This window comes from Ursus maritimus, unplaced genomic scaffold, assembly GCF_017311325.1.
Source record: "Ursus maritimus isolate PB19 unplaced genomic scaffold, ASM1731132v1 scaffold_31, whole genome shotgun sequence".
NCBI classification, from domain to species: domain Eukaryota; kingdom Metazoa; phylum Chordata; class Mammalia; order Carnivora; family Ursidae; genus Ursus; species Ursus maritimus.
In genome coordinates, this window is record NW_024425675.1 from 5,129,668 (window position 1) to 5,201,756 (window position 72,089).

General features: G+C 37.4%; 1 protein-coding gene, 1 non-coding gene and 1 pseudogene across 2 annotated transcripts; 2 read left to right on the forward strand and 1 right to left on the reverse strand.

The window, feature by feature from the left end:
- The first annotated feature begins 7,847 nt into the window (after nt 1-7,847).
- KIF5B (kinesin family member 5B) lies at nt 7,848-56,846 on the forward strand. Its single transcript, XM_008683948.2, has 27 exons — nt 7,848-7,858; nt 15,942-16,493; nt 23,433-23,520; nt 29,355-29,428; nt 30,348-30,452; nt 30,979-31,027; nt 31,572-31,627; nt 31,721-31,808; nt 31,968-32,092; nt 33,182-33,286; nt 33,570-33,715; nt 34,440-34,588; nt 35,022-35,215; nt 36,329-36,397; nt 38,305-38,511; nt 40,619-40,762; nt 44,468-44,656; nt 45,448-45,565; nt 46,108-46,169; nt 46,261-46,370; nt 47,319-47,420; nt 48,807-48,867; nt 48,980-49,051; nt 49,234-49,338; nt 50,236-50,452; nt 50,987-51,137; nt 54,278-56,846. The coding sequence occupies exons 2-26, from the start codon at nt 16,368-16,370 to the stop codon at nt 51,115-51,117; spliced, it is 2,892 nt and encodes a 963-aa protein (XP_008682170.2). The 5' UTR covers nt 7,848-7,858; nt 15,942-16,367; the 3' UTR covers nt 51,118-51,137; nt 54,278-56,846.
- Nucleotides 56,847-63,528: 6,682 nt separating this feature from the next.
- Nucleotides 63,529-63,634, forward strand: LOC121106363. The gene has a single exon (XR_005838992.1). It is a non-coding gene; the product is annotated as a U6 spliceosomal RNA (small nuclear RNA).
- Nucleotides 63,635-66,212: 2,578 nt separating this feature from the next.
- LOC121106290 overlaps nt 66,213-72,089 on the reverse strand; it is a 10,495-nt pseudogene continuing 4,618 nt past the window's right edge.

The following is a 72,089-nucleotide window of genomic DNA, read 5'->3' on the forward strand; positions in this document are numbered from 1 at the left end:
TTCCATTGATTAAGAGTAGGGAACCACCCAGGAACAGCATGTGTACCTGGAAAAACTATTAGACCCTTTGCTTTTGCTACCCTTTCCCTGTTCCCCTCTTTAAAAAAAGGGGGGGGCATGTACATACTATTTTCAGCCTCCCACTGGATAATAATTATAACGTCACATTTAGATTTTCTTTAATGCACGAGTTATAAACCAGATTACAGACTGAGTCTGATCCTCCAACATAATTTGTTCAGCAAATAATTTTTTTAAAAATTGAGTTTTTACACAGCCCCCACCAGACCCTGGGGTCCCGGACCAGGCTGTTTTGCTCATTTATGTTACCTGCTTAGCCCCTTGCAAGCAGCCTGAAGGGGTTAAATGAAAACTGAAGCCCAGTTAAAATGCTGATACCCCTGGCAGAGGCTAATCCTTCCAACTGTCTGAAATTATAGTTTGTACCATATTGTGACTCAGTTCAAAACCTCTACCGAGGAGAGATTTTGAGGTGGAAAGCTAGAGCATCTGAGTGAGGAAGCAGAGGAGATATGTGGGATCTGGAAGAGAGGAAATCAGAGGTTTTCCATATTTTCCCCATAATCCTCTGTCCACCTCTCAAAGCTTTCCTTTGTCCATCTGCTTAATCTCAAGTAGGAATCCCTAACCAATAATTTCCTGCTAGTTAGCGTTCATTTCTCTGGAAAATTAAATAACCACAATAATGACCCAAGGCAATAATGTTCTGTAGTAATCTGTAACTCAGATATGCCTAATGTCTCAGCCTTGCAAGAGCTCCCTTCCTTTTATGCCAAAATATGAATAGCCCAAGCTCCATCCTGTGACTGATGGAAGGCCAGTATTTTTATTAATAATAATTAACTTTTATTGAGTACTTATTATATGCCAAGTACTTTGATCTTAGTTTAAATCTTGTTTATATATATATCTGCATGATAATCAGTAATTTTCAAGGACAGAAGAAGCAAATCCATATTTAAGAAAGAATTGTTATCCTAAAGAAATAATAATTTGCAGGGACATAACTCCTGCAGTGAAGACAAATGCTAGAAATATTAGTGAGAACAGTATTGGTCCTCATTTTCTTGGATCTTTTAATTATAAAATAGAATCTTTACCAAAAAGTCCATCAACATATTTTTGTAAAAACAGGGGAACAAGGGAATCATCTGCTCTCAGAGATGTTTAAATTTTCTCCTCACAACATGAAGCTAAATCTTTGAAATTATAAGTATTTCACAGTTTTAAAGATCCCAGGACCCAGATAATTAGGGTGAAGTTATCCAAGCTCCCCTCCTTCAACTGGTCTAGAATTGAGAGCCCCGGCTTGAGAGGGGCATAAGCTCCATTTACCCCTGGCTAAGCAAGTCTTCAAGGTTCTATCTTTTTCATCATTTTAACAGGAAGTTACTTTAAATATCAAAATTCTTCAGATACACAATTGAAAAATTCAGTTGTGATAACAGTGAAACTATACAATTATTGTATAATTACAAATATTTTTAAAGCACAGTGTTGTACTTAGGTAAAAGTGTACTGATATCTTCAATTTAATTGGAAATGCACCAAAAAGAAGATGGATTAATGGATAGATAGAGTAATGGATACCAGATGGATACATGATAAAGTGTAGTGAAATGTTAATGAATGTGGAATCTGGGTGATAGGTATACAGAAGTTTGCTACAAAATTCTTTTGACTTTGCTGTAAGTTTAAAAATTTATTTTAATTTTTTTTTAATTTTCTGTAAATTTAAAAATTAAAGGTGAAGGAATACCCAAATAGATCAATAGAATCCTTAATTATAGGGAGCCCAGAAACGTTCCTGTGAGTGTATGGGATCTCAGTGTATGACAGTAGTAATATAAGTAGTGGGGAATGATTAACCACTTAATAAATCGTGCTGGGAAAAGAAGTTGTCCATAAAAAGATTGATTCCTACCTCAGTTAATTATATAGCCTTTTCTAGTGAACTAATCTAGCTCTGTTTTTTCTCTCTATTGTAACCGCCAGGCCTGATGCTTACTAGGTGGTCAATAAATATTTGTTGCATGAAGAATATAGGAATGAAGACCTCAGGCCTGGAAGATATACTGCAGGTTGTGGGACTCCTGTAAGCTGTGCTGTGGCCAAGAGTTGGCAGTAGGAGCCAGGGAGCTGAGTCTTGAGGCCTGTTTCTCATAAGCTCAGCTAAAACAACTATCACACCAACTCCTGATTGCAAATAAGCAAGCTCAAGGATGAGTCCTGAGGTGGTCCTAGACTTCCTTCGGTGACTAGTAGAGCTCCCTGCAAGACTTGCAGGGACAGAACTTGTCACTATTTACTCTTCCTAAGGCTGTAACAAGTGGGACAGGGGAGTAAGATTTGGATTGAAGGGAGCAAGGAGGAAATAATAATGTAGACATAAATGATTTAATATGAAAGTTACAGATTATATATACATAAAATATATATCACAGATATGTGTATTATAGATGTATGTACATATGTTGCATATATGTGTGTGAATATGTGTATGTGTGTGTGTGTGTGTGTACGTGCAAAGAGATAGCAAAGAATTCTATTATGAGCTTAGCCAGATCTTACATTTTCCGTATAGTCCTGAAAAAGGAGAGCAAGTTATTTTACAGTGAGTCAAATTTGGCAAAAGATACTTTAAACTACTTTCCTATATTGATTTGAAGATTTTGTAGTCAGGACACACATTGTACTCTGATGCTGGTAAGTCATGTGGTGCTTGTCTGCACACCAATGACAAAATGGAAAAGCTGCATGGGAATTATAGACACCCTACTCAGAGTTTCCATTTGACCTGCTAAATCAAAGTGTATTTTATTCCATTTTATCAAAAACATTAGTATTTACATTTTAGTATAGTATAACATTTTTGTAAGTCTACTAAATCTTAAAAGTCAAAGAAATAACCCAAATAAAAGTGCTCTATAGATCTTCAGTTTTTCTCAATTACAACAACACATTTTCTTTCTAGTGGTTTCCTCACTCATCAGTAGTAAAGCCAGCTCTTTATTTTCACGAGCATTGGAACTACCAACAGCAAATGTGCTGAGTACAAACCTCTTTTGGAAACATCGAACACACACATCCATTCTAGTGTTGTGAATAAAAGGTTTGATGCCTAATAGGTTCATCTAACAGATAAGCTATTATAACCCTAGTTTACTGCCAGGACTACTTAATTACTCCCCCAAAATGCTATATTTACAGTTCCAGGGTCTTGAAAAAAGACCACAACCCTTCTAAAGATTGTGTTTACACAGCTTTGCCATAGTAAATAACTTAATTACGTTGCGTATTTGCACAGCTGAACCCCAAAGGTGAGGACGCCGCTGTCTCGATCAAAGCAGCACACTCCCGCGGAAGGCTTACCTGGAACGGACAGTTATGACATGATCACAATGAGGAGGACGGGAAGTTCACCTGCTCTACTGAAAGAGTCTTCCACTTTCATCCTGTCTGTCACTGAGAGGCCTATGATAAGTCATCAGACGATACTACTGACAATTATATTATTGATAATACCTCAGGTCCTGCCAAATAAGAGATGATTTTTCATTACCTTTCTAAATAAGCTTTGTCCTGCCTTTAAACCTCATGGCGTGATAGTACTGAATAGAGCCGAGAGGCAGGTGGGCAGTGGTGACACACATCAAGGGTCAAGCTTTCAAAAGTTCTTCAACAATAAGAAACACATTTAGAAGGAGTTTATTATGCCGACCAGTTAGAAAAGCTGGAAGTACCTGAACTATGGGAAGGTGTTTACTGAAAATGAATTTTAAGTTGTCTGCCTTTCAATTCAGCTATTCAGACGTTTGGTTTTTGTTTTGTTTTTGGTAAAGAAAATAGCAGTGGATGGAGGGGCACAGACTGACAGTTCCTAGTATATTAAAAATCAAGGTGTGCTTGGGTGGCTCTGCCGGTTAAGCGTCTGCCTTTGGCTTGGGTCATGATCTCAGGGTCCTGGGATGGAGCCCCACATGAGGCTCTCTGCTCAGTGGGGCGTCTACTTCACCCTATCACTCTCCCTCTGTGTTCTCTCTCTCTCTCAAATAAATAAAATCTTTTTTAAAAAAATCAAGTCTTTGTAGAGATACACAATGTAAAGGCTTCTTAAGCGCCCTGCAATATTGGTGTAGTTGATTTTGTGATTTGTCACCCAAGCTCCCAAATCCTCCATTTATGATGAAGGCTGGTGGTGACTCCCAGCATCCCTGGGAATTGCCCTCCACAGAAGAGAGCTGCCTCCCCTAAGATCATGTCCCTTCACCAGGGTAGCCAACATCCAATGACTAGTCTTTTGTCTCATTTAGAACAAATCTGATGGGCCATCCCTGCTCCCGAGCTTTCCCATGAAATCATTTGAGGTTTCTGTTACAACTGCATCACGGTTCAACTTCTCTGCTTAATGCTGCTTTGTACATTTTCTTGCAGGCAGGGTTGTCAAGAGCATACCCCAATTAACCTTCTGCAAGCAAATTTCTGCCTTACAGACTATTTCCCATCAAACCCAACCCAAGACCTACGGCAAAAATTTTGGCAGACTTAAAAAGAACTATTTTTATGTCATTGTAGATTATTGCTCTATTAATTTGGTTTGAGCAAATGGACTGGCTGCAGTAAAATTCTTGCTGGTTTTCCTGTGGATCAGCCTACTTATTCCTAGGGATATAGGCCTGGTTTGTATATACGTTTATTTAAAAAGGAGTCTGAAAAAATTAAAAAATTGTAGAATATATACAGTTTGGTTTTTTTAAAAAAAGAATTAACAAGCTTGCCAAATCACAGTAAATACATGAATAAGTAAGTGACTCTTGAGTTTCTACTTTCTTAATTATGTGCATTCTCCTTATAATTGCTACAGCTATATATAATATATATTTAGCATTTTATATATTAAATACATATTATTATATATAATCGTAAATATTAGCTGAATAAGAATGAAACTCTGGGCATTGAAGACCTGACCAGGATGTACCTGGTCAAACCACAGTACATCCAACCCCATGTTTTGTAGACAAGAGGCAGATTTAGGACAAGGTCTTGCTGTCATCCCTGATTTCATTTTCAAAATGTTAGGGAGTTTCTCTGAAACATCCATTCTTTGTGCTCTCATGGCACTGCTTTTATAGAATATATCCCTGTGATTTATACTTATTTTACCTCCTCCACTAGACTAGGACTTTCTCAATGAGAAATTATTCACATCTGTATCCCACCACCTCTTGAGCAGAGCACCATAATTAATAGTCACTTATTGAATTCCAATTTCAATCAGTATAGGATTTATTAGCACTTCTGAGATCTTGAGCACTGAGTTAAACATTGTTAGAGAAAATGAGTTACACTTACTATCCTCGACGAATTTACTATATTCTCGGGGTTAAACGTCCTTAAACAGCTAGGGTAGCCAATTAAGCATGGCAGGTTGAATATTCACATTTATCTTTGATTCCCCCTAATGCTCCACTAAAATAATAGTAAAGAAATGCCAAAGTCCTAAAGCCTCAAGTGAAAAGAAAACGTGAAAGAAAATCATCAGCAAACAGGATTTCAACAAAATGTTGAAAATGTGTAACTGCCTAGGAGTGCCCGGGTGGCTCAGTTGGTTAAGCGTCTGCCTTCTGCTTGGGTCATGGTCCCAGGGTCCTGGGATTGAGCCCCGCATCATTGTATGGGGCTCCCGGCTCAGCAGGGAGTCTTCTTCTCCCTCTCCCTCTGTCCTCCCCGACCCCTGCTCATGCTCTCTTTCTCTCTTTTTCAAATAAATAAATAAAATCTGAAAAAAACAAGATTGTAACTGCCTAAATAGGCTAGCGAATGCTAAAACCTAAGCTTGCAGGGCAGAAAGCCAGAAAGTAAGTCAATTCAGAAAGCCTCAGGAATTATAGACACCAGGAGGCAGGGGTGGAGCTGAAAAATAGGAAGATTTAGTTGAAAGATTATATAGGGAGTGTTAAAATGCAATTGCCCCTCTACTAAAGTGCCAGAAGATTGCCCCCTTCCCCAGCACAACAGAAGCAAGGAAACTCACTCTCCAAAGAAGTTGAACCAGAGAGGCTGTGGATTCAGGGACACGAGACACAGCTGACGTTGCAGGTGAGTTGCCTTACTGAAAACAGGGAGATGAAAGTGTACAAACCGAACACTGAGATCACCCAATCCTACTCCAAAGAAAACTGGCCACCAGACTTATGTTCACCTTGCAAGAAATTGGAGAATTCCTCTGGGGGGAAACTAACCAGTCCAAAAGAGATGTCTGTGCAAAATGACATTTAAAATTTCCCTAATGAAGTTGCTAGGTCCTGCCTAATCACAGGGTGATGCGACCCATCAATCTACAAACACAACCTATGTGCGCAGAGCTTCCAATAAGTGTTTTGGTTTCCTAGTCAAGATGTTAGGTCACCACACATGGGAGGAAATGCTCTAACACTAGTGAGAGAGGTCAAAACAAACTACAGAGAAAATTTAGAAAACAGAAAAAACTAAAACATAAACAAAATATTTCCTCAGAATGATGATAAGATATTGCTCTATGAAGCAAGAACACATTTAATTAAAAACATTCATTCAGAGAACACAAATTCAGAAAAAAAAATATATATATATATTCTCTCTCTCTCTCTCTCTCTCCACACACACACACACACACACACACACACACACATATTTCAGTTTGGGATCAACATACCAAAAACATTAGCATATCAAAGAAATTTTATCACATATATGTGTACACACACACATAAAATAACTAACATAAGATTTAAAAATAAACATGGGGGCGCCTGGGTGGCACAGCGGTTAAGCGTCTGCCTTCGGCTCAGGGCGTGATCCTGGCGTTATGGGATCGAGCCCCACATCAGGCTCTTCCGCTGGGAGCCTGCTTCTTCCTCTCCCACTCCCCCTGCTTGTGTTCCCTCTCTCGCTGGCTGTCTCTATCTCTGTCAAATGAATAAATAAAATCTTAAAAAAAAAAAAAGATTTAAAAATAAACATGAAAATCTCTTCCAAAAAGAAGAACAAAACCAGAGATGGCAAATAAGAAAGACAAGAGAAGTACAGATAAAAAGAAACTAAAAGCTGCCAGGAAGAAAAACACAGATCACATACAGATGACCAGGACCAGAAGAATCAGACTTCTCAACAACAACAAGAGAAGAGAGACGACAGTAAAAAAAAAAAAGTTGCACAAGAAAGGCAATGTAATTATAATGCACAATTTAGCTAGGCTGTGAATAATAATTCCTTAGAATGTAAACACTGGAGGTGCCTGGGGGGCTCAGTCTGTTAAGCAAGACTTGATTTCTGCTCAGGTCCTGCCCAGGGTCATGGGATGGAGCCCTGCATAGGGCTCCGCTTAGTGTGGAGTCTGCTTGATATTCTCTCCCTCCTCCTCTCACTGCTCAAGCTCTCTCTCTCAAAATAAATAAATAAAATAAAATAAATAAAAGAAGAATGTAACTGTATGCTAATTAACTAAAACTGGTGATGGAAATATGTTGGGAAGATAATGGGAAGAAAATGTGTGTGTTGATTCAGAGGAGGGGCAGTATAAAAGTTATAATTTCATTTAATAAGAATCATAAATCTAAAAGCAGTAGTAAAAGAATGTTATTTAGGACATGGAGATAAATACCAGAAAAACTGCTACAAGAGTTAAAGTGATTGCTCTGAAGAACAGAAATGAGGATTGGACTGGGGGAAGCAAGAACTTCTGTTTTTCATTGTTGTAATTTTACTTTTAACTATGGACGTGTGTTATTTTGATAAAAACATTTGAAAAATATGTTCTAAAGAATTTAACTATGGTATCGAATAGAGTACAGGGGTTTTCTGTCTGATTTGTGAAAGAATTCTAGTCTGAAAAACCAGTTGCAGAAGGTGGGATTTGGGGAAAGATGAATAGGATTTGGGTGAGCATAAGGTAAAGAAGCTCAGGGTGGGCTTGCAAGGCCTTGAAAGTAGCAAAATATAAGGGGCAGTGAAAAGGCCAGTTGCCAGGAGTCAAGAAAGTAAGATGTTGAACAGTGTGAAAATCCTACTTAAATAAGGGGAAGTAAGATGATAAAAGGCATTGGGTTCTTTTTTTTTTTTTTAAGATTTTATTTATTTATTTGACAGAGATAGAGACAGCCAGCGAGAGAGGGAACACAAGCAGGGGGAGTGGGAGAGGAAGAAGCAGGCTCATAGCGGAGGAGCCTGATGTGGGGCTCGATCCCATAACGCCGGGATCACGCCCTGAGCTGAAGGCAGACGCTTATCCGCTGTGCCACCCAGGCGCCCCAAGGCATTGGATTCTAAGCAGAAGAATTTGAACTTCTTTAAGTAAGAAAAAGCGTTCTTCTGTAGGTTCCTGAGCAATGAAATGATGTAACAAAAGCAAGGTTTTAGGAAATTTAATGTTAAAATTATTGTACGTGAAATAGTGGACATGGGAGGGAATTGTCTGGTCTCTTTCACCATTGTATCCCCAGCACATATCTCAGTGCATGGCTCGAAGTAGGAGCTTAACCCATACTTACTGAATGATCAAATGGGAAAGAGGCTGGTCACTGTCATAGCAATCCAGGAAGGAGGTAGTAAACCCTGGGACTAGGAAGGGGTAATAGAAATGGAAAAGAAAGAGTGTCTCTTGTGCATGTTTTCTTTCTTTTTTCAGAGACATGAAGTGCATGTGTGTGTGTGCATGCTTGCACATAAGCTGGGGGGGAAGGGCAGGGGCAGAGGGAGAGGGAGAGAGACTCTTAAGCAGCCTCTATGGCCAACATGAGCTTGTGGCAGGACTTGATCCCATGATATTGACATCATGACCTGAGTGGAAATCAAGTCGGACGCTTAACTGACCCTCTTGTGCACATTTCAAAAAAAAAGAAAGACTATAATTTCCCATTCTAAATGCCCATTAAATAAAAAACAAATTTTCTTATAGTAATAATGTTATAAACAATGGTTATATTCTTAGGCCCCCTCTGACTATAATTAATCTAAAATATAGTCCCATCTAAGTATATATATTATGCATAAGTAACATTTTATAGAATCATTTCCAGGAGATAAGTTTTAAGTTCTAAGTTGTGGGTTATTATGCCAGTTGTCTATTGTCATGTAACAAATTTTCAAAATTGAGTATCTTTAAATGATAACCATTTTATGACATCTCATGATTTCATAGGTGAAGAATCTGGGCAGGCCTCAGCTGGGTGATTCTTCTGCTCCAAGGGTGTTAATTGAGATTACTCACTGATATTCATCTGTTGGGTGTGCTGGTCTGAACAGTTCAAGGCGGCCTCCTTTACAAGTCTGGTGCCTGGGTAGGGATGGTCGGAAGGCTGAGATAAGCTGGGACTATTGGTTAGAGTGCCTACATAAATATGGCCTCTCTAGCATGATATTCTCAGGGTAGTTGGTCTTTTTATGTGGTGGTTCAGATCTCTCTGAAAGAGTGTTCCAAGAGACCTAAGTGGAAGGTACAAGACTTCTTCTCACCCAGTCTCAGATAGCATGCAATGTGTCACACTTCTGCCACATTATACAGTTATAAATAAGTCAAAAGGCCAGCCTTCAAGAAGAAAGGCCTGAATCCAGGTATGCATGGTTTACTGGAAGACCATTTTTGGTAGCTATCTTCCACAATGGAGATTCAGTGTTTTAAATCTATGTAGGAACTAAATTCCTATTCTCTCAAGTTATTCCAAAAAACACAAGAGGAAGGAAAACTTCCAAATACATTCTATGAGGCCAGTATCATCCTGATACCAAAACCAGATAAAGACACCACAAAAAAAAAGAACTAGAGGCCAATATCTCTTATGAATATAGATGGAAAAATCCTCAAATTATTCCAAAAAACACAAGAGGAAGGAAAACTTCCAAATACATTCTATGAGGCCAGTATCATCCTGATACCGAAACCAGATAAAGACACCACAAAAAAAAGAACTAGAGGCCAATATCTCTCATGAATATAAATGGAAAAATCCTCAACAAAATATTAGCAAACCGAATCTAACAATACATTAAAAAAGTCACACACCACAATAAAGTGGATTTGTTCCTGGGACGCAAGGGTGGTTCAATATCCACAGAACAATCAATGTGATACATCACATCAATAAAAGAAAGGATAAAAACCATATGATCATCTCAATAGATGCAGAAACATCATTTAACAAGTTCAACATCCATCATGATAAAAACCCTCTGCAAAGCAGGTCTAGAGGGAACATACCTCAGCATAATAAAGGCCTTATATGAAAAACCCACAGAAACATCATACTCAAACATCAAACTGAGAGTTTTTTCCCCAAGGTCAGGAATAAGACAAGGATACCTACTCTAACCACTTCTTCTTTTTTTAAAAGATTTATTTATTTTAGAGAGAACGAAAGAGTGCATGCACCCCCCCCACATGTTGGGAGAGGGGCAGAGGGGAAGGAGAGAATCTCAAGCAGACTCTCTGATGAGCACAGAGCCTGACATCCAGCTCCATCCCATGACCCTGAGATCATGACCTGAGCTGAAATCAAGAGTTGGGTGCTCAGCCAATTGAGCCACCCAGGCACCCCTCACACCATTTTTATTCAACATAGTACTGGAAGTCCTAGCCACAGCAATCGGACAACAAAAAGAAATAAAAGGCATCCAAATTGATAAGGAAGAAGTAAAACTCATTGTTTGCAGATGACATGATACTATATAGTGAAAACCCGAAAGACTCCACTGAAAAACTACTAGAACTGATACTTAAATTCAGTAAAGTTGCAGGACACAAAATCAATGCACAGAAGAAATTTGTTGTGGGACAGCTGGGTGTGTCTGCCTTTGGCTCAGGTCATGATCCCAGGGTCCTGGGGTTGAGCTCTGTGTTGGGCTCCTTGCTCAGCGGGGAGCCTGCCTCTCCCTCTGCCTGCTGCTCCCCCTGCTTGTGTTCTCTCCTTCTCTGACAAATAAAATCGTTAAAAGAAGAAGAAGAAGAAGGAGAAGGAGAAGGAGAAATCTGTTGCATTCCTGGGCAACTGGTTGCCTAGTTGGAAAAGCATATGACTCTTGGTCTCAGGGCTGTGAGTTAGAGCCCTATTTTGGGTGTAGAGATTATTTGAAAATAAAATCTTAAATAAAAAGAAAGAAATGGTTGCATTCCTATACTAACAATGAAGCAGCAAAAAGTGAAAGTAAGAAAATAATCCCATTTACAATTGCACCAAAAACAATAAAATATCTAGGATAAGCTTAACCAAAGAGGATGACCTTCTTTCTTCAGTGTTTTACAGAAGAAATTCACCATGATGCAAAGAAATGGAAAGATATTTCATGCTTATGGGTTGGAAGAGCAAATATTGTTAAAATGTCTATACCACTCAAAGCAATTTACAGATTTAATGCAATCCCTATCAAAATACTTTTTACAGAACTAGAACAAACAATCCCAAAGTTTACATGGGACCACAAGCAATTTTGAAAAAGAAAAACGAAACTGGAGGTATAACAAATCCAGATTTTAAGTTATATTGCAAAGCACTAGTAATTAAAACAGTATGGTCTGGCATAAAACTAAACACATAGATCAATGAAAAAACCCAGAAATAAACCTATAATTATATGGTCAATTAATCTTCAACAAAGGAGGAATGAATATACAACGGGAAAACGACAGTCTCTTCAACAAACGGTGTTGGGAAGATCAGACTGGATACTTTCTTTCACCATACATAAAGATAAATTCAAAATGGATTAAGGACCTAAAAGTGAGACATGAAACCATAAAAATCAGAGAGATTGGCCATACCAACATTTTTCTAGATATGTCTCCTGAGGCAAGGGAAATAAAAGCAAAAATAAACTGTTGGCGTTACATCAAAATAAAGGTTCTGCACAGTGAAGGACCCAATCAACAAAACTAAAAGGCAACCTACTGAATGGGAGAATATATTCACAAATGACATAGCTGATAAAGGGTTAGTATCCAAAATATTTAGAGAACTTATACAACTCAACACCCAAAAAGCAAACAATCCAATTTAAAAATGGGCCAAAGACAAGAACAGACATTTCTTCAAAGAAGACATACAGATGGCCAACAGACACATGACGCGATGCTCAACATTGCTCATCATCGGGGAAATAAAAATCAAAACTACAATGAGATATCATCTCATATCTGTCAGAATGGCTAAAATCAAATATGCAAGAAATAACCAGCATTGGTGAAGTTGTGGAGAAAAAGGAACCCTTCTGCTCTGTTGGTGGGAATGCAAACTAGTGCAACCACTGTGGAAAACAGTGTGGAGGTTCCTCAAAAAGTTAAAAATAGGGTGCCTGAGTAGCTCAGTCAGTTAAGCACCTGCCTTCGTCTCAGGTCATGATCTCAGGGTCCTGGGATTGAGCCCCACATCAGGCTCCCTGCTCACAGGGAATCTGTTTCTCCCTCTCCTCCTTGCTTCTGCTCTCTGTTGCTATCTCTCTCATTCTCTCAAATAAAGAAATAAAATCTTTTTTAAAAAGTTAAAAATAGAAGTACGTTGTGACCCAGGAATTGCACAATTGTATTTTGTATTTACCCCCAAAATACAAAAACATTCTCTTTTTTTAAAGATTGATTGATTGGTTGATTTTAGAGAGCACACGTGTGCATCCACGCAAGCTGGGGGGGGGGCGTGCAGAGAGAGAGGAGAGAGTCTTAAGCAGACTCTACCCTTAGTTCAGAGCCTGACCCGGGGCTCAGTTTCACAATCCTGAGATAACGACCAGAGCTGAAACCAAGAGCCAGACCCTTAACTAACTGTGCCACCCAGGTGCCCCCAAAAACACTAATTCAAAGGGATAATATTCACCCGTATGTTTACTGCAGAATTATTTATGATAGTCAAACTATGGGAGCAGCCCAAGTGTCCACAGAGAGATGAATATATAAAAAATATGTGAGATATATATATATGGAATATCATTCAGCCATAAAAAGAATGAAATCCTGCTATTTGCAACAACGTGGACAGAACTAGAGAGTATAATGCTAAGTGAAATAAGTCAGAGAATGACAAATACCATATGCTCTCACTCATATGTGGAATTTAAGAAACAAAAGAGCAAAGGGAGAAGAAGAGAGAGAGACAAACCAAGAAAAAGACTCTTAATTATAGAGAACAAACTGATGGCTACCAGAGGGGAAGGAATGGGGGAATAGGGAAATGGGGGATGGGGATTAAAGAGTACACTTAATATGAATTTTTTTAAAAAAGAATGACTCTGTCTCCATTGTGCCAACATTGGGGTTTCTCTTTTTTAAAACTTAGGCATTAATAAACAAAAAAATTAAATCTCAATCAATAAATAAATATGTATAGGTATAAGTGCCACTCACATTTTCATAAAAAAAAGTTGTGTTAATGAATCTCAAACTGTACGCTCAAGGAAACCTATTTCATTGCTAATGTTGAATAATGGTAATCTTTCCTATATTTGGAAGAATAACTGGGATTAACCAATTTTTTTGTAATCGATCTTTTGTTTCACTATGAAAATTATTCTTTTTTAAAAAATATTTTATTTATTTGACAGAGAGAGCACAAGCAAGGGGAGTAGGGAGCCTGACGTGGGGCTCAATCCCAGGACCCTGGGATCATGACCTGAGCTGAAGGCAGCCACTTAACCAACTGAGCCACCCAGTTGCCCCTATGAAAATAATTCTTAAAGCCTATTGCTTGATACCACTATTCCTCACTAATGTGACAGGACAATTTTTAGAAATATTTTGGTTTTCACATAGTATTTTTTTCCTTCCTGGTCCTGTGCAGGGTCAGGCTCTTTATGCTTCTTTGACCAGAAAAAAGTGTGTATGTCAGATCTGAAAGCAGAAGGCTCTTGCAAGACACTTCCCTTTCTGGATTTTGTTTTCATAAAGTCTGAGCTTCCACATCTGTGCAGGAAGAAGGAAAAGGCAAGAGTTGCAACTGAAGTGCCCTGAACAACAGATGTTTCCAGACTTAATTCTTTGGCCCTTCCATCAACCTCCTTTCCCTGCCCATACCACAAAATCTCCTGAGTCACCTTTTTGGAACCCCAACTCCATGGAGAATTTGAAAACCACTGCTCTAGACCAATCATACCTCAGATCTTCTCAGGCGAAGACACAAGGGCATGCTGAAGGAGAAGCTGAGGAACTTTAGATACAGACTACCATATTTCTCTTCTTCACGTGTAGAGGATGAAGTAAATAGTGGAGTTAGAGGTGACTGGAACTGTTTTAATCTGGGAGTACAGAAGAATGCTGATGCTGGTAATCAAACTGGAAAGTTGAACAGAGTATTGGCAGGAAGCAGAGGATAATTAATTTGATCTCTGGAATGTCAAATTTGACATTAAGGTAATGCATCCTAAACAAGGTGCCAACGCAGCAAGAGGGATGGGAATGTCACACAGGTGAAAAGGTCAGGGCTGTAGATAAGAACATAAGAGAGTCTAGCAGTTGTTGAAGAAATGGGCTCAGAGAAAAGAGCAGAGGGAAGAGAACAGGGTGTTCATGAGATCCTGTTGCAAAAATTGAAAACTAGTGGCCCACCTGCCACAACCTCCTTCTTTGAGTGACGGCTATTCTCTTGTTCACTGAAAACTTTGTTCTCTAAAATTATAGACTATCAGAATCACTATTTGAAATTATATCAGTAAAAATAAAACATCCTACTCTTGCTTGGAGGATCTAAGACATAGAGAAGCAGCCTTGATTGACTTTCAAGCCAGGTTCAGAGCTTTGGGACAGGTGTTCTGAAGACAACATTCCACATCTACCTTAATTTTGTAGTTCCCAAGGAAACGGGACCTTGGGTCCACTTGTAGTCTAGACGTGATGTCAGTGCTCTGCTTTATTTGGAGCCTACTGAAACACAACTTCGTTAAAATTTCACCCAAACTCCACACTTCCCCCAGAGCTGTGTAACTCCATCTTTTCCTTTGTCTGGTGAGATGCCCCACAGTTCCTCAGTTGTGAGCTCTTTATTGCAGTGAATCAACAAACCTGTATCTGTTGAACTACGGGTTAATTTCTGGAGGTATGTGGATGATTGGGCGAAGACGGCACTGCAGCTTTTTATAATGCAATCATTCATTTTACAAACTAAAATCGAGAACCAGATGTAGGGTTCCGGATTGTCTCTGCAGTTCTCCTTTCACAGCATCTCAGAGCGACTTCGTTCAGAGCCATTATGGTATCCACCTTTCTAAAAAACCACTCTGGAGTGGTTTTCCTTAGACATGTAATCCACAGATTTACCAGGGCCTTTTATCCAGGAATGACTCAGGTCAGTCATTCCTCCGGGGTTGAGTTCCATATATTTATTACCAGAGAAGTGGGACCTCCGACTGACTGAGGGCCTTCTCCCCGCTCACCCTGCTTTCCACATTTGTTCAGTAATCTTCCTCATTCCTTAGGAGAAATTTCCTTTTTCTTTCTTGACTCTCCAACTCACTCTCTCAGGAAAGAGTAACCGCTTAAACTGGAGGGCCGAGCCTCACCCTTCATTCAAATCTTTTCTCTAGCAAAGCGCTCTAATAAGGCAGACTAGGGACCAATTTTATCTCCAGACCAAATAGAAAGCAAACACTTCCTTATTAGGAATATAGTACTGTATTTAAATAAACTACAACATAAGGTAGTTTTAACAAATCCCTTGACCCCTGCAGAAAAGAAAGCTAAGCGCGTCTGCGTTCGCCTGGGAAGTTCTGCTACCGGGCCAGGCGGCGGGGTAACCGAAGGTACCTCTCCAAGTGAGCTGCCGGTAAAACTTGAATCGGCGACCCCCGGGCGAAAAGCGGCGGCAGGGCGGCGGCGCGGCCGACGCGGACGCGGATTGGTCGTCACGGCGCCCGAACCCGCCGCGCGTGCGCCATGCTCCTCGCGCACCGCCCATCCCGCCGCCCAGTCGCCGGTCTGCGGCCTCGGGAGTGATCGGGAGGCTGCTGGCGAGCCGGCGAGCGGACAGCTGGGCGGGCAAACGGCGTGCCCGGCCTGCTGTCTCCGAAGAAGGAGGGAGCGATTTTTCCGGGGTCTAGAATCTTCTCGAGCCCCTGTAGTTGGCCCAGCCCGAGGAGGGAGAAACTGAGGAACCGCGGACTCTCCACCCGTGCCGCCGCCATGGCTGCCATGATGGATCGGAAGTGAGCCTCAGGGCGACGGCTACCGGCGCCGGCGCCGCGAGTCCGGGTTCCCCGGCCACTGGCGCCGGGGGGAGCGCGACGCGGCAGACGGCTGACTCTCTTGGCCTTCGCGACCCCTACTCTCAGCTCGGGCCCGCTTCCTTCCAGACTGAGCGGCGGGGAGTGGCTCCCGGCCTCCGGCAGCGAGGAAGATGGCGGACCCGGCCGAGTGCAACATCAAAGTGATGTGTCGCTTCAGACCTCTCAACGAGTCTGAGGTGAACCGCGGCGATAAGTACGTCGCCAAGTTTCAGGGAGAAGACACGGTCATGATTGCGGTGAGTGACCCCCGCCCCCATACTCCGTCCCGCTTCTTTGGGCCTGGCTGGGCCCGGAGTTCAGGGAAGTGCGGTGCAGAATTGAGAACGAACAGTGGTTCCCCAACCCCGCCCCCCCCAGTAGAGTTTGCCGGTTCAAATAACCATGGGGAGGGAGACTGCCCGGCTCCACGGGTGTTCCTGGATCGCCCCCACCCCGGTCTTAAGAGCCCAGAGAAGGGAGGCGCCTGGTCTCTGTCTGGGACACTCCCCCACCTGGGGCGCTGGAGGAGCTGTCCGAGGAGAGTTTAGTGTATATTTGCCTGTGTTTCTGTGTGTATGTGTGCAGTTACTGTTGCTGTTTTGGACTACCCCCGAGTTTACCATTTGTAACACGTGCAAGGTTAAAGTTCAGCTAGGAATGTTGAGGTTTAAGACCAGCCCTACCGTACCTTAAGTAGTAAACATACCTAATTGTATAGAAACAGAAGATACAGCTACGTGTTGAACCATATTTCTCTCTCGGGAGGAGGAAAAATTACCGAACAACTACAAACATACCTGTATCTCGTATGTTCAACCACCCATGAATGAATGAACGTTCATGTTAACTATTATAAATGGCGAGTCGAGGACTGTAAAAAGACAGTTTTATTTTGAAATCGGAGTGGTCAGTTTTCTAGCAGATCTAGCCAGCTCAGATTGGGTCAAGTATGTGCCCAGAAAGACCTATAATCTCTTACCGGGTTTTATAGGGTAACAGTATAGCAAAGAGGGTTAACGCTTTGTGTATCGAGGTATTATAAATGCAAGCTTTAAAAAAAGTTTTTGATCAGTGAACTGAATTTCTTGTTAGTATTAGATTTCTACTTCTACCTTGGAGAAAAATTGATTTTGATAATATCAAGGATGGAGAAATTGTGCCCTTTGTGGTGTAAAACGTTACCAGAGTTGGCTGATCATTGTCAGGGAAACCAGAATGTAAGGTTGATTTTTTTATTTTTTATTTATTTACTTATTTTTTTGAGGTCTGATCTTGGGTATTGAAAAGTCTCTGAAAATATTTTGCATTCCCAGTTCAGAAAGATTAAAATGGGTAGTAAGACACTGCCTACACAACAGTGAATTGTGACTAAAAAAATTAAATTTATCTTTCTTGGTAATGCCATTGTAGCAGAATTTTTTTCTTCGTTGCTATCATGGTACAAAATCTCAATGTTAATTTTTTCTCTAATGGCATTCCATATTTAGCATATTGTTTGCACAGTTTAGTTTGGAAAAAGGACAAAGGGTGTCCCAGAAGATGGGACCTTGATGATTAGAGCATTGACATATAAGACAGGACTGAAGTTCTTTAAGAGTTTTTATTTGGAAGTTTGCAGAGTTCCACTTTAGAAAGTGAATGTCATAGCTTTTTGTTGCTCTGTAGACTTTTGGCAAACAAGTCATTAGATTATGAAAAACTGCCAGCTACTACTGTGTGAAGACTGTTGGGCTGGTTTTTTGCTAACAAGTTCATGAGAAAAACTATAAATGACATCATGGTGACGCTAAGAAGTTAAGCACCCAAGTAGTCATCCTTTTCCTTTAGGATGGTATCTCTGACATGGAATCAGAGGAAGCTTGCAAGACCTGGGTTAGTTGGCATATTGGCTGCTAATTTTTCATAGAGTTTTTGTGATTATTTAGCTGCAACAGTGATTGACACATCAAAACAATTTTCCTTTTACACTTGTATTAAGAATGTCTTACTTTTGCAGATTTGTGTGTATGTTTAAACAAATCTGTAAGTATTATCAAGATTCATTTGTTAGGATGATAGGATTTAGGATTCACAAAATACATAGAGAAGGCAACTTTCTGCCCAAATATGACATATGAGGAAAGACTTAAAAGAAAACAATTACCACGGTAAGCACACTTGCATTCTAGGTTGTTTTCCTTTGGAGAAAGTTCTTGTAAGTTCTTACGTAAGTTTCCTTAACAATGTGAATAAATTTAAATGATAATAGAAATAATGGATAGGTGATTGAGTTGTGAATCAGTAATAAACAGTTGGCCTTTAGGTAAACTGGTAAGCATTTTTAGTCTTTTTTTTTTTTTTTCAAGTTTAAGCAGAAATACAACAGTCACATAGCCTTAAGAAATGTAAGGCAACATGTTTAGTTCATTACGTTCAAGAACTAATCTTTTGCATATACTAAGTTATTGGTTACTCTGAGTTCTCAATTTTTTAAATGAATTTATTTTTTAAAAGGCTGTTGAAAATTTATAAGAGTGAAATTTTAAAATTTAAAAATCTCTAGGTTTGTTTTGTTCATTTTGCTGGATCCTAATTCAAAATGAACAGTTTTAAGAAGGAATTGCTGCAGTGCAGTGTTTAAAACTAAATTATTTTAAACATCATTTTAAGACATTTTGTACACAATCTTTGATTCAATCAAAACATAAAAGGATAGGTATTTTAGTTTGTAATGTTACTGAATTATAGGTATAACCTGTGTTCCTATAGGAAGTAATTTTTAAGGATTCTCATTTTCATCTGAGTTCACTTTTGTCCAAACTTTTTTTCCTGTTACATCAGTGATTTTAATATAATATGATCCTGTGGCAGGCACATCTTAAAATCCTATAGTGTTTCTCTGTGTTTTAACAGCCTTTTATACAGATTTTTTTGGTAATTAAGTGCTTGTTGAAGAGGTATAAATACCACGTCACACAAATGAAATAAATGGATTGTTTAATTTTATTATAAAAATTAAAAAATTTTTATTGTAAAAATAAAATTAAGAGAACCTGTTATCTACAAAAGAGGAGGAGAAGGGTAACACCTTATGTAGTTGAAATAAGCCTGCTGAAAACTCCAGGAAAAAAAAATCAATAGAAAAAATTACTCTTTTATGCATCGTAAAAGTGGAACGTGCATTTTTGTATTGTTAAGTATCTTGACTAATCATCGTTCCTTATATGGTATACTGTAGAGGCTCTCAGAACCAAAAACAGGCTGTTGTAGTTCATTGATATTAAAGGAAAGTAGAACCTAATTAGATCATCTTGTCCAGTTCCTTGCCTATAGCTCAACACGATTTCTTTTTTCAAATGAATGATGATACGGTATTTGATCCTGATTACCTTAAGAGTGAAAATTAGAAGAAGCCAAGTGCCTAGGTGGCTCTTGTTTTCAGCTCAGGTCATGACCTCCTGGGTCCTGAGATTGAACTCTGCTTCAGGCTCCACGATCAGCGGAAAGTCTGCTTGAAGATCCTCTCCCCCGTCCCTCCCCGGGAGTGCATGAGCACTCACACGTGCGCAGGTTCATGTGAGCGCGCGCTCGCTCTCTCTCTCTCTCTCTCAAATAAATAAATAAATCTTAAAAGAGAGAGATAGCAGCAGCCCTTATCACGTACTTGTACAATTGTGGAATGTTAGCTAATAATCATTGTCAAACTAAGCAAAGTCCGATAAGATACAATCCCATGTGATCTGAGGATCACTATTCAGAATTCCAGAGAAAGGTATATTCCTGCTAGGAGGGTGACCTTTATAACGAGATTTGCTGTTTAGCCTGGTCTCTGCAGATACAAACAGGAACCACTTCACTTAAGAAATCTAAGGTATGGGGTGCCTAGCTGGCTCAGTCAGTGGATCCTGCGACTCTTAATCTCAGGGTTGTGAGTTCGAACCCTATGTTGGATGTAGAGACTACTTAAAAATAAAATCTTAAAAAGAAAAAAAATCTAAGTTATAGTTGCAGTTCAAATAAGCTTATTCCTATTTGGTTTTGTCCCCTTGAAGCCTAAGTCAGATGTGAATGCATTTTGACTTGGAGTATCTTTGAAGGTTTATAGAAGTAAGACTACATAATATACATTTCAAAGCCAAGAACCAGGGTAAGATATGGACGTCCACATCATGAGTTTTCCTTTGTATAATTTATTTGAAAAGTTTTTAGTTAAGAGATGTCCCTTAATTGTAGACTATTAGAAGTTTTAGTTTCATGAGTCTTGTTTTAAATTCCAGGAAGTTATCATCAGTTAGTAACTTCATTGCTAGATCGCTAATAAAAACATTTGCCTTACATAACAAAATATACTTTAATTTTGGAATTAAAATAAGATTTTTGTCACCTTAATGCTTAGCACATAAATTAATTTTTGATTTAACAGTGATATAACATCTAAGAATATCACATAATCCCAGCTTATTTATTTTTTAGTTTACGTATTTGCCGTAAGGAATGCCATAGTAAATACCTGCATAAAGTACTTTTTAGGCAGGTTTTACTATTACCCTTTTTTTTTTTTTTTTAACGATTTTATTTATTTGTCAGAGAGAGCACACGCGAGCAGGGGGAGCGGCAGGCTGAGGGAGAAGCAGGCTCCCCACTGAGCAAGGAGCCTGAAGTGGGACTCGATTGAGCCCAGGACCTGGGAGCATGACCTGAGCCAAAGGCAGATGCTTAATTGACTGAGCCATCCAGGAGCCCTGTATTTCAGATTCTACCCAGCCTTATTCTCTGTTCTTTGAACCCTACAGTCTATACTAATTAAATAACATTTCTAAAATTCTTTACTCATTTACAATGTCTGATACCTTATAGGTGCTAAATAAATGTTTGCTGGATACACGAGGAGGAAAATTTATTTTCTTTTCCCATACAGAAAATTAGCGTGGTTTATCTCTGGCTGGTGATTGTTATTTTGACTGTATTTGTGTTTTCAAAATAGTTTATCACAAATAACATCTTGTACAATCAGTAAAGGAGTAGATTGTCTCTAATTTAGTTGCACCAGTAAAATTGAAGGTTAATGTCTTCATAGAATCTTAGCAAAAGGACACTTTTATGTTTGTCTCATAGGCAAAGAATAATCAGCATTGAGGTGCCTGCTTTAAATTGATGCCAAAGTGAAGTCATCGTAGTATATCCTTTAAGAGTCCTTTCAGCTGCAGAAGGCAAACAAACAACAAGTAGTCGTTTAAATAAGTAAGAGGATATTATTCTCACATGTTTAAAGTCTGGAGATAGGCCCCTGCTGCTACTACTTACTGACTCTGTTATCTCTTGTCAGCCTTAAGCTATTGACTTTTCTTAATGTTTGTAAGATGGATGCTACAGCTCCATCATTCTAGAAAGGAGAAAGGGCAGCTACAGCTGAGATGGCCCTTTTTATCAGGAAAACAAAATCCTTGCCCAAGAACCCTCAGCGGATCATCACTTACTTTGTAGTAGTATCCAGAACTGGGTGGGTCGTGCGGCCACTAGTTGCAAGGAGACTAGGCTGTCAGGTGGTTAGTTTCCCAGCCTAGGTAGTGGGAAGCGATAAGGGGAAGGAAAATTAGTAATGACTTTGGATAGCCATTTAGGAGTGACTCTTTCATTGTACTTTTCATTGTAACTGTTACTCCAAACTTTGGGGAAAGAGATTGTGAAGTATAGTTCCTAAAATGTAAGGTCTTTTTTAGCTAAGGCCTAGGAAGTCTTCTATAATGTTAAGGATTTTTTGGATGGTCATGATTGTATTTTGTATTTAAGATCTATCTTCCTTCCTTTCGTTTAAGAGAGGGTAGAGAGCAAGCGTATACTTTCAAATACTAGAACCTCCATGACCTCCTCTTTCATCTGTATATCCTCAGTTTTTCTCTTAGATTATTAGATTGTTCCTGCCAACATTTAAACTTGCTCAGATCTTGTCCCTAAAAAAAAAAAAAAAAAAAAGTCTTTGGACCCAGAGCCAGATTTCTGCTCTACTTAGTTACTTCCCATTCTTTTTAAATCTCTTTCCAATCTAACCTTTGTCATTGGATGTTTTTCAGTTTTGCCTTGACCTCACAGCTATATTTGACACAGTCACTCCCTCCTTGATAATTTTTCCTTGACTTTTCCTTGACTGGCATGGACACTGTGCTCTAATTTTTTTCATTCCATCCCTCTGGCTCATTCTTCAGACTATGACAGTTCTCTAAATGAGTCCCCTGGATCCTTTCAGGGGATGCACAAGGTCAGAACTTTTCAAAATAGTACTAAGGTGTTATTTGTCTTCTTCACTGTGTCGTCATTTGCATTGGATCTTTGCTCCATATACTTCCAACTTCTTTTGGTTTCTTGTAGCCTGCAGGCTCATTTCTGCTTTAGGATCTTTATGTGTCCCATACCTAGGCTGCTTCCTGCACTCACCCTCCCATGACTAGTATTGAAGAGACAAGCAGTGAACTAGGTGCTACTCTTTTTTCAGTTTTTAAACATTCCTTCACCACAGTGGTTCCCTGGCATTCTTCCTTCTCCTAGATTCAGGTTCTTCTCTTACATGCTCTCATAGCACCCTGTTGCAAGAGTCAGAATTCTAGTCACTTAATTATTTGTCTGATGTTTGCGCCACTATCAGTTAACCTCCACTAAAGCAGAGAGTATGTCTGTCTTGGTCATCATTCTAGCAAGATGTATGTCTAGTATACCAGGCATTCTGTAAATGTTTGTTAAATGAGAAGCTATTGCAGTAAAATGAGAAGCCTAATGGGAGTAGGGGAAGGAGCTCTGAATTGGCAGGACGTTTGAATTTAAATTTAAATTTTGTCATTAACACCTTTGGTACCTTTCAGGATTCTAGTTTCCTTATCTGCAAAATGATATTATTATTGAAAATAGCGTCTCAGTACTTGCCAGAGTAGACAGTCGTTAAATAAAAATTCACTCAGCAATATTTGAGTGCCTATTATAGTAGTGGTAAGCCCTGGAAATATAACAAAGACTAAATCAGACATTTTTGGTTTTGTGGAGTTCATTCTAGTGGATTTGTACTTGGTGATCCCTAAGGTCCTTTCCACAAGAGTCTGTGATGTGAATAAATGTATAGTAGGTACCTTATTTAGAAGGTTAAATATATAATGACATCTTTAAGGGAACTTAGAACGGTCCATTCACCTTTAATTTGCGTCGTTGATACCTTTGTTTCTGTTTTTCAGTCCAAGCCTTATGCATTTGACCGAGTGTTCCAGTCAAACACCTCTCAAGAGCAAGTGTATAATGACTGTGCGAAGAAGATTGTTAAAGGTAAATATATTTAGCCTGCTGTTATCTCAAAAATAAGTAAAATTTTGTGATCGTTCCCATTTACCCAATTTTTTTCATTTTAATGCCCACCCTTTATAGTTAATTGTAGAAGACGGTTGTTTAAATAATTAAAAGATCAAATACAATTAGTAAACACATTGTTGTTCGAATTTCACAAGCTAATTTATATACAGTACCTAATGAAGGGTATTATAAGAATATTAGTGTTACACACTTGTTCTTGGAGGATGCAGTTCTGTTAGATATTCCCAAGAGAGTTTCTAAGGTAGCAGTTCTGGAAATACAGCAGCGTGAGAATGAATACAAAATAGTTAGGTTTCTAAAAAGTAGTAGAAAATGGTGACAGTCTATCATTCTTCCATTCCATTGTTCTTTCTTCCCCTAAAGACTCCTTGTGTTAAAAAAAAAAAAAAAACTTGAGGAATTGAACAGAGATTCAAGAGTGAGAAAAGTGTATGTTCCAATTAATACTATTAATTTATACTAAGGTTTTTCAAGTTTTTATTTTTTAAAACCATAGAACCCTAGAGTGGAGAGGGCGTGAGTGATTATCTGGACTAGCAGTTACTACAGAAATCCCTTTTGTCAAGGGATCTTAAGTTAAATAGCCATTACTTTATGGTATAATTTATTCTACTTTTTGTCAGCTCTGATTGTTAAAAAGTACTTCTTAGATTGAGGTAAGAATCTGTCTTGTAGCATTCACTAGGGTAGAGGGGATGCGATTCAGTATAAAGGTGGACAGGTTAGGGTTAAGTAGGAGCCCAGACAGTTCATCCAGTAAGAGGAGAAAAGGTAAAGTTTTTGGATAGAACTAAGTCTGTAGATGTGATGGAAGAAAATGTAGATGTTCTCTTCATATTCCATTTTGTCTGTGATCGAGGGTGCATAGTTAGCCCAGAATGAGGATGGAGTAGGGGGTTCTAGAAAAAGGAATGAAGTTTCTGGCAGTAGAAGTGAATGGATTAGGGAAATGTAGCAGTATTGCCAGGCAGCATTGCCAAGGGCCCACTCGAAGTTAGCTGCCAGAAGAGTTGAATTTACCTAGTTGGGGTTTTGCCAGGTGATTACAAAAGAGGGAGAGGGCAAGAGAATTTAGGCTGAATCAAGAGAATGATGATAATAGTGAACAATGGAATCTAAGGTGAATGAGGGGAAGGAGAGTACAGGTGGGAGGAATGGGTTTGAGGGACAGCAAAAAGAAGTGGTAAGATTAGTGTGTTACAGTCTTGGTGGGGTCACAGGTTTGTTGGACACGGTACTAGAAGGAATAATAGGAGGTGGATACTTAATTGACATTAGGAAGGCAGTGTAGGGAGTAATGAAAAGGTCTACAGGTTAATTGGCATCTGAAGGAGTAAAGGACAAGATCATGGAGAAAACTAGGTCCAGGATCTGAGAGGCCAGGGTATTTTAATAGGATCATCTACTACATGGACATTGGAACCACCAGGAATTATAACAGGAATGTATTAGTGAGAGATGGTGGACTGGATGCTGAAATAGTCATAGAAGGTGTTGGAGAATTAACTTGATTCTATAAATGATTACAACAAAGAGGAACAGCAGTGCCATCTTTTGTTTATAGGCATCAAATAGTTTTCCAAGTGGATCTGTCATAGAACACAATTATATTGCATTCTTTTTTTTTTTTTACATACTTTTTTCATCAGTACAGCCTAAGATTTTACATTAGTTTTTTAAATAATACTAAAGTATTGATTCATGAGCACATGGGCAATTTAAGTGTACAGGTCTTTTTCACATCTGCTGTAGCCAACATTAAACCCCATTCTACACTTGAATATTGGAGGTTTTTAATTTGATGGTAAACTTTTAAAGTGTGGATTCCATCTTGTTCATTTTAGCTCTCGATTGTATTTTGAGATTTGTTTTTATGGTTATTAAGGATGTATGTTGGCTGTCAGCATATTTGATAAGTCTGTTACAGTGGCAAGGACCTGAAATTCCGTTAAACTCATTTGTAGACGTTGTTTGAAAAATATTACTCTAAATCATTTATAAAATGCTTAGTGGGCCGTGGTCCTTACTTTTTGGCAGTTAATTAGGTCACACTGGGTATTCAACCGACTTCAGATTCTCTTGCACAGTTACCTGGTTTTTAGTTTGTCAACATATCAACAAGAATATGATGAAAAACTTGCATCCTTTTGTGAAGTCATGGTACATGAGGCTGGTGTTTCCCCAAAGTATCAGTTGGATGACCCTATCCAGACAGGAAATGAGGTTAGTTCAACCATAGCTTTTCTTTTCTTTTCTTTTCTTTTCTTTTCTTTTCTTTTCTTTTCTTTTCTTTATTTTTTTAAAGATTTTATTAATTTATTCGACAGAGATAGAGACAGCCAGCGAGAGAGGGAACACAAGCAGGGGGAGTGGGAGAGGAAGAAGCAGGCTCATAGTGGAGGAGCCTGATGTGGGGCCTGATCTCATAACGCTGGGATCACACCCTGAGCTGAAGGCAGACGCTTAACAACTGCGCCACCCAGGCGCCCCAACCATAGCTTTTCTTTAGTGAAATTTTGGTGTACCAAAAATAATCTATCATTTTTCCTTTTTGAAAATGAGTGTAACATTTACAAGTTAGTCATCTGTTGCTTTCGTGCTCCGTGGCTTTTAGAAATCAGCTATGGTAGCTGTGAAATTTTATCCATGGAATGTGATTCTCTTATAACTAGAAACTTGAGCTCATTTAAAACCATTCTTTTGCTGTCTTATCCACCTCAGCCTTAAAGTCTCTCTTGACAGTGTTTATTCTGTTGTTCCATTTTGGGGATAATATTGTAGAAGGTGGTAATAAAATGGGAATACCCCTGTTTTACATTGTCTGTTAACATTTTATTTGCTGGGCAGTTGTAGGTCTACTCAGACATTAGTCTTTTTCTGAATATTTGAAAAGCTCTTTTTAGGGCCTTAGTTTTTGTTTCATTTTGGTTAGACTTATTCTGGGCTTTTATTTTTCTCGTGTTATTCTAGTGATTTTTATCTTCTGCACATCCTTGGTTATATAGTCTTTTTATTTATTCAAGAGAGAGTGTGAGCATCAGTGGGAGGGAGAGGGAGAGAGAGAATCTGAAGCAGATTCTGCGCTGAGCACAGGGCCTGTCATAGGGGTTGATCCCACAACCGTGAGATCACCCTGAGCCGAAACTAAGTTGGACGCTTAACTGACTAAGCAACCCAGGTGCCCCATAGTCTCTTAATAATAGTCTCATATCTGCCTTTCTCAGAACTCTTTGAAGAAGGCAGGTAAGTAAATTGACAGTTGCAATATGCAGTGATAAGTATAATGTTTGAGCGTAGATGCTTTAAGAACACATAAGATGAAACTCCTCCAAATTTATTTGGGGGTGGTTTGTATAGTTGGGTTGGAGGAAAAAAGTAAACCCTAAGCTAGTCTTAAAGGATGCACAAAGAGTAGGAAGGAGAAGGAGGGGTGCCTTCCAGGCAGAGATGACACATGCACCAAGGCATACCCACAGGAGGAGTATCACAATTGGGGAACAGCAGACATTATGGTGTGACTGAAGTTGAACCATGTGAAATTGTCAGATTTGATCATTTTGACCAACGCAAGACAGCGGTATGAGAGAAAGTATGGAGGGAGGGGGCAAACAGGAGCCAGGTCAAAAAGTGCCTAATTTTACCTGATTAACAGATGTATGCTCTCTAGGATTTTCAAATAGATGAATATTATTTTTCTTTTTCTAAAGACCCATGCTTAAGATAGATACATTTCATTGTATATAAATTTTACCTCAGGAATAAAACTGGAAAATGAATCCTAGTTAATGATACCTGCATGGTGAAGTATTTAGGTGGAAGTATACTGAAGTCTGCAGTTTACTTTGAAATGCATTAAAACATGAGATGGATGGATAGATACATGATTAAACAATAAAATTATAGAATGTTAATGATAGAATCTTGGTGGTGGTTATAGGAATGTACACCGTTAAATGTATTCCCTTTATCTGTATGTTTAGATTTGTTGGGGATAAGTCATTATAGAAAGCAAAGTCAGGGATGGATTTGAAGGTAGGCAAGAATTATTTTCCTAATTGATAGAAGTGTTTATCAAACTATTTTAGTGATAATGTGGCATGTCTGGAAATCACTAATCAGTCATTGTTAATATCCCTTGCACCGAGAGCAGATTGTAGATCATAGCAGGTGCTTAGTAAATATTTGAATGTTGAATATTCCATAATCTCTGTAATCAGACGAAATTTTTAAAGTTATGCTTAAAGTCCCCAAATGTATTATATACATTTGTTATCCTGGGTGCCCTCATATAATATAGTTTCACATAACTGCAAGTATACTGTAATATCCTGTAGTTATATGCTACTAACTGTGATCTTGAGAGAGTTACTTGTTAATTCACCTACCAATATTTATAGCTATAACAAAAATTTGGATTTCATCCTTAGGTTTTATTTGATTGATTAAAAGATCTTAAGCAGAAGGTATGACATAGATATACTGAGAACAATTATATGTAAAGGGAGTGAATTGTAAAGAGTCTAGTACTTTGTTTTCCAGATGATTTCTTGTTCAGAAATACTGCAGTGCCATCTATTTTTTTTAAGGTGGAAGAGAGGGACAGAGGGGGAGAGAGTCTTAAGCCGACTCTGGGCTCAGTCTCACAACCCTGAGATCATGACCTGAGCTGAAGTTAAGTGTCGGACTTAACCGATTGAGCCACCCAGGTGCCCCCAATGCCACCAATTTTAGATGTGATTTGAGATCTCTGAAATTTTCCCAGGGAAGTAAGCACCTTCTTTTTCTCATTAATAAATGTGTCTGTAAGAAATTTGTTAATATCTAGTTAGTGGTGCCCAGTGTTGGAATTGTTCTTTTTCTTTTTTAAATAACCAATTTAAAAAAAACAAGGATTGGCCTGCTTACTAATTTACTTAGCATCTGCTATTTCCAACAGAGCCTTCTCTTTTTACTTTGACTTCTTCTAGAATACAATGTAATTTCATAGTACCTTTTAGTCACTGAAAACAACAGAACAAATCCCTGAAAATTGAAAATCAAAAGGTCACCTTGTTAACTCGCATTTCCTTTTTTCCCTTCAGCCTAGTAAAGGAAGATACTTAGATGTTAAAGGTAGTTCTTGGTGTACATCAGGGCTAGAAAAGGTTTATTTTTAATTTCACAGGTATTTTGAAAATTATTTTTGAGGTACAACTGGGCTTGTTGTGCGTGTATAAGGAGGTCTATTGTATGGGTTTGTGAGCTCTAACTACCAGTTAATCACTAATCAGTAATCCTGTTTGTAAAAGTGAATTCATATCTGTGTGTAAATTTGCAGAACATTTTTTTTTAGGTCACATAAAGCTTTGGGATTCAGGTGTAAAGACATTTGAGATAGACACTTACATAAGAGATGATCATAAACAGTGGAATTTAAAATTTGTGTTTTATTGACCACAGAAAGTAATCTGTACTGGAGACAAATTAATTGCTCAGGTGGATCATCACTAAGAAAATTACTATTAATATGTTATTATTTTTCTTCAGTCTTTATAAAACTTTCATGAACTGAACTTCAACTTTAATGGTATCTTTCTTATTAGTGTAAAGAAAATCTGAATCTTCCTCACCATTCTTCCCACATATGTTTTGTTGTGCAGAGTTGATTATGCATGGATGAGAAACAGGGTTAATTAATATCTGTGTGAATTTTTTCAGAGTATTTTCTAATATTCTTAAGTAATTTCTTATGAGTCTTTTTTAAGGGAAAAAGATCCCCTGAGGTATAAAAATCTTTTATTTTCTCATAGATGTACTTGAGGGATACAATGGAACAATATTTGCATATGGACAAACATCCTCTGGGAAGACACACACAATGGAGGTAACATTTCATAATCTGTACTCGAGTGTAGTTTGTAGAATACACAGTGCATTCATTATTTGCGGAATGCTTTTACCATGCTTAAACATCTTTATTTACTCTTTATTGCATTCTCTCGTACAAATAATACGTAGGTAACATCACTGTTGGAATCTAATCAGTTCTGGAGTTTGAATAATGAAATTATGTACTTGAAATCGTAGCTTTGTTTTATCAGCATAACCACGAAATACGAGCTATTTTAGAATTAACAGGAATTTTCTGCTACCTTATAATGGAAATTTGAAATTTTGAATGTTTTATGTTTTCATTTCTATTCACAGCAATTAATTCTCTCCAAATATCTGCTACTCTTCTTTAATAAGAATGTCTCCACAGTTATCGGTGCTGCTGTTAATAAGATGTGGTCCTGCCCAAACTTGGCATCTAGAAAACAGCCTGTTTGTTATCTTATGCTGCTGCTACAAAGCATCTGCTTTATCATTTATCTGAGCATTCTGTATAAATGATTGCTTATTTTAGTGTAATTTATATTACTTATTCCATAAAGTTAAAGAGAACAAAGACATTTCTAGCATTTGTGTGGATTTGACTTGAAGGAATAAAGACTTATATGGGAAGAAACAAACTAAAACCTTTTTTGAAAATAAATTCATTGCACAAGCATGGATAATCTAAATCTAATGATTAAATAAAAGGCTAAGATCAGTTGGTAACTCTTGTTGTTGACATGCAGTACTTATGTGTAACTTACCAATATAATAGTTGAATTGGATTTTTTTTAGATATTTGTAAAACTGTTTTCACCAAAAAATGGCAACAATTACAATTAATTGTCCTCTGTTGACTATAAATTATAGGTTGAAAGTTTTTACTTGTAATTTATACTTCTTAAAGTCTTATTTTGTTATCTGTTCAGGGTAAACTTCATGATCCAGAAGGCATGGGGATTATTCCAAGAATAGTGCAAGATATTTTTAATTACATTTACTCCATGGATGAAAATTTGGAATTTCATATTAAGGTAAAAAGCCTTGGGGAAAGATTGTGTTTTGTTTTACACCTAAAATAATTTTATTTCAAGAAACTCAAAGGTTTGTTTTTTTGTTTGTTTGTTTGTTTTGTTTTGTTTTGTTTTGGTAAAGGTTTTATTTGAGTGAGAGAGAGTGAGCGAGAGAACACATATGGGGGCAGGGTTGGGGGAGGCAGAGGGAGAAGCAGACTCCCCGCCGAGACCCTGGGATCATGACCTGAGCAGAAGGCAGACGCTTAACTGACTGAGCCACCCAGGTGCCCTGAACTCAAAAGGTTCTTACTGTTCTCATGAGTCCGATTCATTTTAGATGAAGATACATAATGGAAATTGCTTTTTAGTTACATGAGCAGTTTAGAGAGTTCAGATCTTCCCATTAGAACATGAGCTATGGATGAGTTATTAATAACTCTGCCCCCTAGTCTAGATCGTGCTCCCTCAGACCCCAGTAAATTCAGTGAATAAATTATTTTAAAATTTTAGTTGATCTTTCTTCCTTTATTTCTTTGCCCTTCAGGTTTCGTATTTTGAAATTTACTTGGATAAGATAAGGGACCTGTTAGATGGTAAGTTAAATTCTTGCTCTGTTATCATTTAAAAATAGCATGTTACTTTTTTTTAGTAGTAGATATGAGACCATTTCAAAGTGACCTATATGAAATTGACTTAAGTTATAAGAAACAGGTATATTTTAAAGTTAGTTGAATGCCTTTGACACATTAAATAACTTATTTAAAGCACGTATTTATGGGTGCTTGTGTTTCTTAGGTAGTAATTAGAGAATTGTATTATAGTTAGAGATTCTAGTCTTCTGTCAGCTGTCAATTAGATTCACTGCCCTTGGGCAAACTATTAAACCACTCTGGCTTATTGTTATTTTCAAAATGTGGGTGCTAGAGGTTGCATTGGACCTAAAATTCTATATCGCTGTATTAGTTTCTATTTAAATCTCTTACTGTTTATACAGTTTTTAATAGTGTTGTGTCATATCTTTAAAATTTACCTATTTAGGTCACTTGGGAAAGGAAACAATCCATTGAATTAGCTATTTCATAACTAGTTTTAGAGGTGAGGAGAATGTTGCTGATACTGTTCATTTTTCTTTTTCAGTTTCAAAGACCAATCTTTCAGTTCATGAAGATAAAAATCGAGTTCCCTATGTAAAGGTACTTATAAAATAATACAGAATGCTTGTTTAGAAAAGCCCTGTACTAAAAAAATTTTAAGGCTATTGACATCTTTAAAAAATTATTTTATAGGGGTGCACAGAGCGTTTTGTATGTAGTCCAGATGAAGTTATGGATACCATTGACGAAGGAAAGTCCAACAGACATGTAGCAGTTACAAGTAAGTAGGATGTTTATTAACACTAGTTAAGGTACAAAGCTGCCTTAAAGTATCTTTTATCAAGTTGATTAATTGTACTTTATGTAAAGTAATGCTTTAGAAATTATTAGTAAGGGAAAGCCATGTTTGTTTATAGTTGTTTGTGTAATTTCATTGCAGATATGAATGAACATAGCTCTAGGAGTCACAGTATATTTCTTATTAATGTAAAACAAGAGAACACGCAAACGGAACAAAAGCTGAGTGGAAAACTTTATCTGGTTGATTTAGCTGGTAGTGAAAAGGTAAAATCTTTATATTCTGGTAGATACTTAAGCATTTTTATAAACTTAAGCTCGAATTTGGACTTCGGCATTATTCATTGTTAACATGTTAAAATCTATAAACTGGATTTGATAATATTTTTGAGAGTTAAAAGCATTGACGCCAATGCTTATGACTACTAAAACTGAGAAACCAGTTCTAGATTACTGTCATTTGTGCCATAGTCCAGTTTAACCAATAGGTGTTACCTTTGACTTAAGGTGTATGATTGTATTGAGAATTTTGTTGAGTATATATTGTTACAAATTTTATTAGGTATCGATACCTCTTCCTTATTTTTGGTATCTGTTTTACCATACTGGCAGTGAAAACTGGTAACTGCCCATTAGTCTTTTCTGGTTTGGTTGTACCGATTTCTTTCCTTTGGGTGATTATTTAATAATTACAGACTATTGTGTATGCTAATCTGATTCTAGTTTATGTGAAAATCAAAATAAGTTCAAATATTTTAATATTGATCTCTGTAACCATTTTTGCTGTTTTGCCAATTTTTCTTCTGATTAAAATGGCATACCTATTCCCTTTTCCCTAAGTCTTAAACACACCCTTCAAAGTCTGTCTGATTTTTGTGAATACTGAGAGGCTGTTTCTTCAGCCACATTTTTAACATTTTATCCTATCTTTAATATATGTATTTCACATCTTTTAAAAAGAAGTTTGTTTATATATTTAAATTCAGTCTGTAATAGTTAAAGTATCAACATTATGCTTTAGCAGATTTTAAAAGGTTCCTCTTTTTTAATGAAGCAGAGGGGGTTAACAAATAGTAAATTGCAATGTATGTGTAAATTCGTTATTTTCAAGAGCACAAACTAAAAATAAAATCTGGTATATCCTTAATCACATTCTTGTTGTGCACCTAGTTACTTGACCAAGTTCTCAGAAGACTGATACTCAAGAAATAGTGATAGCTTAGAATAAATAATTGACAAATAAAATCATGAAACTTTTCATTTCGTTGTTTGCTAGCTATAGATGACCTCTGAACTTTTTAGAAAATCCAAAAAAAACTTAAAATTTTGTTTCATTCTTTTGAAATCTATGTATAGGTTAGTAAAACTGGAGCTGAAGGTGCTGTGCTGGATGAAGCTAAGAACATCAACAAGTCACTTTCTGCTCTTGGCAATGTCATTTCTGCTTTGGCTGAGGGAAGTGTAAGTATACACGTCCCTCTGTATTGTTATCTTATGGGGAGTTACTTAAATATCAGTGTATATATATGCATGGGTGTTTGAGTGAAAGATTTGGTGTGTTTGAATCAGTATGTGTTGTCTTATGGGAATTTATAGTATTAGTATGTAGATTTTAGTTCTCATCTTAATATTAATCAGTTAAAATAACCAAAATTCCTTTGTAACATACTTAAAGTGTAACATATTTCTATAACAAATTTTATTCCTTAGAAACCCACTGGTCTTCTGTTTTTTTTGTTTGTAGACATATGTTCCATATCGAGATAGTAAAATGACAAGAATCCTTCAAGACTCATTAGGTGGCAACTGTAGAACCACTATTGTAATTTGCTGCTCTCCATCATCATACAATGAATCTGAAACAAAATCTACACTCCTGTTTGGTCAAAGGTTTGTTGTTAAGAAAATACAGAGTCTCAATGACAGCTAGGTCTTGTTTATTAAGTCTAGGAAAATGTAGGTAGATATTATTCAAATCAGTGCATCTTGTTAACATGCTAGACACGGTTTTTTAATTGAGGGATAATACAAAGCTGCTTGGATTTGAATTAAGTTTTAATACATATCAAAGTCAAATGTTTAATCAGTGAAATTTATGAGAACCTTTGATTCAGCATTAAAGAAAATAAGCATTTAAATTTGATAATAAAGAAAAGCTTAACTAATATAATCCTGTATTAGCCTGTTGACATATGTGACAGGTTCAGATAATGGGATAACCAAATGTGAATTGCTTAACCTAGGAAAGTCAGTAGTGATGATTTTATCTTTGACCTTCAACAATAATTTTTTAAATTAATTTATCCTTGCAAATGAATTGGGACAATATGGGCCCTTGTTTTTTTTATCCTCATCAGGTTGTTGTTGTTTTTTTTTTTAAGCTGTTCACAAGTTTGGGGACTGACGCAAATTTATTTAGCTTGTGAATAAGCACTGTAGGGCCCTTTGTATTTATTCATAAAGATAATTGAACAAGAGTAGTCAAATTACTTAACCAAAAATTATATATATATATGATACATATGTATATATCATATATATGTAACATCTATAGATACCAATTGAAAATAATTAATTCTAGTCACCTTTTTTTCCCTGCAATTACTTCTCTTAGGGCCAAAACAATTAAGAACACAGTTTGTGTAAATGTAGAATTAACTGCAGAACAGTGGAAAAAGAAATATGAAAGAGAAAAGGAAAAAAATAAGACCCTGCGGAACACCATTCAGTGGCTTGAAAATGAACTCAATCGATGGCGTAATGGTAATAATTTATGAATATGTCATTTTGAGTTTGATGACTATGAATGCAAAGCTATTTTGTAAATTTGAGACTCTGATATGAATATAAATAAAAATAACAAACATCCATTTTTACTTTTTGAACGTTAGGGATCATCGATTAAAAATGAATAAAATCTTTTAAATTTTGATTTTACTTGAAATAATAGAGGCACAGAGGCCATCTTGGAAGCTATAGAAGTCACAGATGGCAAGGTTCCCACAGTAGGGTGGAAGCAATAAAATTTATAAGATTTGGTGACTATTTAGATGAGGGGAGGAGTCAGAAATCATTGTAGCTTCTCAGATCTCAGACTGAGCAGATAAGAAAGTTGGTGAGAGCTGCTGAAATTGAATAAAATTGCAACTCATTTTAGACAGGTGGATGTTTATTAACTGTGCTGTTCTTATTTTAGGAGAGACAGTGCCTATTGATGAACAGTTTGACAAAGAGAAAGCCAACTTGGAAGCTTTCGCAGTAGATAAGGATATTACTATTACCAATGATAAACCAGCAGCTACGATTGGAGTTACTGGAAACTTTACTGACGCTGAGAGAAGAAAGTGTGAAGAAGAAATTGCTAAATTGTACAAACAACTTGATGACAAAGTAGGTATTGTTCATGTTCTATTTTGTTTTAGAATGTTAAGACATAGGTATTTTTATTTTTAATTTTAATGTTATGGGTCTAGGGGACCAAAATCTTCTTTGATTTCTGTTAACCTTTTGGAAGTCATTGTAAAGTTGACCCTCAGATAACACTGGTTTGATCTGCACGGGTCCACTTAGATGTGGATTTTTAAAATAAATACAGTGCAATAATACAAATATATTTTCCTTATGATTTTAATAACATTTGTTCCCTAGCTTACTGTATTATAAAAATACTGTGTACAGTCTTTTAACAAAAAATATGTATTAATTGTTTATTGGTAAGCCTTCCATGCAACAGTAAAGTTTTGGGGAAGTCAGAAGTTATATGTGGATTTTTAACTCCGTTGGTGGGGGTGGTGGGTCAGCGTCCCTAACCCTCACATTGTTCAAGGGTCATCTGTATTAATAAAAAATATAAAATCACAGTTTCTGTTTCTGTGCAGAAACTATGTATGAGACTATGAGACTAATTATTTTTTCCCTTCTTTAAAGGAATTTTCAAAAGAAAATTGGGCATTGGGTCATTGGAGAGCCTTAATGAAATGACTTCTTAGAATCAGGGATCTAAGGTCTCAACAGTTAAGGTGATGCAGGAGATTAGAGTGGTAACAAAATATTTTCCTTCTTTGATTGTTATCAGTCAGTAGTGTGAAGAATAAATTATGAACCGTATAGAGAGGAAAGGGAAAACACGAACAGTAAAGAGACTAGAAGTGAATAGTTCTGGTTTTGGCTTTAGGTTATATTTTGTATGTATTTTAAGCAGATATGGCAGGTTTGGAGTAGCTGCATGGCTGTTATTTTCAATAATAGATTTAAACATTTATTACTTTTTGCATTTAAACTATTTAATGAATAGCTTTTATAAACAAGCCTTTTTGTGTGATGTTACAATTATTAATTGAAAGAAATTCCAACTCTTTCAGCATTTTTCCAGGAGATTGAAATAAGCTATGTTGAATTTGGAGTGAAATATTTTGGTCAGCGGAATAGTAATCTTACAGCTTGTGTTAGAAAACAGAATCAGGTTGTGAGCTATTTTGTTAACTTATTACTTTAAAATTGTAGGATGAAGAAATTAATCAACAGAGCCAATTGGTAGAGAAACTGAAGACACAAATGTTGGATCAAGAAGAGGTAAGTTCAATACCTTAACATTGCTTTCAGAAAAGCATTATGGTTTGTCACTATTTTTAAACATAAAAATGAGCCTACAGAGCTCAGAATATACGGGAGTACATTAAAAATTTTTTTTAATATGCCTGTGCTTCACTGTGGATGGTATATCATATGGATTGAAGCAAAGATTGACTTGCTCTTAAGGTTTTTCTTTTTTGTTTGAGTTCTAACTGGAGGGGAGAGGATAACTTGATTTTTCAGTATTCTTCAGTATACTTCTTCTGGACTTTTTAACTCTGTCTTCTACTTTCCTTACTTGAAGTACAGTGCTATTTTATCTCCTTATTTTCCCTAAAACATGTCTTACTAATTCTTGAGAAAGACTTACTACACTGGGCTGGGATAACTTTACGCTGTCCCTCCCTTTATGGCGAGTATTTCCACATGTAAATGAAAGAAGAAATACTAAAAACAATGTTTTATTGTCATTCGTTCATGTAAACACACAGATACAGGTTTAAAGGGATAATTGAAGAAAGAAAACAACTGATTTCTGAATTGCTTTGACCTGTCTTTAATAATTGTATAATTTGTGGTATGACTTGCTGTGGGAATGAGACGTCAGTGAATGAAACATTTTTTTACTCCCCTCTCAGCGTGTCTACCTTCATCGAACCTGTTCATTTTTGCCTTCTTTACTTTCATCTTAGTTCTTTCAAGTTTCTCTTCTCTAGTTTGTCACCTAGTTTGGAGCCTCAGTTTATCTTATCTGGCAGAGTGGGGGGATAATTAAAAAATGGTACTTCATGTAAGGGTTGTTTTGGAGATGGGGGCAAAGATTAAACAGCTTCAATAATGAAGAGATAGCCAGCGTCAGTCAACTTAATCCTGGTCACATCATCTTTGTACTTCAATTATAGCGTGTTTTCTCAAAAGGGTCACTAGTAATGTTCACACAGTTCTTCATTATAATATTATTCTGTGCTCTGTGTTATAGGACATTTAGCATGCGTGGCCCCTACTTCTAAATGCCATTAGTCTTCTGCCCCATTAGAAATACTCCTGCAAATTTCCAGATGCCCCTCCCTACTTAAAAGCCACTGACCCTAGATGATTGCAGTGTTCTAACTAGTCTCTTGGCTTCTCTGCAGTTCAAATTTTATATGTTGATACTAAGTTTCTCGAGGCATAGCTCAGGTGCACCACTTGTTGACCAAAGAAAATCTAAACTTTTTTTTTTTTTTTAAGATTTTATTTATTTGACAGAGAGATAGCCAGCGAGAGAGGGAACACAAGCAGGGGGAGTGGGAGAGGAAGAAGCAGGCTCCCAGCAGAGGAGCCTGATGTGGGGCTCAATCCCAGAACTCCAGGATCATGCCCTGAGCCACCCGGGCGCCCCAGAAAATCTAAACTTTAAGCATAGCTTCTAAGCATCTACTAATTTCTTTCTTTTTCTGTGCTCATTATTCATGAATCTAGTATGCCTTTTCCTTTCTATTACATTAATTTGCACATGACTAAAATTGGCCAATTCTAGCCATCTTCTTCATGAAGAACCTACAGAAATACCTTCGTGTTTTAAATACTACCAAGCACTTTGTCCTGTCCTGTCCCTCCTTTATGGCTCGTAGTTAGCATTCCATCTTGTATTGCATTTATTTATGTACCTTTGTTTCTTCTACTAGATTCCTCAAAGACAAAGTCTTTTTTTTTTTTTTTTTTTTTTTTTTGGTTTTCTTGCTGTTTCCCAGTGTCTAGCACAGTGGCTGGATATAGTAGTCACTAAGTCTGTTGAATGAATAAATGTTCACACAGTTAAAGCATCCACATTTTATTCCCTTTGTGTTTAGCAAATGGTGAAGCAAATGGATTTTTTAAACCTGTATACCTTTTAAGAACCTGTATACTTTTACTCTTTCACGTAGCTTTTGGCATCTACCAGAAGGGATCAAGATAATATGCAAGCTGAACTGAATCGCCTGCAAGCAGAAAATGATGCCTCTAAAGAAGAAGTAAAAGAAGTCTTGCAGGCCTTAGAGGAACTTGCTGTCAATTATGATCAGAAGTCTCAGGAAGTCGAAGATAAAACTAAGGAGTATGAATTGCTCAGTGATGAACTAAATCAGAAATCGGTAGGATATAATTCTGTTTTCTTAATATTTTAGTACAAGTATTCTTAACGGAAATTAAGTATCTTCTTTCTAGTAAGCTCAATATTGATAGTATCCATCCATTCTTAAGGAATTCCAAGCCTCAACTTCAGTTCCTCCTTTATATAAAGCCTTAGAGGTGAAGGAAGAGGGTTATTTTTTAGTTCCTGAAGGTCTGTTAAAAGGTAATTAAAATGCCGTTTGAAGACTTACTGGCTATTCCTAATATTCTGATGTTAAAGGGAAAATAAGTTACCTTCTAGTTGCTCAATAATGTTATTAGATGATTGTTCAAACTAAATTAAGAAATGTGCACATAAAATTAAGAGTATATACAACCTCATATAACTTGGGTTTTGTTTACTGTTAAATTCCCAGCCCCGAGCAGAGCCTGCCCAGCACAGTGTAGAAGGCTCTTCCTTGTGATCCCCGTAATAGATAAGAATCTTTGTTATCGTTGCTGTAGAACAGGATTCGCCACCCTCCTAGAGCGATGCCAGAGGTAGTCTGTAACTGATGGCGACTGCTGTACTTGCAGCAGCATCGTGGATGAGCTCTCTTATTAACATTTTAGTACTGTCAATACCAACTTCTTCAGAAACCGCGTCTAGAGTTGGACTCAGAGTTAGTGTTCACTGCTTATTTCCCTATCCATGTTCACCTATCTAAAGGAAAGCAGTCAGTACTATTTTTAAAGGTTTCATGCCCCTGATGGGAAATTCATTTTCCCCTATTAATCTCCAAAGTTACAATCTAATAGTATGGAGAGAAGGTGCCTTTATAACTCTTACTGAGTTGCATTATTAGCAAACCTAATTACTGTTCGGAAGACCAATAGGAGTTTCTTATAACTCTGTAAACTGTAAGATGGTCTTCAGTCACCAGTTTCAGACGGTTGTGTCTGTGTCCCAGTTTTGAAGCTGAATCTGTCAGCACTACATTGATAATAGAAGTTAGAAACCTTATAGCGTTCTGCACCCTTTTATGTGTGTACAATAGTGCTACTCAGTTGTTAGAGAAAATACCTGGTGATTTAGGTATTAAAGCATGCTACCTTACGAGACTCTGAGATACACCTGGTATATTAGATTAAACTGGGTGAACACACTGCTGATATTCAGAAACTTAGGGAAATGACCAGAAGAAACAACAAACTGAAATGATGGCATCTTTACTAAAAGCAACTGTAATTTTTAATGCAATTTACTGACTTTTAGTCAGTATCTGACCTGTGGTATAATGATTAGTTTTAATGTGGCCAAATTGGGTTAGACTTTTCAAAATTGTGGTGACTTTGTTGCTGGTAAACCAGCTATTATTTAATTAAACACAGTAACGCTACTTCATCACTATCCTAGATAATTGCTTATATCGTAGTATCAAAGTAGCAATAATTACCAGGTGGACTATTTCCAGTGACTGTGTATAGAAAGTAGATAAAACATAACAAACCATCTAGAAGGTTCAATTCTGTTCTAACATTATTTTGCTCAGACTCCATTTCCAAAGATAAGCCATACTATGGTAATAAAAGAAAATTCAGTCTAATTATTTGGAAAGTTTCTCACTTCTAGGCAGAAAACATAACTCAGTCTCAAAAATTAGTGAAATGGGGGAACGCCTGGGTGCCTTGGTTGGTTGGGCAGCTGCCTTCAGCTCAGGGTCATGATCCCGGGAGTCCTAGGATAGAGCCCTGCATCTAGGATAGAGCCCTGCATTGGGGCTCCCTGCTCAGCAGAGAGCCTGCTTCTCCTGCTCCCTCTGCCACTCCTCCTCCTGTGCTCTCCTGCTCTCTCTCTCTGTCAAATGAATAAATGAAATCTTTTTTTAAAAAAATTAGTGAAATGGTACAAACTACCTGCTCTTCATAGAGCATAATATGGCTACTTTACAGATTCTATTAGGTCTAAAATATTTTCTAAGTCTGAACTGGGAGCTATCCCAGAACTCAGTAAATCAGTTAGTTCAAAAAACTGAAAGTAGGAAATAATGCTTTTGTGAGCCCTGGGTGAACTGAAATACCTGTCAGTATTTGAAGTAATCTTCATTTAATTGATTTAAGTGTGTCTTTTGTTTTGGGTTCTGTTAGGCAACTTTAGCAAGTATAGACGCTGAACTTCAGAAACTTAAGGAAATGACCAACCACCAGAAAAAACGAGCAGCTGAGATGATGGCATCTTTACTAAAAGACCTTGCAGAAATAGGAATCGCTGTAGGAAATAATGATGTAAAGGTAAGTACAATAACCAAATACTAAGTATAATTATCAGTGGACAACTCATACTTCTATTTACTACGTACTCTTTACAAAGTTCTTTCATACCCATTATCTCACTCACAACAGCAATGTGTAGTAGATGGTATTAACTTCATTTTAAATAGGCAAGGAAAGAGGAAGAGAATAAGAGGTGTTCAAAAGGCATATTCAGTAAGTGTCATTTATTTGGATCCCATGTTTGGGTCTTTTCTCTACCATGTAAAGATTTTGCATTTAGAGATTATGTTAATAAATACTGTATGTGAAAATATGTAACTGGGGCAACAGTGAAGATTAGCTCAGGGAGTAAACTCATAAGTGAATTGGCCTGTGGTTGCTTTTAAATGTTTGAAAAGATAAAAGATGAGCATTAATTAATTTTTTAAAAGTTTTATTACGAAAATTTTCAGACAAAAAGAATAATACTGTGAACTTCAGAGTTACTAGTAATCAAAATTTTGCAATACCTATTTCAGCTATACCTTTTTTTCTTTTCTGGTCTTTTTTAGGATACTAACATTGGTTTTGTTAGCACTAGGCATGTGATAAGAAAAGATTAGTGACCTGGTAAATTTCAAAACTTAGACAAAAAAAGCAAACTAAGACTCTTAACTGCAAGCACATGTACATAATACGAAAGATTTGTATGTTGCAGTAGGTATTTGTTTGGACTTTTTCTTCTTGATTAAGGTTTAATTGTGTAACAAAGAGAACAAATGTATACTAGGGTTTATAGTGACAGCCTACTAAGAATAAGAAGCCTAGTTTAACAAGATTTGAAAATGAAATAAAAGTTTTCAATATGGAGGACACATTTCCTTCATCTCATCTATCATTTCTTAATGTTGGCTCACACCATTGAGACAAAAGAAAAATGTTGGGTGGCTTGACTTATTCTCTCTTCACTCTCTTCTCTCTTGAGAATGTTCCATCTGAACATTCTGTATCCTGTTGAGGGTGAACTAATGTGAGATGATAGAGCTGTGTGGGAATCTTTCAGGAGGAAAAATAAATTTTACTTCGTTATCACTAAACACTAGAGAAGTGTTCAGAATTTGCTTTGCAGATTTGCAGCTTCTTTTTAGAAAAGTCTTTCCATTTTATGTTCAACTAAGTCTTAATTTAAGTGAAAAAGTGGTAAAGAGAGAGAAAATAAGAGTGGAAATGGCTTATGTTCAGTGCAGAGCCAGTAATAAAATACAGGTTCCTTGACTCCTAGACTGTTTTTTTTTCTTCACTATACCGTTGTAGCATTTTGAAAACAAGTCAGCCTTGCAAATAGGTTCTTTTAAAAGAAAATCTGTGGAGTCTTAATATTGTTGTCATTTGCATATAATTCTTTTCCTCTTAACATCTCATTAAGCACTGCTTGAGCTTTATTAACTTTTTGTGTTTTTTACATTATGGTTTACTCTTTGTGTTACACAGTTTATGGATTTTGACAAATGTATGATACAGAACCACCATTACAGTATAGTTACTTACGTAGAACAGGTTCACCTCCCTTACAAATCCCTTGTGCTTTTTACCCTACTAATCCCTCTCCCTTGAACAGCAGCCAGTGATCTTTTCACTATCTGTATAGTTTTGCCTTTTCCAAAATACCGTATAGCTTGAATAATACAGTATTTGTCCTTTTCAAACTGGCTTAATTTTCTTAGCAACATGCATTTAAGTCATTTCATGGCTTGATAGCTCATTTCTTTTATCACCACGTATTCCACTGTATAAATGTACCAGTTTGTTATCTGTTCATCTGTTGAGGGCAATTACACATAAAGCCACTGTAAACCATGTGCAAATTTTCCTGTAGACATAACTTTTCTATTCAGTTGGGTAAAAATACCTAGCATGATTGCTGGATCATATGTTAAGAGTTAGCTTTGTAAGAAACCCCCAAGGTGGCTATAGCATTTTGTATTCCAACCAGCAATGAATGAGAGCTCTTGTTACTTCACATCCTCACAAGTATTTGATGTCAGCAGTTTTTCGGTTTGAGATGTATAGTGTTAATCTCATTGTTTCAATATGCAGTGGAATTGTTTGTTTTCTTGAGTTTTAAAGAGATCTCTGTGTTTTGGGTAGCAGTCCTTTACAGGTAGGTGTTTTGCAAATATTCCTCCCAGTCTATGGCTTATCTTTTCATTCTCTTAACAGTGTCTTTTACAGAGCGGAAGTTTTTAATTTTAAATTTCAGCTTACGAATTTTTCTTTCTGGATTGCATTTTTGGCATTGTATCTAAAACTCGTCTCCAAACCCAAGGCCACCTAGATTTTCTCCTTTGTTTTGGAGGTTTTTAGTTTTATATTCACATTTAGGTCTGTGATCCATTGGAGTTAATTTTTTTTTTTTTCTGCAAGGTATAAGGTCTGTCAAGCTTCATTATTTTATGTGTGGATGGATAGTTTTTCTATTACAGCTTACTGAGAAAAACTGTCCTTTCTCATTGGGTTGCCTTTTCCCCTTTGTCAGAGATCAAGTGACTGTATTCATGTGTGTCTATTCGTGGGCTCTGTTCTGTTCCAGTTACCGTATGTTCTTTGGCCAGTACCACACCATCTCCATTACTCTGGCTTTATAATAAGTCTCGAAGAGTAGTGTCAGTCCTCTGACTTTGCTGTTCTTTAGTAGTGTTTGGCTGCTCAGGATTTTTCGCCTTTCCGTTTAAATTTTAGAGTCTGTTTGTTGATACTATAAAATAAACTTTCAGGGATTTTGATTAAGATTATGTTAAATCCGTAGATCAAGTTGGGAAGAACTGACATCTTAATATTGAGTCTTTCTGTCCATGAATATGGAATATCTGCCATTTATTTAGTTCTTCATTGATTTCTTTTGTCATATTGATTTTATACTTACTGTATTACGTTAATGCCTAAGTATTTCTTTTTTCTTTTCATTCTAATATCTGTGCCACTGTGTTTTTAATTTTACATTCCCTTGTTCATTGCTGGTATAGGAATGTGACTTTTATATGTTAATCTTGTATTCTGCAATGTTAACTATAATGGCTTATTAGTTCTAGGAGTGTTTGTTTTTTTTTTTTCTTTAAACGATCATATTCTCTGCAAAGATAGTCATTTCTTCCTTCTCAGGCTCCACTTAATATTGACACTGAGTACTGTACTGGAATTTTGTAGTGAAACTCATGAAACTTAAGGAATGTACAGTCACCACAGTTCTTCCTTGCCAAGCTTAAAAGTCATCCTTTCTCTGCCCTTAAACATCGTTATTTGTTAAGTTTTAAATTGGGCTTACATATGATTAGCAGTGAAGAGGAAATCTAAAAATTGTAACAGCAGATATCATAAGTTAGTTTTTAGGTTGCATTTGTTGTTTTCCCTTGTAAGTATGTGTTAGCTTAAGTTTTACTTGCCCTTTATCAAAAATAATATTTAATGAAAGAAAAACTCCATACTTTTCATGAATATTCAGTGATACTTGTTAAAAGATTTTGGAGTCCAGAGCGCCTGGGTGGCTCAGTCGGTTGAGCGTCTGCCTTCGGCTCAGGTCACGATCCTGGGATCCTGGGAGCGATCCCGCATTGGACTTCCTGCTCCCCTACTTGTGTGCACGCCTGCTCCCTCTCTTTGTCAAATTAAAAAAAAGAAAAAAAGATTTTGGAGTCTAATTGGGTAACCACAAACTGGACATTTTTGTTTTTAATTTTTTATTTATAGCAGCCTGAGGGAACTGGCATGATAGATGAAGAATTCACTGTTGCAAGGCTCTACATTAGCAAAATGAAGTCAGAAGTAAAAACAATGGTAAAACGCTGCAAACAGTTAGAAAGCACACAAACTGAGAGCAACAAAAAAATGGAAGAAAATGAAAAGGAATTAGCAGCGTGCCAGCTTCGTATCTCTCAAGTATGTATTACACAACAACGTTTCTTCTTTTTTTTGAACAGCCATGTATACATTTTATTGATTGTAAACATTTTAGGGGCGCCTGGGTGGCTCAGTCGTTAAGCATCTGCCTTCTGCTCAGGGCGTGATCCCGGCGTTCTGGGATCGAGCCCCACATCAGGCTCCTCCGCTATGAGTCTGCTTCTTCCTCTCCCACTCCCCCTGCTTGTGTTCCCTCTCTTGCTGGCTGTCTCTATCTCTGTCAAATAAATAAATAAAATCTTAAAAAAAAAATTTTTTTTTAAGGGAAACGACCTTCTATGGGTTATTTTGGGTAACAGTAAAAAGGTTAACTCAGTTTTTTTTAGGTTCACTGCCATATGATATGAGCGAATTTAACTGGGTTATATTTACTGACACGTATATGTTATATATAGAAATTTACTAGGAAGATGTGACTGGTTTGGCTATTTAAAAATTTAGAAGAATTCTAGGGTAGACAGCTGCAGAACCAGTTTTCTGGCTTTGGCAACTGAATGGATGTGGCCGTTCACCAAGATAGGAGTTGTAGAAGTAGGGAAGAGAATAATGTTAGATGGAGATACTAGAGAATATCTCATAGTTCAGCTTTCAGTACCTTAGTTTGCAAGTGTTATAAGCTATACAGGGGACTATTTCATTAATTCTTCATCATTGTAATATTGTATGTTTAGATATATAGAGAAAACCTGTTAACTTTCAAATTACCCTTAAGAACTAAATGTGTGCATGAGATTGTTTTGCACTTCATATCAGTATATTTTTCCCAAAAGCATGAAGCCAAAATCAAATCATTGACTGAATACCTTCAAAATGTGGAGCAAAAGAAAAGACAGCTGGAGGAATCTGTCGATTCCCTCAGTGAAGAACTAGTCCAGCTTCGAGCACAAGGTATTAGCTTTTGATTTTTTATGAGTTTTTCCTATATTCTTTCTTTAGTATAATTGTAGTAACTTATATTCACACTGATAGAGAATAGTAGGAATAGGGATAAACTTAGAACATAAATAATATATTTTAAAATGGTTTTGAAACCTGTTTTTGAAATTGTGTTTGAATGTGAAAGTGGCCAATCTAGGAATTTCCCACAAAATTATGAGGGGTGTGGGTGTGTGTGTGTGTGTGTGTGTGTGTAGATCTTAACATTGGGGTTGTAGAAAACTATCTCAGTCCCTGCCATGCCCTAACCCATCTGTTCCAGGATTAGGCAAAGAAAATAAAGGAAACCATAGTATGAACACGAAGGATTTAACTGTATTGTTAGTAAACATGTTTTGAGCTGGGAGAGCAAGATTTACTGTGTAGCATTTAGATAATTTAAAGTCAAGTACTGCTAAGCAAAAGATCCCTCATAAAACCTATTTGCTTCTTGGTTTATAGGAAAAACTTATAAGGCTTATTTCTTTTCCTGTTTTCTCTCTCTACCCAAACAGAGAAAGTACATGAAATGGAAAAGGAGCACTTAAATAAGGTTCAGACTGCAAATGAAGTTAAGGCAAGTTTGATGTAACATTGGATTCTAATACTTTAATCCATTCTTAATCTTGATTAATCTGATTTAAATCTTTTTCCCCCAATAACTTTAGCAAGCAGTTGAACAGCAGATCCAAAGTCACAGAGAAACACATCAAAAACAGATCAGTAGTTTGAGAGATGAAGTTGAGGCAAAAGAAAAACTCATCACTGATCTTCAAGAGTGAGTATACTTTTCTTCCCTCTGAGATACTAGAAGCTAACTCAGAAAAATTGAATAGCAAGAGGAAATAATAGAGTACTGATGGACAATATATCCTTTTAGAAATCTGCATTTTTCATTGAAATTGCCATTTTGACTTGAACGTAAAGAATCTTTGCACTTACGAGCATAACTTCTGAGTTCCAGATGAAATGTTTAAAAATTGGGCACTTGGGTGGCTCAGTTGGTTGAGCGTCTGCCTTCGGCTCAGGTCGTGATCCCGGGGTCCTGGGATCGAGCCCCATATCAGGCTCCCTGCTCAAGGGGAGTCTGCTACTCACTCTCCCTCCCTCTCTCTCTCCCTCTCTCTCTCTCAAATAAATAAATAAAAGATTTTTAAAAATTAACTTCTTTTTAAAAAATTTCTTAACAGAGAAAAACTTTAGAAATTGTGGGGTTTAGAAGGTTGGGTTTTTTTTTTTTTTTTTTTAAGTTTTATCTTATTTCAAGAAGTTTTGTTTTTTTTTTTTAATAGCTGTATGCTTGGTTTTTCTGGAAGACATTTTCTCTATTTCCATAGCCATATGCATGCATAGCCTAGAATTTATAGAAATTGGGAGGTCTGCAACTAAATCATGATTTGAATAGGAACCAGAGGAGAGTAACAAAAAATGATGACAAATTTTGATATGTGGGTCTTTATGTTAATACCTTAATGATAAATACAGAATGAGATTCATAGTTTCAAACCAAAATATGAAAAATATTTTTATGACTGAAAGCAGCCAGGTCCTCTTCCTTTCTTTTCTTCCCCTACAGGGACAGGATAACAGGTGGTCTTGAGTATTTCAATAGTAAAATGAGAGAATTTAAGAATTTGGAAAAATTTTAATGATGCCATTCAGCAAATTGATACTGTGTTGTGTTTTTTTGACATCGATATTGTGTTATGTTTTTTTCTTTTGTCAGCCAAAACCAGAAAATGATGTTAGAGCAGGAACGTCTGAGAGTAGAACATGAGAAGTTGAAAGCTACAGATCAGGAAAAGAGCAGAAAACTACATGAACTTACGTGAGTAAATGTTTTAATTCAAGTTTGAAAATAAAAACTATGGGTGCCTGAGTGGCTCGGTAAGTTCAAGTGTCTACCTTCGCCTTAGGTCATGATCCCAGGGTCCTCTGGTCAATCCCTCTGTTGGGCTCCGTGCTGGGTGGGGAGCCTGCTTCTCCCTCTCTCTTTGCCTGCCGCTCCCCCTGCTTGTGCAATCTCTCTCTCTCTCTCTCACTCACTCAGTCTCACTGTCTTTCTTTCTCAAATAAATAAAATCTAAATAAATAAATAAATAAATAAGGGGATTGCAGGCATTGCTCTTGGATGTATCCAGTGGACACATTTTTAAGTTTGTATAGGCTAAAGGGTGTTTTTCTTAAACCTTCTGAGTTAGTTTAATATATACCTTAAAATTTGCAATATATTGTCTTGTACTTAAGCAAAAGCAAGATCCTGTATCCTTTACTGATGGTAGGTTGAGATTTCTGTGTGTTAATCTGCTTCCTATTTCTGTGCCACCATATTACTTCAAGATTCATTATAAAAATATACCTTAAATGACGTTAAGTCATTTAGAAGATTTCAGGATCTGCCACAAATACTGACTTTTTGTGAAATTCGATCTTGAATAAAAGAACATTATTGTTCCAGCCTTATCTTTTGAACAGAAATTTTCACCATTTACTTTTCCTAATGTACTGAGACATAGTCAGTACTCAGTTTTCTAGAATCTTAGCAGGTAGAAAACTCATGATTATAACTTTACACATCTTGAATTTATGAGAGATGATTTTTTTAAAATATTTTATTTATTTATTTGACAGAGATAGAGACAGCCAGCGAGAGAGGGAACACAAGCAGGGGGAGTGGGAGAGGAAGAAGCAGGCTCATAGCGGAGGAGCCTGATGTGGGGCTCGATCCCATAACGCCGGGATCACGCCCTGAGCCGAAGGTAGACGCTTAACCACTGTGCCACCCAGGCGCCCCTATGAGAGATGATTTATAAATGGAACTGCTTTTATTAGGATGGTCACATGTCAGGACCAGCTCAGAGTTGGTTTTATACATACTCTGCTGAATCTCAACCATAGTTCTGTTTAAAATAATTTTAATATAAAATACATAAAATGTTTTGGCCTTCAATAATTTATAATTTCCAGTTAATCAGAATTATTTTGGATAAGTAATAGTGTGTTCTGTGTGGCATATTCTAAAATAAAAAAACCATTCCTTCCTTATTCTTTTAATTCTGCTACATTTTATTTCATCTTTTCCACTACTATTGTGTGGGAGGGTTTTTTTTCCCCCTAGATTTAGAAGGAGATTAAAAGGCATATAAAAATTTATTTGAAAAGTATAACTTCATGGAATCGAAGTTGAAAAATATGTGTATATTCTGTTGTTTAGAGTCATGCAAGATAGACGAGAACAAGCAAGACAAGACTTGAAGGGTTTAGAAGAGACGGTGGTAAGAAAAACTTGAAAATAAATAAGATACTGGGATGTTCAATGGGTTTCCCCTTGGTTATACTAAATATTTAAAAACCAAATTCCAAAAACATTGCTGTTCTTAATTCAAGGCGAAAGAACTGCAGACTTTACACAACCTGCGGAAGCTCTTTGTTCAGGACCTGGCCACCAGAGTGAAAAAGGTAATAAAATAATACTGTGGTGGGTATGTATATAAACGGTGCTTACTATGTCTAAATACTTATATTCGTAAGTGAAGTAATTTTACATTGTCATAATAATTTTTGTGTAGTTATGGTTAGATTTTTTTTTTAACTTCTAATGTTTTTGTAGTACTCATTGACCTTCTTTTTTCTTTTCTTAGAGTGCCGAGATCGATTCTGATGACACTGGAGGCAGTGCTGCTCAAAAGCAAAAGATCTCCTTTCTTGAAAATAATCTTGAACAACTCACTAAAGTGCACAAACAGGTAATAAAGAATCTATTTTATGGTAGCTGCAACATTATAGGAAAAAAAATTGTGGAGTGGCAAGTGTTTTAATATTTCAGAGGCCTACGGAATTTTCATACCCTGAGCTGTTCCATTATTTTATTTAGCAATTATATAAATAAATCACTAGCAGTTTCTAGGGGAGTTGATGTTTTTAACAACCGTTTTATCAAGAAGCCAATGAAAATGGGTATTATTTATTTTCTAGGATTTTGGCTTAGTTTTCCTCATTTGTTATTCATGATACTTTTTAAATCTTCAGTAGATAGGACTTTGCAGTTAAAATACAGTCTTTTTTGTCTTTTGCCGTTTAATGCCCCCGAGTGTGAAATATAAAATAATGAGGCAGATAATTTTTTTAGAAAATTAGTGCTTACTGTGTGGGTCTTTGTTTTTGTTGTTGTTTTCCTTTTTTGTGGCTTGATACATAATTTAATTATGTTTTTTAGCATACTGAATTGTTGTACATCTTTGTTAGTGTATATGTGATGTTTGTACTAAAGGGAATTTTAGCCCTTTTTGCTTTCCACACTTATTTTAACACTTAAAATGGTATTTACCAGATTAGTACCTTACCGAAGAGACCTAACACTGTGTTACATCTTATTGTCATTGCCTAATGGGGAGACAGAATAATCTTCCCCTTGATCCCCCAAAATTGAATGAAATCATATCTTTGTGAGAAATACATATGTAGATGATACGTATGGGTGTATGTATTTTTTCATGTTGCTGCCTAAGTTAAATTAGCTAAATGGAAAATGTTAATATAAAATGTAGTATTACTTTTTTTCTAAAGGGAGATTATGAAATGTTCTTATTTTTTCAAATCGTCTTGTTAAAGCTAAACTCCTTATTTTCTTTATGTGCCTTTAGTTGGTACGTGATAATGCAGATCTTCGCTGTGAACTTCCGAAGCTGGAAAAGCGACTTAGAGCTACAGCTGAAAGAGTGAAAGCTTTGGAGTCAGCACTGAAGGAAGCCAAAGAAAATGCATCTCGTGATCGCAAACGCTATCAGCAGGAAGTAGATCGTATAAAGGAAGCAGTCAGGTCAAAGAATATGGCCAGAAGAGGACATTCTGCACAAATTGGTGAGTAGAATACCTGAAAACCTTTTAAACTGCTTGGTTTGAATGTTTTTATTTACTTGAAAACATAATCTGATTGACTGATTATGTGTTGTCATGGTGGTATTTGTCTTTATTTCTAATTTACCAAAGAGTGGTGTTGTTGGGAATGAAGAGCAAATTGAGGAATAGCTACATTTACAGGACAAGAAGATAAATAAGAACTAGATAAGCATGCAAGAGTGGTCAGGAAGAGGTGAAACTATTATAGAGAGCATTCTTAAAGCAAGAAGAGACTTGAAAGAAAATAAGTTGTCAGCAATAATATTACGTGCTTTAGAATAATCATACAGGAATAAGGTTTTTAAGAGGCTAGGGATGGTATAGGTCCTGGTGAAAAGGGTGTAACCAAAAAGAAAAGAGAGGAATTTTCTGAGGAACAGAACGGCAAAGAAAAACTACATTTGGGAATTGTTGTGAAAAAGAGGAGAGACCTAAACCGTCACTACAGTCGTGTTAAGATTTATTCTAAAGTCAGTTCTTGTTTTTTTGTATTAGCTAAACCTATTCGTCCTGGGCAACATCCAGCAGCTTCTCCAACTCATCCAAGTGCAATTCGTGGAGGAGGTGCATTTGTTCAGAACAGCCAGCCAGTAGCAGTTCGAGGTGGAGGAGGCAAACAAGTGTAATCGTTACACATTACCCACAGGTTTGTAGTTTATATCTGGCTTTTGAATCATAGCTCTACATGGAAATGTTCAGCCATTGGTTGTTAAATACTACTTTTTTTGCATTCTCGTATTAGTTGCGTTTTTTTAATGTATGTGATTAAAAAAATAATTGGCATGATTTCTTCTAGTCTTTTTTTCATAGTTCAGATCATACTATATTTTCAAATTTGTGTTCTTCTTAATGTTTTTAACCTAACATACTGGATTATTTTTAAAAGCTATTCTGTCTAATGGATATACCATGGTTTATAAATGTTCCCCTTTATTGGACATTTAATTAATTTAAGTCATTTCTTTTCTATATTTAATATAAAATGTCTCACATTTCAAATTTCATTTATGGAAATTTCAATTTGGAAAATTTCAAGTGTGAAATACCTTTTTGTGTACTTCACCTTTTAGATTATTTTCAGAAGATTCCCAGAAGTGAAATTATGAGAAAGTGTGAACATTTTTAAGGCTCTTGAGACATTTTAGTACACTGCTCTCCAGGAAGACTAGGCCAAATGGCATCTTAGCCAAGGATACTGTCCATTTTCTTGCATCTTTGCCAGCATTAAATATTAATCATCCAGAGATACCACCCAGTATATTGTGTGTATCTTTCTCGTGCTTTCTTTGCATATTATAATCTTTCATTTTAAGGGGCGCCTGGGTGGCTCAGTCGGTTAAGCATCTGCCTTCGGCTCAGGTCATGACCCCAGAGTCCTGGGATCGAGCCCCGCATTGGGCTCCGCGCTCAGCAGGGAGCCTGTTTCTCCCTCTGATTGCTGCTCCTGCTTGTGCTCTCTCTCTGACAGATAAATAAATGAAATAATTTTTTTAATTAATTAGTTAATTTTAAACTGTTGATGAATACTCTTATGCTGCTAGTACATATGTTTCTTTGTAGCCTGCTTTTTTAATTTAGCACCATGTTCTGAACATTTTCTTGTACAACACGACTAATTAGTTAATAAGCTGCCTAGTGTTCCATCATATAGCAGAAACTCAGATTTTTATTGTTTAGAAAAGTCCCAGATGTATTTATGCTTTGGATACTAAAACTACTAAATAATTTTGATAGTTAATTGTTTCTGACCAATACTAAAGCAAGATGCAAATAAATTGACTTGTTTTTACTTTGACATACTGAATAAGATCGGCTCTCAGTTTGAGTAGAGAATTAAGCAATATTCTGAAGAAATCACATTTCCCAATAATCTCATAAAATTTTTTGTCCATACAAACATTGTGAAAAGAGTACAGACATTGGAGTTCCACCAAAGTACAGACATCTAAGTTTGAATGCCAACTTTTCTTTTTCTATGAACTTCAGCAAGTTACTTTTTTAGTATTTAATTTCTTGTTTTGACTCCTTTTAAATTTCGTAAGCAGAAAAGTAAATTATGTATTTATGGTCTAAAACTAATGTACCTACAAAACAGAACATTTTTTCATAACCACAATAACATTATTGCACCTAACAAAATATTTTTAATATTATCTAATAATACCAATCCATATTCAGATTTCTCTAATTTAGAGCTGGTTTATCTAAACCAGAGTATAATCCACGACCGCTGTTGACATTTGGTTAGACCTCCTAACAATCCATCCTTTTTTAATGACATTGACTTAATGAAGAGATCGGGCCAGTTATCTTGAGCATATGCCTCCTCTGGGTGTGTGTTTCTGTGTTTAATAGCCTTGTTCCTCTATTCCCTGTATAATGAAAGCATGGCTTAGATGGGGCATAAGCATGTTTAACAAGACTACCAAGTAAAGTAATATGTGTTTAATATTGTGTCAAATCCGTAGACCTACAGTAGATCGTTTTCCTGCCAATTAGAAATGGCCTCTGTTTTTCCCCATTTGGAATAATAACTTGTTGAGACCGTTTGTTAGTGAAATGAAAGTCACTCTTGAGAATTGTACAAGTTAAAACCTTGTTACCTAGTACAGAGCAGGTGTTCAGTAAGAGGCAAGCTGCCTTTTCTGGAAGTGTAGATAGGTGGCCAAAGGAATTTTCACAGCGTAAATGTAGGTAACAGATAAGAGTTGATTCCTTTTGGGTATTGTCCTCACATTAGAATTCATGTGTGACTTTGAACTCCTATCTCATTTGCAGAGAGGATAGGCCAGGGCCTTTGTTAATATAAGTTTTAGCTAGAGAGTGGAATTCTGATCCCAGTGTAATGACTGCAGTTTAGCACATGAGGGAGGTAGCTACCCTAGCCAGATTAGGTTTTTAAGACTTGAAGTAATAACTATAGAAGTATAGTTGATTACAGGATTGTTTCTTTGCTGGTGCAAAGGATAGTGGTTTTTATTTTTTAAAGCCTTGCATCAGTCAGTCTTAAACCATGATTGAGGAGTATATAAACCTCATAAGTGATAAATTGTTGAAAAATTAAATAATATGTAGAGAAATTTTTAAATTATTTTTTAATTATTAGGCAAGACATTTCAAAACACTGGGTTTATTTCTGGGAAAGATGACAGTGTATTAATAATACTGATTCTTTTAGAACCCAGGTTTACATAGCTGGTCTTCTGGCTTGCTTAATACTTTCAACAAGTTGAGTTTTCCTGAACACGTAGGTAAATAGGTAGTTTAATACAAGGATGCCTCCAGGTGACAACAGTTGGAATTGTTTATTTCACTGTTACTTTTCCTACTGTACGTATCTCTGGTTTATACCTATCCCTCTCCCCAACCCCCACTTTTGTTTTTTTTTTTACAGCTGCCATGAATATAACATTGCTTAGTTCATGGTCTTTGGTTTAAGAATGTCACTGACACTGTCTCCTGACTTCCATTTTATTAACCCGTCTTTTGCTTTTTTTAAAAAATGTAATTCCTACATATGCTCACTCATAACTCTTGGGGAGAAGAAAAAGAAAGGGCTGACATTTTAAGCATTGTACTGTTTATGAACTACTTAGAAGCTAAATAAAACCAAGAGGAATCAAATTATTTAATATTGCCATCGTTTTAATTTGGGGGAAGTGGTCTAAGCTATTGGCTAAAATGTTTTTAAATATATTGGTATGTTTTATTTACTTGTTTCTTTTCATGATTATTTCAAACTAGTTTTGTATAAATAAAGATATTTTATTTCTCATCTATTTTCAGGCATTGAAAATAATTGAAGTATGAAGAGGACATAATACCAAGCAGAATCATTCAGTGACTATAACCTCTACCCCCTGGGAATTGTAGAATTATAACCTTTTTTTAATGTATAAATTATACCTGGCCTGTACAGCCGTTTCCTACCCACTCTTCTTGTAAACTCTGCTGCTTCCCAACACAACTAGAGTGCAATTTTGGCGTCTTAGGAGGGGAGAAAATGACAGTTTACAACTGTGGTCCTATTTATTACACAGTTTGTCTTCGTGTCTTAAATTTAGTCTTCACTGTGCCAAGCTAACTGTACCATATAGGATTGTGCTTTTTGTACTTGGTTTTTTGTTTGTTTATGTTTATTTTTTAATCTCAGTTTAAGTTACCTAGCTGCTACTGCTTCTTATTTTTCTTTTCTTAGTAAAATGTCTTCCTTACTTTAGGGAAAATGGAACATTTAGATTAAATGTCTTAAATTTCACCACTTAAAACACTACATGCCCACAAAATATATCAGGTCAGTACTGTACTTTAAAATCCCTTGAAATGATTTCAGAGTTAAAATTATTTGTATCATGTCTGAAGTTTGCTTCTGAAAACTGAGCACTGAAACCTTAAAACTGCCTAACAAGGCATTTGAGACTGAGCACGGCTACTTAATTCTCTTCATGAAATGCCTGTTGCTGAATTATCTCGAATAGAAATATTTTATAATATCAAAAGCAAATCTCCGTTTAAGAAAGAGGGTTTGGAGAAGGAATTGTATTTCTCTTCCCAATTCTATAATCAACGTGGCGTGATGGAATGAAAACATGCTGCTTCGTTCTGGTGAGCCTGCTAATAATATAAGAATTGGACAGGTATTTGTCATCTTAATATAGTGAAATGAATTAAGATACTACAGGATTAAACAGCATTTATATTGTTAACTACTGTATTGGTTGACTGAATTGATAGCCAATGGAAATTGAGAAAAAGTGTGGAAGAACTTAACGGTGAGCTTATAAATCTGTAGGTGAGTTTTGGTCTGAAATCCCTGAGGTGTTTTTAACCTGCTACACTATACGATAATTAATTTCTTGTTTAGTTAGTCTAGAAATAGTAAAGTACAAGTCACTAATAATCCCCAAATTTTGTTGGTTATAGCCCATAATTTCGTAATTCATACTAAGTGTATCCGTTGTTGCCACTTCCTCAGCTGATTAAACGACGTCAAAAGCTTATTTTCGGAAGCTCTAAACATAATAGGGCGAGAGATTTCAATATTTGCTTCATCTGTGTGTGGGGTGACTGCACCTATATTAGCAGAAATTTGCAGAGAATGACGATTTAAGGTGATTCAGTCAGTAGAGAAAAGTTGGAAAATTCTGTGTTAGGATTTGGCTGGCAGAATTAACTTTTTGAAAAAGTTTTATACACAGATATTTGTATTAAATTTGGAGCCATAGTCAGAAGGCTCAGATCATAATTGGCTTATTTTTCTATTTAACTATTGTAATTTCCACTTTTATAATAGTTTTGATTTAAAAGATAAATTTATTTATTTATTTTTTTAACAGTCAAAAGTCCTTCCTGTTGTAGTCTGCAACCTTTAAAATGATTGTGTTGCTTTTTGGATTGGTCAGAAGAAACACTCCAGAAATTGAGATGAAAACTTGGTGTGCAGCAAGATTGAAGTAATACTGTTAACTAAAAAGAAAGTGCTATAGCCTGTTTATGGTGATAGTTTTCTAAATGGAGAAACATTGGGCTGCATTCACATTTATATTTTGTTTTCAAAAGAAAGCTTGCTTCTTCAGCAGTATTCTTAAATGAAGCAGAATTTCTTTTCTTTTTTATCTGAACATTATGGTAGTTTCATTCTTGTAAGTTGTATCACGGGTATTGGTGCTGTGTAACAAACAATTGTAACTAGCATGTGGTTCAGAATACACAATGTTAGGGTTTTTTAAATATCGAAATGGTTCTTTTCTATTTATAATTTCAGACTTTCACAAAGTGTACAAAGAATTTCATAAATTAGTTTTCAGTGAACTCTTTGCTATGGTAGGTCATTAAACACAGCATTTACTCTTATAAATGAAAATTTCTGATCAGATAGAACATTGATGCTTATTTCAATTTGCGGTGTCTTTTTTTTTTTTTTTGACTGAATATTAACGTTCCTCTGAATGGTATTGATAAATGGTTCAGAAGAGAAACTCAATGAAATAAAAGTAATATTTATTCATGGTGATCAATTAAATTATTTGCCTAACTTAAGCAAGCTACTGTTCGTAACTTTCAATTCGACATAAGGTGACAGAAAAAAATCTGAGTATACCTGTGGAATATGTTGGTTTATTTTCAGTGCTTGAAGATACACTCAAAGATAATTGGTTTGGGAAGACGCCATATAATTTTTAAGTTTTAAGTTAACCTGCATGCTGTAAATGTGTTTTATGTTTAAATAAAGAGGAAAAATGTTTTGAAATGTAATAACTTTCTTAAAACTTATTTGATGAAGTATTAGGTTGATTTTATATGACTAAGTGGCCTTTTGTCTTGCAGATGGTGACTAAAATGTTATATTCGTGTATATTTTGTCTCCTAATGTATTGCATACTCTTTGGACAGTGGGTATTAAATATGTAGGCTGAAAAATGAAGAGTCAGAAATGAGTCCTCAGTCTCACCTATGTTACTTTAGTGTAGCCTCCCAACATGGTTCTGTTCATCTGAGCCCGATTGTTTTATTAACCTGTATAAGAAGTGTTTGTTTTTCAATACTTAAGTGGTCCTCCATGGTCATTCAGGCCTAGCTGGAGAAAACTAAAGAAAGACTATTCATGAATTGTAGTGGTGATTTGGCTTTTTTGGGGGGGTAGGGGAGAGGGGTAATATTCTTAAATTCTTTATTATAGAAATGTTTAATCACACATAAAAGCATATAGTAAATAATGAAGATCCAAGTACCTATCACTCAGTCTGAACAATTAATCCGCTCATGGCTAATCTTGTTTCATCCATAACCCCGCGTGTGTGTCCCCTCCTCCCTACTGTTTTGAAGCAATCCCAGATTACCGTATGCATTTATTCATAAATATTTCAGCGTATATATTAAAATACATACTCCTTAAAACACACACACACACAAATACCATTATCACACACAAAAAAATAATTTCCTAAACAAAATTTCGATATTTATAAACTGTTTGAATCACGATCCAATTAAATTCCGTATATTCCAGTAGCGTCCCCTCCATTTCTCTCTTTTTTCCCCCTTGTAATTAGTTTATGAGGTTACAGAGCAGCAATATTCTGATTTGATAACTCCTTCGTTTATTAGTTCGATAGAGAACTTTGCCTTCATCCTCGATTTGGTTACCCAGTGACAGTTTGTATAGGAAGAACAGGATGAGTGATTGATTCTTCTCCTTTACTTGAAAGTTTCAAAACGATCATTTCATTACATCTTCTGTGGTGACCAGTTGCCTTTTTTCCTTGTTTTTGTATGTTATTTGGTTATTATCTTTTAAGAGTGTTCTATGAGCCTCCAAGTCATTTTTCCCTTTCATGGAGAGATTTAAATGGAAATAGAGTCTTAATAAGGTTTATCTCCCACACTGGGCACTGATGCAGTCTGGCTTACCAGGGCCTCCAGTGTGCTAGCCACTTCTGACTCATCCAGATGGCTTCAACCTTAGGACAGAGGGCAGGAGGTTAACATGGCCCTGGAGCAAAACTGTGCATGTGTGTTGTCTGCTGCATGAGTGTAAACTGCTTTTGGTCCTCTTGTAATCTGAAAGGAGCACATTATATACTGATTTGGCTGGTAGGTGTGGGAAGAGAGGGCCCAGCAGTTTCAGAGGCTTCTGTTTGGCCTCCGGCATAGCCGGTATCCTGAGGCCAAAGTTGCATATGGGGAGTCCTGCCACTTACTAAGTATGTAAATTCTAGTTACACATGCAGACACAGAGAAATGACCCAAGAGATGAGTCTGCAGAGCATATGTTTTTTTTTTTAACTATTCTATATATTACTCTGCTCCTTGTGATGAGTGTACTCTCTAATCCCCATCACCTCTTTCATTCACCTCCCCTCTTGTAACCATCAGTTTGTTCTCTATAGTTACGAGTCTGTTTCTTGGTTTGTCTCGCTCTTGTATTTCCTTGTTTCATTAGTTTTCTTAAGTTCCACATACGAGTGAAATCATACCGTATTGTCTCTGACTGACTGACTTCACTTAGCATTATACGCTCTAGATCCATCCATGTTGCAAATGGCAACATTTCATTCTTTTTTTATGGACAGATAATATTCTATTATATGAATATATAGACACACACACTGTATCTTTACCCATTCACCTCTCGTTAGACAGAGGCTGTTTTCATAGTTTGGCCATTGTAAATAGTGCTACAATAAACAGGGGTGCCTGTATCCCTTTGAATTAATGTTTTTGTATTTGAGGATAAATACCTATGAGTACAAATCCTGGATCATAGGATGGTACTATTTTTAACATTTTGAGGAACCTCCAGACTGTCTTTTACGGTGGCCGCACCAGTTCACACTTCCACCTACAGTGCGTGAGGATTCCTTTTTCTCCACATCCTCACCAATACCTGTTTTCTTGTGTCTTTAAATTTAGCCATTCTGACAGGTGTGAGGTGATCCCTCATTGTGGGTTTGATTTGTATTTCCCTGATGATCGGTGATGGTGAGCATCTTTTCATGCGTCTGTTGGCCATCAGGATGTCTTTGGAGATATGTCTTTTGCACGTTTTAAAATTGGATTATTTGTTTTTTAAGTATCAGTTTTTTTTTTTTTTTTTAAGATTTATTTTTAGAACGAGCAAGTCGGGGGGAAGGGGCCGAAGGAAAGAATCTCAAGCAGACTCCCCACTGGGCGCGGAGCCCAACCCAGTGCTCCATCTCAAGATCCTGAGATGGGGACCTGAGCCGAAATCAAGAGTCAGACACTTAACTGAACCACCCAGACCCAGGCACCCTATGTCAGTTCTTTATATATTTCGGGTGCTAACCCTTCATCAGATGTGTCATTTGCAAATACCTTCTCCCCTTCAGTATACTGTCTCTTAGTTTTGTTGACTGTGCTTTCTTGTGCAGAAGCTTTTGATTTTGATGTAGTGCCAAAAGTTTATTTTTGCATTTATTTCCCTTGCCTCAGGAGACTTAACTAGAAAGATGTTGTTATGGCCAATGTCAAAAGAAATTACGGACTGTGCTCCCTTCTAGGACTTTTATGGTTTCATGTCTCACATTTAGGTCCTTAATCCATTTTTGAGTTTATTTTGTGTGTGGTGAAAGAAAGTGTCCAGTTTCATTCTGTTGCATGTAGCTGTCCAGTTTTCCCAACAGCATTTGTTGAAGAGACTTTTTCCAATTGCATATTCTTTCCTCCTTTGTTGATTAATTGGCCATATAATTGTGGATTTATTTCTGGGTTTTCGATTCTGTTCCACTGATCTGTGTGTCTGTTTTTGTGCCAGTCAGTGCCATGCTGTCTTGATCGCTACAGCTTTGTAATATAATTTGAAGTCTGAAATTGTGTTATCTCCATTTTTGTTTTGTTTTGTTTTTCCAAGATTGCTTTGACTATTAAAGGTCTTTTGTGGATCCATACAAATTTTAGGATTGTTCTAGCTTTGTGAAAAACGCTGTTGGTATTTTGATAGGGATTGTATTACATTTGTAGATTGCTTTGGGTAGCATAGAATTTTAATAATATTCTTCCAATCCATGAGCATATGCAGTGATAATATGAGCACTTACACACACATCTGTAACTTGGCCAACACTTCTGTTGTTGTGACTGCCTGTGCATGCAACCCTGCCTCCCGCTGTGATGGTGCTTCAGATTTCTGGGTATCCCCCTTTCTCCATTGTACAGTTCTGAATAAATGGCCTTAATTCTTTTTGGGGCCAGATGGGCAATTGTTTTAGTCTGCATGCTGTGTTGTTACCAGGTCCTTCTTTTTTTGTGCTCCTTAAATTTTGTGCTCCGAGTTAGAAAACGGGCTTGTCTAACTGGGGAAGGGATGGGACTTTATTAGGGCAGCTACCCTCAGCTTCCCAGTCATCTTCCATCATTAATATTTAGGATGGTAAAAACTGCCCGTATATGTTGCCCCTAGACATAAACTGTGTTCTATTAGTCATATCCATAATTCTCTGTAAGTCCAGTCCCCTCAACTGCGAGGCCAGCCCTGTTGCACAGTATGATAATTGTATCCATCTGTCTTCTGATAGTTAGGCACCACCATTGGCCTTTATATTGGAGGGGGTGCGGAGAATTTCGTCCTCTCCATTGTTACCAGCGAATCTAGTTCCATAACAGCCCCATTTACCATCAGGCATCAGTCCTACCTTACAGAAGAGAGCCACCGCTGAACTTTTTTACATTAACCAAGAGATTGCCAATGATACATGTGGGTGTCTTGTACCCCTCATTTGTGAGGAGGGCACGTCACCACTGTTACTGTCCCCCAAAACTCCCAACCCCAGTCTAATTGTTAGAAGAACACCAGACAAACCAATTAGAGGATCGTTCTGCAAAATGCTAACCAGTACTCTTCCTAAGTGTGTCATAGTCGTGAAAAACAAGGAAAGACAAGCTGTCGCAAATCACAGGAGACTAAGGAGACTTGACAACTAAATGCAATGTGGTATCCTAAGGTTGGATCCTGGAACAAAAAGATGTGAATAAGTAATGTACCAGTTAATTTATTAGTTTTGATGCAATGGTGTTGTAAGATGTTAACATTAGGAGAATCTGGGTAAAGGGTATTAGGGAATTCCCTCTATTACCTTTTCAACTTTGTAAGTCTAAAATTATTCTGAGATAAAGGTTTATTTAATAATTTATAAAGCCACAGGAAATGGAGATGACAGCAATAATATTCTGGAAGCTGGAAAGCAAAACTTAGCAGACCCCAGCAACCTGATTCCTAAGCCAACTGCGGGGAATGTCAAGAAGCAACCCAGTACCCCCCATAGAACTCCCAAATGTGCATGAATATGACTTCAGGCACCAGGGGAAGGAGCCCGAATATAGGATTAGTTGAAAGTATTTAGGACTTTCAGTTTGATCCCCAGATGGGGTCTTTAATTCTGTACAGCTTGGCAAGTGTCTCTCCAACATCCCTGCGTAAGCCTGTGTGTTTATGTAGAAGGGGTGAAACGGGGGGTCTCGGGTAAGGTGGCTACCGAGAAGGAATAAGGAGCATGCCAATTATCAATTTATTGCCTCTCATCCCCAAATTCACCCTTAATTGCTATTAGGGGTTGAATTGTGCCCTCCACCCCTTCAATTCCTGTGTTAAAATCCTAATCCCTAGTATTTTAGAATGTGACCTTACTTGGATAATGGGGTCTTTTCAGAGGTAATCAAGTTAAAGGTCACCAGAGTGCCTCTAATCCAGTATGTCTGGGGTCCTTATAAAAGACTAATTTGACACAGAGGGAAGATGGTGTGAGGAGACACAGGAAGAACACAGCCATCTACAACCCAAGGAGGGGCCTGGCACAGATCCTACCCTCAGCCCTCAGAAGGAATCTACTCTGCCAACACTCTGATTTTGGACTTCCAGCCTCCTCAATTGTGAGACCATAAATTCCTGTGAAGTCAGTCAGGCTGTGGTACTTGGTTATGGCAGCCTAGCAAACTAATACAACTGGCTACACTACGATATTGAGCTGGACCCTCTAAGCATTTCTCCTTTCTTAGCTGGCATGCTTTAGTTTGCTCTTTCTTGTTAATACCGTCTAGTTGTTAGTGGTGTGATTGTTGTGGTTTTGGGTGGAGACTTCAGTGGCTCTTAGCCCCAGGGTACACAGTCTCTAAGTGAGCTTGCATCCCTGGCCATGTGACTGCCTCTCTGGCCCCCAGTAGGATGGACTTCCAAAGTCCCGACTCCCTCTGTGAGCCTGCCCTTCAGCCTCGTGGAGAGGCATTTCCTGCTCACCTATCCTCTGAGGGGTGTGCTAGGCTCTTGCATCCCAATGATACGTGGTTCTTCCCAGTCCCAGTCATGGTTCCTTGTTTGCCAGCCGTGTCCTGACTGCAATCCAGAGGGATGGTTCCTGCTTTCCTGGGAACCCTAGCAAACCTCACCATCCAGTGGGCTGCAATCACATCTTCGCCGATGAGATCTGAATCCCAGACATGGGGGAGGGGCCCCCTTCGAAGTTTGTTCCTTTCTTGGGTACTCTCCCTTAGCCCTAGAGTGTTCTTTAAAGTTGTCTGTACCCATATATACTTAATCCCTTTGGACTATGACTGATACTGGAAGTAATATGAAAGTTCATAAAAAGAATATTTAGAACTTCAGCCCTTTTCCCCTCACTTGGCTACCTGAATGCTGGCAGCCAGGCTTATGCTCCCCATCCAGAAGGTAAGATTCTTCTGTGAAAAATTTGACAGCAATATTGGGGGTACCCAAGGAAGCAGTTTCAGAAATGTCAGTCAACAAATCCTACTTATATGAATCAATAGCTTCCAGTCAGCTTCTTTGTGTCCTCATCTTAAGTATATACAGACAACCAAGGATCATCAGGCATTTGAGGAAAGCCTTTAAAGTGAAAGGATAAAAAAAAAATTTTTTTTTAAATAATAGGGAGAAAAGTGGGTCCATGAAGGAGAAGGGAACATTTTAAAGAGCTACCGCTAAAATTCTCAGGTGTTGAAATAGTAAAAAAGTTTGTCTCCACTAAAAAAACAAAAAAACCTAGGGACCATAAGAAAGAAATAGAAAACAAAAAGTCTTCCCCTATTGAGAGGAAGAGGGGTTAGGAGGGTGTGTGTGTATGTGTGTAGTGAGGAAGAGGGTTCATTGCTCATCTTACACAGTGACGACAATGCTTAAGCATGAATAATCAAGAAGTAGCAGGGATTTGGAGATGAAAAAAATGAAAGTGGCTGCTTCTGGAGAGTGGAAAACAGGTAAAGTGGGCCAGTGGAGCCCTTTTTTCTTCTGTTTTATTTTGATTTGGGGGTGGGGGAATCACTGCTCTTTGAAACAAGTTTTCCAGAGCATGTTGGACTTTTCAGGACTCAGCTCTGGTATTCTGTCTCCAGTGGCTCTCCTTTGAAGAGGACTTTGGATGCTAGTCCCGTGTTCTTGACCTAACAGAATTTAACTTGCTCGTTTGTAGAACAGTGAATTGTCCTTTGAAAACCTCGAGGTGACTCTGCCATCTCTCATTGCTCTAGCATTCTCTGATGCCAGGTAACCTTTTCTAGAGTTATCTGGTGTCTGCTTCCACAGCACATATACAAAAATTGGAATGACACGCAGAAGATTGACATGACCCCCTGCACAAAGATGACATGCAAACTCATGAAGCGTTCGTGTTTTTAAGTAAAACGTTTCTCTGAGTTCAAATATATGTAAACAAATGTCTATATGTCCCATCTGAAGGGTTGATTTTAAATTAAGCCTTCATAATCACTGTGTATAAAAACAAATCCACAAGTTCTCTCAAACGGAAGTAAACATTTATTGAAATACCTCTTTATTAAATAAATGCTTCCAAATTTTGAAAATTTAGAAGTATCTTTTATTGTGGTAAAATGCACATAAAATAAAATTTACCATTTTAATCATTTTTAGGTGTACAATTCAGTAGTGTTAGAAGTGCTTTTTAAAGAAAATGTATGCAAAAATTAGCTCCGGATTGGAATGATTTGTGTCATGTTCTATGCCAAAATATTTATTTAATGTTCTTCATTTCATATTAGCCTGATGAAATAATGTTAGCATTATACACTTTCATATGTCTCCACTGTAGGTAAGATTAGAACCTATGACAACTATTTAAAATATTCAAGAAATTAACTAATTTTTTCACCCACTTAACAGTTGGGAGCCGTTTGAAATGAAAAATAAAGTAGTGTAACTAAATCCAAGCAATCCCAAATAAATGCCCATTGTTTCTTGAGAGATAGACAAGACATCACCAGTATGAGCCACAGAAAACACCCACATTAACAGCTTGGATATATTATTTTCCTGCTGAATAAAAAGTTAGGCACACAGCTTTTCTATACAATAACTGGAATTGTGCACAGTCCCCCTCCACACTGCTCTGAAAATGAACTTTTGTTTTATGCAGATGTAGGCGAATTAGAATGAACAAAAGGACACATTTGAAGGCTGAGAACATTCAACTGAAAAGGAAAGACGGATTTTTGTTCCACAAGACAGGAGACCAGATGTAACTGGTCTACAGACTGTTTTGCAATGGGCAGGTTAGAAGGTTCCAGCTGTCCTGTCTTTGAAAGCGGCGGTCCAACGGCAAGTATTTCCTAACTGCTCCTGCCGAAGGTTGCCGACATGGCCACCTGAAAGAATAAACAGGAAGAACTCGAACCCCCTTCTGGTCTCCTCTGGCCCAGTATCTGTCGAGGACCAACTTCTTTCCACACCCACTATCGCAATAGCTCACTCATGTTAAGGTCTGAGCCACTAGCTGGAGGATGGCACCCACAGGAAGCTGATGGGGCTGGGAAACTGCTGCAGACCCTTGAACAGAACTCTTATGGGAGAGGAAGCCTGGATAACCCTTCTTAAGACTGATGGAAAGATGATGGGTTGTTAGGAATGTTGAGGCCAGATCCGTGAGCCTGGACACAGAGGCAACCATGAGCCCTTCCTACCCCATCCCCCGCACACATGTTCCACAAGGCCAAGTTCACTCACATCCAACAGTATCTCCACTGAGACTACGAAGCCAGGAAACTGCACTGTGTCTTCCATGGCCGCCGTTGTTGGTCACAGTCCAGAACGATCACACCTCTGCTCTGTCCCGTTCATGCTTGCTTCTCCACACTTCTTCATTCGTCCCTTAAACCCTGGTGCTCCCATTGCTTTCTGGCATGTGCTCTCATGATTCTAATGCAACAATTATCTATATGCTGATAAATCCAAAATCTGCTTCTCTAACCCTAATCTCTGCCTTGAATTTTGACTCCTATATCCAACAACATGCAGGCCTTATTCAGGGGCAGACATCACAGGCACTGAAAAGCCCTCGAACATTATGGGTGTAAATAAACTCCCCAATCTCTTACTTGAAATCCTTGGGGACAAATGTTTCATGGAATTCTGAGTTTTCCAAACTTAGAAAAGGTCATACATAGTATATAAATACCACCAGGTATTTATATACTAGGCCAGTACCTTATAAACACTTTTTTTCTTCAGCAAAATGTACTACTATTCACATTAAGTGGAATATACAAAGGCTAAAAATAGTCTTATGTCAGCTGAGGTCACATTTTGTTATCAAATGAGTTTGCGCCATATTGACAAGAAACTCAGAGCTTCTTAGATGTTGGAATTGTGAATAAGTGATTATTGAACTTTATCTGTCACACATATGACCTTAAAGGGCAATTATCCCTAATATACACAGAGCTCTTTAGAAATTAATAAGAAAAAGAAAGATGAAATCCAGAAGGAAATTGGACCAAGGACATGAATGGAACATTTAAAGATAACATTTTTTAAATGTTCAACCATACTAACTGCAAGTCACAAAGATATGCAACTTGAAATTGTAAAATATTTTCTGCTTCTCAGGTAAGCAGGAATAAATAATAATTTAGCAAAGGTATAGAGAAATAGGCATTCACCTATACTATTAGTGAGTTAATATTTGTAAAAACAGTTGCCTAGCACATTGTAAATTTTACATAGGTGCTTATTAAACATTAGGAGATGTTTTTAGTGGTAAAAACTTGGGGGAAGACAACTTACCAACAATTGATATTAAAATTTTAAATGTGTATATTCTGATGATATCCAGCACCTCCAATTCTAAGAATTTATTCCACCAAAATACTCAAAGATATATTATGTAGAAAGATGTTCGTCGAATTACCATAATCATGAAATTTGGAAACATCACTGCCATCTTTGGTGGTGTGTTTCTTCTCAAGCTGGTAGGAAGGCGGCCATGGCAGTCCCAGGCATCACATCCAGACACCGCAACACCTAGGGGAAGAAGAGAATGTCTTCCTGGGGTTCTCTTGTAGAACTAGAAGAACTTTTCCCAGAAGCTTCCCAGTAGAGTTCCTCTCTGTTCTCATTGGACATATCTGGGGTCCATGAACCTTACCACACCAATCCCCAGCAAAGGGAATGGCATTACTCCAGGCCAGTGGTTCTCAAACATTTTTTATCATGGGACCAATTCAGGTGCTTAAAAATTAGGGATTCCCAAGGGCTTTTGTTAATATGGGTTATATCTATTACTAAAATTTCTGAACAATTACTTATTAATTTAAAAACAACAATAAGCCCATTAAATGTTAGCATAAGTTAACATAGCTATATTTTCCAAAGCAAAAGCATTTTTAAAATAAAAATTGTATGTATTTAAGGCGTATAACCTGATTTGATATACATATAAATGCTTACTACAATCATGCTCGTTAACATACTTATCCTCACATAGTTACCGTGTGTGTGTGATGGGAGCACCTGAAACCTGTTCTCTGAGCAAATCTCCAGTATTCAATACAGTATTGCTAACTGTAGTCATGTTGTATGTTAGATATCTAGACTTATTCATCCTACATAACTGCAACTTTGTGCCCTTTGGCCAACATCTCCCCATTTCCCCCACTCTAGCCTCTGGAAACCACCTTTCTACTGTTTCTAGGGCATTTGACTTGTTTAGAGTCGACATAGAAGTGAGATCATGCAGTTTTTTTCTTTCTGTGTCTGACTTATTTCACCTGGCATAAGGTCCTCCAGGTTCATCCATATCGTCACGAACGGCATTCTTTTTTAAGGCTGGAGAATATTCCATTGAATGTACATACCACAATTTCTTTATTAATTCATCCGTTGACAAAAACTAAGTTTGTTTCCATGTCTTGGCTCTTGTGAATAATGCTGCAATGAACAAGGGAGTGCACATATCTCTTCAAGATACTGATTTCATTTTGGGGGTGTTATACCCAGAAGAGGGATTGCTGGATCATATGGAAGTTCTGTTGTTAGCCATTGAGAAAGCATTTAATGAGAACAGTGGCCTTGCTTTCCATTTTTGCAAATACCTTAATATTTGGCTTAGTGTAAGACAGCTGGATTCTCACATATACTTCTGCATTCATTCAATCTGTTGGAATCTGTTGGTAGAAGTAAGTATTAAAAAAAAAAATCCAGCCTCATTCAGATATGTAGCTGGAAAAGGGAGAGACTCATGACCCCTGAAAAGGGTCTCAGAAACCCCATGGGCTCTGGCTGCATTTTAGGACCCTCTGCCTTATGCAGGGAGGCCCGCCCCTGAAGACGGGGGTGAATCATCCTCTCCCAGAGCTCACAGCTGTTAGGAGAGGGAGCGGAAATGTGAACTAAGTCCTACTCTGCTAGGAAGGAGAGAGGAGAAAACGGATACTGTCAGGGAGAAGGAAGGATACTGACGGCACAAGCAGCCATGCCCTCTACAAACTTTTCTATAGAGCACATCTAGAATTGTGGCAAAATACGCCTAACGTAAAAATTTCCCATTCTAGCCACTTTTAAGTGTACAGGTCAGTGGCATCAAGCACACTTACACTGTTGTGCAGCCGTTCCATCCACACGGCTCTTCATCTTGCAAAACTGAAACTCTGTCCCCATTAAACGACCCTCCATTCCCCCATTTCACCCGGCCCCCGGCAGCCACCATTCTACTCTGTCTCTAAGAGTCCGATGACTGTGTACTTCATGGAAGGGGACTCACGCAGCATCTGTCCACATATAACTGGCTTATTTCAGGTTCATCCGTGATGTGGATGCAGAGCCAGAACTTCCTTCCTTTTTAAAGCTGAAGAATATTCCGTTTATGTGCGTACAATATTTACTTTATCCCTCCTGATGATGGACATTTGGGGTGTTTTCACCTTTTGGCTATTGAAAATAATAATATTATGGGGGCGCCTGGGTGGCACAGTGGTTAAGCGTCTGCCTTCGGCTCAGGGCGTGATCCCGGCGTTCTGGGATCGAGCCCCACATCAGGCTCCTCCGCTATGAGCCTGCTTCTTCCTCTCCCACTCCCCCTGCTTGTGTTCCCTCTCTCGCTGGCTGTCTCTATCTCTGTCGAATAAATAAATAAATAAAAAATATCTGAAAATAATAATATTATGAACACAGGCATACAAATAGCTGTTTAAGTCCCTGCTTTCAATTATTTTAGGGATACGTCCAGGAGTGGAACTGCTGGATCCTATTACAATTCTAGTTGTAATTTTTTGAGGAACTGTCCTGTTGTGTCCCATAGCGTCTGCGCCACTTTACATTCTCACCAACACGGCACATGGGTTCTCAATTTCTCCACATTTTCACCAACGCTTTTCATAGTCAATATATAAATATAAACACATTTGACAGTAGCCATCCTGGCAAGTACGTTTTAAAAACATAAATCAGATCATGTCATTTTCCTGGTAAAACTACAGTGTTTTTCAGCTGCCTTGTAAACCTGAACCTCTTTATTCTGAGGGCGGACAAGGCCCCGTTGATCGGGCCCCGCCCTCTTCTCCATCCTCATCCCCGACACTCTCCCCTCGCTCACAACCCTCCAGCACAAGAACCTTTCTGTTTTTCAAACAGGCCAAGAGGTGTCCATCTCTCAGCCTTTGTACAGCCTCTTCCCTCTGCCTGAAACCCCTGGAAACCCCTTCCCTTCCCAAGGCTGGCTCTCTCCCCTCACTCAGGCGCCAGATTAAATGCAAGTGTTTCCTGAGTGCTGCTCCCAGTCACTATCATATCTTGTTCCAGACTTTTCACAAGTACTTCTTGAGCACCTCCTGTATGACAGGCCCTATTCTAACGGCTGGGATATAGTGATGAACAAGCACATTAATCCTTACTCCTAGAGCACCTGGGTGGTTCGGCCAGTTAAAGGTCCAACTCTTGGTTTCGGCTCAGGTCATGATCTCAGGGTCGTGGGATCGAGCCCTGTGTCAGGCTCACACTCAGCTCAAAGTCTGCTTGAGTTTCTCTCTCCCTCTCCCTTCCCCCTGCTCCTCCCCCCACCCACTCACTCACACATGCACACACACACGCACTCTCTCTCTTTCTCTCAAATAAATAAAATCTTTTTAAAAATCCCCACTCCTATGAGGCTTATATTCTGGTGATTGTCCACAGAGCACTAATCACTACTGCAATTATCTTGCTCATTTTTTCAATGTTTATCTCATCGGTGGGTCATTTCAGCATCATACGTAAAGCAAAAGTTGGAAACAACCCAAATGCCTGACAATGGAAACTGGTTTGAAAAATGATCATTTGACTTTATAATATAAAGCCATATGTCTGTTTTGAAGAGTGACTAGGCCTATACGTACTGCCGTGAAAAGATGACCAGGATATACTTGTATCAGACACACGGATATATGCCTCCCCAGCTCCCTTGGCACCAGCCACCTGTGAGAAGCTCACCTGCTTCTTCCACCTCAGTGCATGGTTCTGCCTCTTGCTGCCACTACATAAGCAAGCAAACCACATGCCCGGAGTTTCCACCTGCACCTGCTACTTCTGGCCTCAGATGAGACCACATGGCAGGGTATGGGCTCTGACATTCTAAATGGCCACACGAGAGGACAGTTGATGCAACTTGGAAGTGTGAAGGTTAACATCCCACAGGCAATGTTTGCCCTTACTGAGTATTTCTAAAAGCTTTTCTTGATGTGGTTTACATCTATCCATATTTATCATATTCAAAATTAAAAATGAGAAAACTTTGAAGTATTTGTCAATTGATTTTAGACATCAATAAAAACTCATATGCAAACACAAATAGCATATTTTATTTAAAACAAATATATTTTCCAGACCAAAAAAATAAGCAAGAAGAGTGGTATTGCTTTACACATTCGCAGGTCTCTTTAAAAACCTGGTTTAACAGAAAGCTCAATTCTCATAACTCGTTCTGCATTCGATTTATTGCAGTATTTTTTTTTTTTTGGTGTAAGTTTATGAAGATAATCTGGCTTCATACAGATGTGTAGTTGGAAAAGGTAGACATAGCATTTTCAGATAACTGGGTATTCTTCTTTGATACTACACCAGAACTTGACAAGTATTAGTTTCTGAAAGGTTAACTATGGTGTGGAATCTGAAACCATATCAATGAACTCTTTGTCCTCCATTATATTAAAACTCATTGTTCATTTGTACTTTGGATGGGTATTTTACCCACGTGTAATATTGATCTTGCAGATACCTGGAAGGGTCTTGGCGATTCTTAAAAGTCCATGGACCACACCTTGAGAAGTGATGACTTATTTATTTACTTGTTTATAGTTTGCTCCTCCCAACCCTCCCCTCCAGAAAGTAAGCTTCGCAGGAACAGGAACAATGTTCATCTTGTATCCCTTGCACCTGGAACAGTGTCTCTAGCTCATTGAAGGTACTCAATAATCACTAGTTCAATGAATGAACCTCAGTGATTCTGTAAGAGAGGCATCCCATAAAGTTGTCTATATGACCTTGAGACTACATTAAATTATTTTCCCAGGATTTAAAAATTGATGTCATAAAGATAAATTAAAACTAACTAGCTTGTTTTCAAGTTTTTATTTAAATTCTAGTTAGTCAACATATAGTGTAATATTGGCTTCAGGAGTAGAATTGAGTGATTCATCACTTACATACAACACCCAGTGCTCATCACAAGTGCCCTCCTTAATACCCATCACCCATGTAGCCCATCACCCCCCCACCTCCCTCCATCAGCCCTCAGTTTGTTCTCTATCATTAAGAGTCTCTTATGGTTTGCTTCCCTCTTTTTTCCCTTCCCCTATATTCATCTGTTTTGTTTCTTAAATTTCACAGATGAGTAAAATCATATGGTATTTGTCTTTTTCTGACTGACTTATTTCACTTAGCTTAATACATTCTAGCTCTGTCCACATTGTTGCAAATGGACGATTTCATTCTTTTTGATGGCTCAGTAATATTCCGTTGTGTGTGTGCGTGCATGTGTACGGCATCTTCTTTATCCATTCATCAGTCAGTGGACGTTTGGACTCTTTCCGTAATTTGGCTACTGTTGATAATGTTGTTATAAACATCGGGGTGCATGTGCCCCTTTAAATCAGTATTTTCGTATCCTTCGGATAAATACCTAGTAGTGCAATTGCTGGATCATAGGGTGGTTCTATTTTTAACTTTTTGAGGAACCTCCATACTGCTTTCCACAGTGGCCGCACTAATTTGCATTCCCACCAACAGTGTAAGAGGGTTCCCCTTTTTCCACATGCTTGCCAACATCTGTCGTTTCCTGTGTAAAATTGACTTGCTTTAAAATTCACTAATTTTGCCCTTAAAAAACAGATTGTGACTTTCAATAGTACATATTTATTTCCATAGACATTAAATAAAATACACTATAATACAATGTCAACTACCCTTTTTGAAATATATGGTAGAAGATTCTACATGTGAGGGATAGGTCTGCATAACCAAAGCTTTATGAAGCAATTCTTCCTTCTTTAAGGGTATTATGGGAAAAGAAGAGTAAATGAGATTAGGCTAAAAGAACGTTGTAAGAAAAAAAGATGAAACCAAAAAAATAATAATGAAAAATTACATGTCATCTTTCAAGAATATCCAAAATATTCATGTATGCATGTATGTGTTTCTTGTCTACCTCTAAAACAATCCAAAGAATCTATGTAATAAAATTTGGCTTCATGAAGTAGTCTAGACACTTGCTACTTAAAGCGTAGGCTTGTGTCAGCAGCTCTGGTATTTCCTGGAAGTTAGAAATGAAGAGTCTCAGGCCCCACCAGACCTACTGCACAGATGATATTT

What these genes read in the sequence shown, in the direction of transcription:
- KIF5B (XM_008683948.2), top strand. Translation starts at nt 16,368, where the DNA reads ATGGCGGACCCGGCCGAGTGCAACATCAAAGTGATGTGTCGCTTCAGA. An exon ending in AGAAAACTACATGAACTTAC is followed by an intron (nt 47,421 to 48,806) that starts GTGAGTAAATGT and finishes TCTGTTGTTTAG; the next exon opens with AGTCATGCAAGATAGACGAG. An exon ending in TGGCCACCAGAGTGAAAAAG is followed by an intron (nt 49,052 to 49,233) that starts GTAATAAAATAA and finishes TTCTTTTCTTAG; the next exon opens with AGTGCCGAGATCGATTCTGA.